Raw genomic sequence first — 69,220 nt, forward strand, 5'->3', positions numbered from 1 at the left:
AGTGTTCTTTTCCCAGCTTTCAAAAATTTTGGGTTGTTTTAAAAACAAAATGAGCAGCCACTCCTTTATTACAAGTACAAGTACTTTATATCACACATTTTGGGAGTTCTTTGTCATAAACCAATGAGAAAATGACATCCGTCCCCCAATCATATCTTCCCGATGTTCAAACAACACATAGCATGGATAATCTCAGGATTTAAAAAAAATATCTGTTTTTACATTTTGTTACAGAATCAAAGGACAGAGACATATTTTAAATTATTATTTAATGAGAAATATACTTAATACAGAATGATAAATCTGGAACTGACTGAAATATTAATGTTGCATTTTTATGCAAACAGTGAAAACACCTAATTATTAGCAATGGCTAATCTTAAACCAAAAAGGTAACTTATGGAAGTACATAATGCCAGTAATTTTTATCATGTAGATTGAGTTATTGCTGCATAACTGCATAAAAATACAAGAAAACTTCAAAAGGCAATCCAGAAACGCCTTATTTTAAAATTAAACACATCAACTTGCCATAATTATCTATAGAGTGTTACTCAGAGTCATCTGTAATATCATCCTCTTCTCCACTGATCTTCTTATTTTCTGCAGAGTCACTCTCCTGGGCCTGGGGGAGAGCAGGACACGGTAACTTGGGACAAACACCAGATCAAACTGTTTTTTCTCTTAACTGTGTCAGCCACTAATCATTAGCTTGTTAGAGAGCTAGGATATCTTATCAGCCCACTGCTGTCTACAGTGGCTGTACTGCCCGGTGACCAGCAGGTATGGTTTAACTTAAAATCAGCAGCAGTGGAAGGCTGTTTTCACTGTGTAGAATTGTGTGCTGCTTATACACTTGTCATTAACAAATGAAGACATTATTCTTCTTACATCTCTCACACAATATTTATTAGGCTTTATATTTTTTTGCCTCCTTCTTGGTTAGGTCAGCAATAGCTATGATAAACAAGATCAAACCTATTTCTTTTCTATAAGAATATCTAAGGAAATATCAAAAGAACAATGTCTTATTTGATAAATACACAAAAATCAGTTTGGAACAAAATGCCAGTTAGGATTCTTTAATGGCAGATACCTCATCCTCTGACTGTTCCTGAGGCAGCGGAGATCGTTGCTCATCCTCCTCTTCTTCATCGCTTCCATGTGACCTCTGAGAAAGAATTTCTTCACCCTGCAGCAGACAAATCATCCTTAATTCATGATGCATGTAGACACATTAATCGAAGTTAAACCCCCCTTTTTCTTTACCTTCAGGTTGCGGTTCTTTAGATTGCCCATCCAAAATGCCTCCTGACAGTTATTGAGCATCAGCATGGCCTTCACTCTATACACAAACAGTTCAAGGCTCTTCTTCAAGGCTGGCACGTGGTTGGTTAGGCTTGTATCCTGGTGAATCTGACCACCAACACATTATGACAAGCCTTAGTCAATGAACATTTCATTGTGTACCATGCAGGCTCTCTCAAATGGACTGAGTGGCAGCTTGGGGCTTCAACGCATATAGACTGATGTCTCAAGCTAAAAAACATCTGACAGGAATGAGTCTGAAACTGTGATCTGTAGCTACCTTAGAATGACCGCACATGTGATGGAGCTGCCTGGTACTGAGCTGGAAGGTCTTCAGTAGGTTCTGGGCATCCTCCTGAAACGCAGTGCATCACACAGACGTGAATCTTTCTTGTGAAGCATAAATATGCCCTGTCTGCACTGTACACAGCAAAGCAGGAATTAGTTAGTCCAGTTTGTCTTACCACAATTAGTTTTACTAAATTTGCTTGAGGTAAAAGGTTTGTATATCAAAATGTATGTATGTATGTAACAATATTAATAACCTATAACGATTAGACTGGCATTACAGAAGGTCATGAGTGGGCTTTTGCTTATATCAAATCAGTAAAAGGGCAAATTCGAATGAATAGAATGCGCAATAGTTTTAAGTTGCTTCCATAATAATACAAGTAATACTATTAAGGTCCACTACTTAAGTATACCAAAAAGTACTTAAGCGTACTTTATGGCAAAACACTTAAGAGTACTTTTTGGTTTACTAAAGTTATTGTTTCACATAATTCATAGTGATACTGAATAGCTGTTATAGAGAGGATTTCCTGAGTACCTTGTGCTTTTTGAAACTGTAGTCCAGTAACGGCATCCCCAACTTCAGGAAAGACTCCAAGAAAAGTCGGCCATACTACCAATACCGACAATATAATCAGTTAAGACAAGAATTGCATTTGCCACAGCTGACTTTTTAGTTTGAAATGCTACTACTGAGCCACCAAACCTTCAGGCACACGTTGAGCACTGGCCTCGAATCAAACACCTGTATGAAAAGATTAGAGAGCAAACAGTCAAGCAGATGAGTGTAACTTGAAAAATGTGGATCTGTAAATGTAATAAACAAAGATTTGGTAAATCAGTGAGATAATATAAGATGATAAAAAAAAAGTAAAATGACACTTGAACTTAGCCTTTGTATGAACTACTCAAAGCTAATAAATATTGAACAGTGACAAAACAGTTAGGTCAAAGGTCAAAGTCAGTTTCAGATGTACCTTAACTAGGTTGACCAGGATGTGAAAGTCTCTGACAGCCAGGTTCCAAGTCAGCAGCTTGTGACTCTGAGTCTAGGAGGACATGTATAATATAGTCAAACTATTAATCATACATTCATGCAACACATTCAGAAGGGCTCTGTGGGTTATATAGTAAAGTTATTAACAAACTGGTCCAATTGTATGACTGCTGATTAATACTGTGGAGCAGTGTTTGGCTACAGCAGGTACTCTCATTCTCTCTCAGTGTATGCGTGGAATAATATTGCGTAGTGCGACACCTAGAGGCTGACCTCAGTGTTGTCGTTCATTTTGCTGGCAGGAATCTTCCTGGCAGCTTTTTCCAGCTTTGCCATCATCACTTTGTAAAACACCAGGAATGTTTGCCTGAAGAGTAGAGAAGAAAACAATAACAACAACAACAGCAATAATAATAATTATTATTATTATGTTTCTGAGTATACTCTTATTATAGCACACTTCGTCATCAACTTCCACTTTGCACAAAGACAACTAAGCACCAAGAACTGATGGAGATGAGGATCTACCTATTGAGAGTGGGCCATGACGCAGAGCTTTCATCTTTTGATGCATTCAGGAGCTCAGGGATTCCTTCTCCAGCTATGTCCTCCACTGCCTTCAGAACATCATCAGCATGTTCCAGGTAGATGCTTCAGGGGCAGCAAAGGAGAGATCAGCATGAAAAAATCTCAGATGCTAATCCACAATTATATACATTTACCCTGTATAATAACAGTAATACTAATAAATTGTGTTAACTTCTAACTGTGTCCTTTGTTGTATTGTATTAAGTATTAGCATATTGGCCGTGGGTTAAAGGAGAAACTTGTATGGTTGGAGAAAGATCTGTCTTTGAAAATGACTCAATGAATGTGTTGCTGCTGTTGTGTTCTGTGACTACAAAGATTGCAGAAGAAAATAGGAAGTGCATATATTTACTGAGACTCACCAGACTGTTTATTTGCATATGCTACACTACACAGTATATAATATTAAAGAGCCATATGTCATTTTCCCTAAGCAGTTTATATGGCAAAATATATTGCCTAGTAAAATACTTAAAAAGATTTGTAAGATTGTAAGATTGTAAGATTTGCAGACTGCTCATTTTGCACTTTTACATTATTGACTTGGTTTGAAAGGTTCTCACTGGTTAACTTATCAGTGCTCCATGCTGGCCAGGCAATATAACTGCAAACGAGTTTAAGAATTATTCAAAATTTATTCCATTGCATTTGAAAATAATTGGCCAATACATCATACATTAATACTCATATATGTGATGACTAAAATCATTCTTGAGCATCTTAGCATTTTGCTTGGACTTTATTAAGTCTGCATACAAATTTTTAAAAATTTACTGCAAGATATTAATTTAACATACAGACACACCTTAGAAGAATTTGAAGTGCTTCATTGAATTTGCTCCCTCGTTCCTTCTCGCCACAGGCTGTCACCCATTGTTGGGTCAGGAAACATTTTGCTATGGAAGCTAGGGAGAAAAACCTTTTGATTATAAACAATGTCAACTTAATAATAGGTGTAAGTAAAATGTCAAACAGACCGATCTGCTCTCTGTAGGCTGCAGAGTTGCCTCCTTTCTCTGACACACTGGACAGAAGCTGGGATAGACAGAGCGCTATGGTAAGACTTGGCACTGTGCTGCGGAAATTCAGCAGGTACTCAAAGCTGCATCTACATAAAAAAAAAAAAAAGGAGAACACAAAACTAATATCAACTAAAGTGTTTAATGTAGGGGTGGGAATCATTTACTATCTCACGATTTTATGATTTTTGGGGCTACGATTTGATTCATGATGATTTCTGCTTCAATTCTGTGTGAAAAGGGCCCTATAAAATCCGCAATCACGAGGAAAAAAAAAAAAAAAAAAAAACAGAATTCATTATAAACTTTTTTTTTTTTCATTTTGGAATAAAAAGGAACGTGTCTGTCGGGAAAATGCTCTAAGGGGGGTCACTAATAATGCACGCCCCCCTAACCATGAATGAATGAATGAATGAATGAATGTGGTGACTTGAGCATAGTGGGCACAGTTAATTGGTGACTTGATGTCTATGTACGTGGTGACCTAAGCAGCACGGTGGCACAGTGGCACTGCCGACCCACAAAATAGATAGGCGCGGTTCAGTTCCAGGGGGTCGAGTTAATTGGTAACAAGTAATGATTGTAGTTTCCTCTTTGTTTTGGTGCTTACAACGGATACATATGTTCCAGAAACAGCTCCGTGGTGACATCAAGATGTCTCACATACAAAATTGAGGCAGGCAGACAGCCTGCGGATTTGTTTTATTTATTTATTTTTAAATTGATTTTGGCACATTTTAAATCAATTCTGAATAGCAGTAAATGAGAATCGTGACTCATACATGAATCTATTTTTTGGCACACCCCTAGTATTGAGAAGTTTGGTACTCACTTTACTAGCTGCTCCAAAGGTAAATCGGAACTTTGTTCTTTGAGTCGTTCAGCCAAAACTCCCAGAGCTTTTTTCAATAAGCCCCGCTGACCCAGGAGACTGAATCCAGACCTGACAAATACAGAAATGCACTAATCAGGGACCTTAAACAGGAATAACATACACGCCGATAGTGATACTGAAGAAATATCACTTTAATGCTTCACAAAGTTGACAGAAATTAAGTCTTGCTCTCCTCACCAGCAGAAGGTGGTGTTCAGGACTTGGAGGAGCAGATGGTAACAATATGACATTAACTGGTGCTCCTGCACATGTGTGCTAGGTCCATCCACAACACCATTGTTGTTAGTCAACAGTGTCTGTGAAAACACACAAATATCAAGAAAGATTTTTTTTTTTTTTTTTTTTTTAAATTGGAAGAGATGTTGCTTTTTTTCATAAATCCTGGGTGAGTGACTTCATACCTGAAAATGGTTGTGGCAGTCCTCTAAGTGTGAACAGATGGCAGGCAGCAGCTGAATACAACAGTTAGCAATATCTTTGGAGCTCCTCTGTTGTAGATGGGAGAAGCCCACACTTTTATTGCTCCTTCCCTGCGCAAGAAAATACTGTATGAAGTTATATCTCATATAGGCCAGTCAGAGCCTTCAGACAACTCTTTATAGATAATTGATGCAGATATTGTATTTTAGTTTTCTTTAAGATATTAAACGTTTTGAGATTTTCTTTTTTCTGTACCTTGAGGAAAGGAGCTCTCTTGGCAGGGGCAGCTGCAAGACTGAACTCTAGCTTGCGAAGCATATCCTCAAGCAGAAAGACCAGTTCAGCCGGACCCAGCAGGACCTGCTCCTGTACCTTAAAATTAGAGGAGTTATAATAATAATAACAACAATAATAATAATAATAATAATAATAATAATAATAGTCTCTCCTGAGAGTGTCCAAAGAGTTTCAAATTAGTTTTAAAATTCTGTTTAAGGACTAGTCTTCGCTATAAGAAAGATTTTCCTTTTCTTACTTTGGTGTGGAGCTCAGAGTCCAACAGCGAGCGAGCCAGCAGGCCACACTGCAGCACACTCAGCACCTCCATGTCCAGCTCCCTGAAGAACTGTCTGTAGGACCCGAGACTGACTCCTGGTCGGATCTCCTTTTCTTGCTCCTTCTCTGGCTGCTCCTTCAGTATAAGCAGAATCATCATTTTAGCCATGTCACACTAAAAAAGATTCAAAAGCACAGCCAAAAATTTACCTGCAGAGTTTCATCCGCTTCGTTTGTCTCCTCAAGCTGAGAGCTACTTTCTGAGGAACTCTTACCAGGGGCCTTCTTCTTCTTCCCTGAGCCATTTAAATGAAAGTTAAACAGCTAGCTCATAAACGGTTATTTCTTAAATAGTATTTGATTTCACCCACATGAGCACAATTAAATATCCTCTGTTGGCCTTGGCTACCTTTCTTTGCCTTATTCACAAGAGCAGTTGAACTTGATATCACTCCATCTGTGCTTTCTCCATCAAAGTTAGCCACAGGTGGAACATAGCCAGGTGTAGCTGAAAAAATAGTTTATTTTTTTCAAATCTTTAAAAGAATTTTGAGTTCTGATAACTCAAAAAATTTCTGATATATCAAAAACCTACCAGCCAAAGCCCTCTCCAACAGAGTCTGAAGGGAGGTGATGTTCTGCAGTCGTGTCAACACTTTCATCTTCATCTCAGTTTCTTTTTGTTTACAAAATGCATTGACAACCTTCAACAAAACAGGGAAAAGCCATAATTAAAGACATTTACTAGTGAATCCATACCCAGGCAAACAATTTCATTGCAAAATGCAGCTACCTCTCTAAACCAGTTGATAGTGTGAAAGAGTAAAGTGCAAAGGAATTCCTTCTCAGCTTTTGACAAGCTATCCATCTTCTCCACTGCATCCATGTCTGTGAGGACCAAAGGGCAGCCTGTGGAGCAGAAAATGTCAACAAACAGACAAATTATTTTACAGCCATAGAAATAATAAGAATCTGGTTTCTGTGAGCTTCCTCTTGCTCACCCAGTAGACCGTCAATCTCCTCCAAGTCTCCATGATGCTGCTTCTCCTCACATAGCCTCAGCAGGCGGAAAAATGGAGACAGACAGAGAGGAGACACTCGCCTGCATAAAATACAGCAAACCTTAAATCTTGTTATTTCTGGTTATACATTGCCCAATAAAAGGACTCTGACCCTGTCGAAAATAAAATGCATAACTGGTCTTGCATCAGAACTGATTATGCAGACTCAGTTTGTAAATTGTTAGTGGAGTGAAGTGAAGTGGGATGACTGACTTGTCTGCTTTCTTGTCTTGACTGTGCAGGTCTCCTTTGTTCTGGATGTCTTTGGCCAGCAAAGGCAGCAGGTTGATGGCAATGTGTCCCTGACTCTCCTCATCATCAAGGTTGTATAGGACACGGGCTGGGAAAGGGAAGGGTCTGAGATACAGGTACAAAGGATAAATGGCGCTATAACTTAATATTATAGCATTTGAATGTCTATTGCTGCTGTTTATCTCTAACCCTGTTATTTCCGGACCCAGATCCACCACGAACTCATCCTGAAAATCATCTAGGACACTTTTTGCAATGCTTTCCTGTTGGAAAGAAGTATACAACATGGTTTGAGTAAATCAATGTTAAATTAGAAAGGTTACTTGCTGGATAGTTATAAATGGCAAGATTTTAAAAAATAGTGAGAGGTACAGATCTTTCACACCTGCACCTCTGGGTCCAGAGTAGAGTTCAGGATCAGATTGGCTAGTTCATCATAGTATAGAGCTGAGGCCTCAGGTGAGCTTTCACTACTTGACCTCACAAGCTCCAAAAGGGCTGTCACCTGTACAAGGCAAAGCAGACATGGATAGGTATATTTACAGACATTACAATGACACTGTATTTTGTGTGTAAGATATACTCCTGAAAGGCCAGCTCTTAACTATTAATGATGTAAAATGCTATACTTTTTTTCTTGGCCTCTTTGGCCACTCAAATCCAAACCTAAGGCTGATATTTAATGCCCCGGTCAACTCATGAGCACCGCAATCACCAAATACAGGATAGTTTATTTACTTACTAGATAATCAAGACTAAGGGAGTCTAGATAATAAATCTCAGTGGTGGCAAATGTTAATCATAGGTTATATAATCATAGAAAGGTTACTATTGGAGTTTGAAACAAACCGTAAGAGCTGATAAAACACCACTGTTTGATAAAATAGAACAAAACAAACAAGAAGGCAAAAAATATACATGTAAAACAGTTCAAAAGCAATAATACCAAATATTTTAACAAACATAAATAGATTTTAAAAATGTACTGTATTCATTAAATAATTTCTTAGCGATGATAAAACTTACCAATAGACACAAAGTTTGTTTAAATGTAATTTGGCTGCTATCTGAAATGTACCTGTCTGAAGGTCTCTTGGGGTAATGACCCATTCTGTGACTCCTTTGTTTCAGGCCTAGATGGTGACGGAGAGCATCATCAACACTTGGAGCAATAAAGTAACAGATGGAACATGAAAAATGCAGCTTCTATATGTGACCATTTAAAATAGCCCTCACCTAGAAGCTCCCATGCTGCCTAGAATCATAACAGCACCAATGATACCAATACGCTTGTACTTGGGCACTGTGCTTGAGAGCTGTTTGCGTATCACAATGTGCATGTCATCCTGTGAGGGTAGAAAATTAATAACGGGTCGGTCAATGAAGACAAAAGAACACAAAAAGAAAACTCTGAATATATGTTGAATTTCTGAACAAATCTTTTGCCAATGAATGTGTGACTTTGCACCTGGATGTGAGATCCTTGCTGCTGCTGCCCGAAGGCCAGACTGCTCAGGAGGTGGAAGAGTCTGCGGATCTGCTGCGGCGTGAGGTTGTCCATGTAGTCCAAACTCCCCTGTATGAAACAAAATGCCAGGGTAAAACTAAACCAAACACAAATGTAAGACGATGAAAATCACAATGAGACAAGGATGTACTGTTTGGGAACTACAGCCAGTAGTGGACTGTATGGACTGTGCTTGAAAATATTTTTAGTTAGCAGCTTGAAAAGTAGAAAACTACATCTACAGCTTACCTTTACAAAAACAGCATACTGAGCCATTTCTGAGGGTTTTTCTGTTACCAAACCACAGAGTAGCTCCAGAGCCATGTCCACCTCCCTACCCACACCACTGCAAACATGGGCCACTAATGAACCCACCACCTCCTATAAAACATTATACAGAAGGAAAATAAATCTGACACATTACCTTCAAGAAACAGAAATATGCTCATTTGTGTTTGAGAACATAACCACAAACCTACCTGTTGGCAGTAAGAGTCAAAAACAGTGAATGATTGTTGGTACATGTGTCCACCAAAAGGCACCACGCCAGGGTCAGGAGAGCGTAACAAACTCTGAGCCACAGCCAGGATGGAGGAGAAATACCCTCGCATGACCTAAAGAACCATAAGTAAGAAATACTATACATTCATCACTTAATGAAATATCAGACCACAACACCAAATATTTCACTGCACTGCCTTGCTCATACAAAACTTAAAGCTTGTTTTTTTTGCAGATTGAGTCACCTGATAATAGTCCCTGAAAGTCCTCTGCAAAAGAGCATCCTGGATCAGTCCATTCCTCACTTTGGCCTTCAGTACCCTCTCGGCCCCCCGTCGGCTCTGGTTGGCATTGGTGGAGTGGAGGATGAGGAGAACCAGCACATCTATTACCTGAAATGGCACAGCATAAGCATTTTAGGGATGTGTGCATCGATCCACATTTTTTTTCTCTCTCTCTCTCTCTCTCTCTCTCTCTCTAATAAATACTGAAGGGATGTCATTCACCTTGTGGTCATCAGTTTCGTCCACAGACTCAATTGCCTTGTGAAGGGAAAAAAAAATAAAGCAGTTAAAATTTTATTTGTGAATTTGAAATGAAAAGGTCATTGGATCATTGGAAACAGAAAATCCATAGGCAGGCTTATGAACTCCCCACCTTTAGCCAAGCCTCAGAAATCGTTTTCTGGAATCTCACTGCTGACTTGATCCCATCCAGTATCAATGTGATGTTACTAGCTGTTGGTGTAGCAGAGGACCTACTCAAGAAACAGACTTATTAGAGAACTCACAGGTCTACTTAAAAATACATTTCTGACATGTAAGACATGTAAGTCAGCTGAATTGTAAGTGAAGTGCGTTCTGCCATATCATACACTGCTGCGCCTTTGTTCTTAACGCGGCTTTGAGAGGCCTGTAGCACTGGAGGGAGAACACACTCCTCCAACTCCAACTTCCTACGAAGATTAGTCACAACCTACAAAGATGAACACATGCCATGTTAATTTATTTCAAAATAAAGGTATGATAACAAAAAGGTCACAGAAATTGTATGATTGCCATATGATGTTTGCCTGAATGCAAAATGCTTTGAAAAGGAGTCCAAGACCAAACCTCATATGCATCAGAGGCTGAGACAGAGTGCAGGATGAACTTGACAACCACAGGTAGATCTTCCAGTTGCACAGCAGCCAAAGTGGCCATGACTGCATCACGAACCTGAGAGAACAGACAGTTAAAAGTGTGAAGCCTGCACAATAGCATCCATCACTCCAATTAAGTGTTTGTACTACCTCAGCCAGTAGTGAGGAGCTGAGGTTCAGACTAGAGAGGGCATCCAGTATGGGGACAGTCAATTGAGTGTTTGTTTGCAGTAAAGAGCTACACAAAACAGAGATGAGAACTGTAAGAATACATAAACAACAAGCAAAACCCAACACAGTAAAAGAATCAGAGGTATGTAATTCAGATTTACTGTACATACTTAAGCTCCCTAGCTACGTCATTGTGCTGGGAGTCTTCTAGGATCTCTGGCAGACTGGTGATGATGTCACGCTGAACATCTACTGGTGCTACTGACACCAGCTCCATGAGCTTATCCGCCAACTCCTGCAAATACAGTAAGAGGCCATGAGGAAAGCAGAGACAAACAAGCACACTGTGCACCGCCTTGCTTGCATGCTCAGTGATAAAATATGTGATTACAGTTGAAATGGAGCAGGTCAGCAAAAAAAACCAAACACCTTTGAAACGTTAATGATTGTGAAAACTGAACATGCAACAAAACCCATCATCACAGAAATGACTACCTTGCTGTCCACAACTCTGTCTAGCCATTTTAGTTGGTTAATAATCAGGTGTGAAATACTGGGTCCTCCGTCTCCAGTACTGTGAGGGAGAAAACAAAATCACTTTTAGAAAAATAAAGACAGAAGTGTCTCCGAAAAAAAACAAAAAACAAAAAAAAAAAACACAGCACAAATGCTGTATAATGAATCCATATTGAATACTGACCCATCTAACATAAATTCAGGGATTTTCTCAAGCAAAGTGTTAATGACAGGAGTCTGTGAGAGAGAAAAGTAGATTGTGTATTTGGCGGATGTTTACCTTGCAAAGTGAATATTTACATGACTCATATCACAACAAAAACATGGCGTGTTTGTCTTTGGCAGATGCTACAGAAAAAAAAAATTTTTACCTGCAACATCTCAATTCCCAGCAGCATACGAAGAAGACTTTCCTGGAAGGAGCTGACAGAACTAGACCATAGGGAAAAATATGTTTGTCCCTTTCCCTGACATGAACTCAGTATAGGTTGTGGCATATTAAAACTGTTGAAGTAGCCACTACGGCATGGAAGGTTTTTAAGGGAGTTACCTGGCTTCTCCATCAGACAATTGTGGAACACACGGAAGGAGACAATTACGAAACGTCTCAGGATCTTCAATGTGAGACTCTAAACCAGTGATGAATTCCTGCACAATCTGTGCAATGAAATGCCAATGAAACATAACTTTCACTTGCTGAATGTCCTGATATATATGGGTGCACAGGGATGGTGAATTTACTTACTGCAGGGTGACTGGGACTCTGCCTTAGTTGTTTCTGTATCCTCTTTTGGAAAACTACTTGATCGACAGCTAGAAAGTGGAAGATGAATATCAGAAAAATCACAAGTGGACATTTGGATTCAGTTTCTTGCTGTGGTCGGTTCTAAAACTTGAATAGTGTGTTTACCAATCTCGTTGGATGCGCCACCTTGTTTCAAAGTGACACCTGCCTCTCTCAGAAGTACAATATAGATACTTTGATTTGTCTCCACGGGAGCAGCTTTTTTAGGCTGACCACCAGTCCTGCGACTCTTCTTCGCCTCTGTAGAGAGAAGAGAATAAACAATTATTAAAGCGAAAGGCGTTGCATGTAAGGGATTTCTGTCAGTGAAATCAGTGAAATATGACGCACGCCTGTCGCTTTACTACTTTAATTTTTTTGATTCTCTTCTCCCGTATCCAATTGTATAGCTGGTTATAGTATGGAGCAATTCTTGACATTGATCATTTTGGGAGCTTAACAGGTGAAACTAGGTCTGTGTTTGTGATCAGTTCTGATATGGGAGTAAAACTCACGGTTGGTTGAGGTGGCTCCCTCTCCATCATCCACAGAGGAGCGTCGCTTTTTCCGCAGCATCTAGAAATTCAAAGGCGTCACAGTTTTTCACAGCAGGACCAGGTTAGCTCTGTCAGCAACAAACATGCCTACGTGTTATGGGTTAGCTTAGCTCCATAGACCCGTTACTTAACAACAAATACATCGAAGCTAAGGAATTAGCAAGACCGGGAAATGACTGACTGCAACACAAAACGCTCCACACCTCACGTTTGTGTCGTCAAAACGAGTTTTGTTCTTAGCTGTATGAAAAAATAATTGACAAGGACGAAAGTGACAGAGAGGCGACAGTGTTACAGCTAAAGACACAAAACAAAGTTCCGCGCCAAAGAGGTTTCCGTCAACGCCGTCGTTACGTCATCAGAAGTCAAGGATATTCCCCGGATGAGCACCACGGGATTGTCACTTAACTCAGCCCCAAAGTTTCATACTGACTGACGGCTGTCATGTAAAATGTAGACCAAAATATACTGCTGTGTTATTAAAAGGAGTGCCAGTGGATGTTTATGTTTATATATTGTTCCATGTCGGGCGGGCTGCACTGCTGTACTAGCAAAACTTTCTCAAAGAGTATATAATTCATCAAGAAGGTTATCCTCCCTGTATCTCACAAAATCACAATTTTTCCCTCTTTTTTTGCTTACTTCTTCACTGCGGGTCAAAATTACTAGTTCGTAATTAAAACTATCAAAAAAATATGAAAGAATGAAAAAAAGAACTTGCAAGTAAGAACTATGATAAATTGAATCACCATGAGTTAATGTTAATTTGATAATGAATATTTCTGATTTTTAAGCTTGTTTTCTAACAGTTCTTATCATTATCTTTTTTGATCTACCATTCAACCAACCAATAGTCGAGTTATTATTATTATTATTATTATTATTGGTCTTAACAGTGGGACAGCCGCGGTGCTTCCTGCAGGTCGATGGGGGGGAACTATCTCAGCAGGTGAAAGCAGCCCTGTAATGTGAAGGTGTCCTGGCTGGGACTCTGCTGCGGCGGCAGAAAGCCTCTACCTGTCCGACGGAGAGTTCAGGGAAGGAAACAGACAACTGCCCGAGAATGGCCGCTAAGTTTTACGACTTCACCATTAAAATGCTCACAGGGGAGGTGTTTGATTTCTCCTCCCTGCAGGGCAAAGTGGTCCTCATCGAGAATGTGGCGTCTCTCTGAGGGACGACCACCAGGGATTACACCCAGATGAACGAGCTGCAGCAGCGGTACGCCGCCGAGGGGCTCGTGGTGCTGGGAGTGCCCTGCAACCAGTTCGGCCATCAGGTGAGGACCTGTGCTGTTTTATCACCTTTCAACATACTTACCATTCTTTTTCCATGCTTCTCTGTGCGATCTTTTTTATTATTATTTTTTTATTATTTTTATTATTTTTTATTATTATTTATTTATTTTGCCTTTTTATTTTTGCCTTTTTATTTATTTATTTAGCGAGGAAATAAAACCTGGGTTTCAAGTATAGCTGCCTTCTTATATTGGGTCAGCTTTTAACAAACACTAATTCATTATAATCCAAGAAAAGGACGCTGTAAATTCAGGAAATGGGCGACAATGGAGGGCTGTCATGTCACCAACTGGTTGAGTAACAACGGACTTTCAAGGAAGAAAAAGGAAATAATAGCCGACAAGATGGTTATCTGGGGATGGATTCATGTTTTCCAGCACTCCAGCCCTCATTTATATTAAAACAAGGAAGTCAGACGGTCTGTGGGTTCAGTCGTGTTTTAAGGCCAAATAAAAAAGCTGAACCTGCCAAATCAAACTGGAGGCTCACAGCCTGACAAGCCAAAGGTTAGCTGGATCATAACTTGGCTTTCAATCATTCGGGTTAGTGCTGAGTTGTGTAACCAGTTAAATGCTGCTGATCAGTCCTCCTCTTTCTTTAATTTAATATACTTTTTGGTCCAGGACAGGTGCTGGTGATCAGCTTCCTCCCAAGTCAACACGTATTTAGTTTTATTGAGTTTTTCTTAAGATGAAATTTGATTCTCTGTTTGTTTTCTAAACAGACAGGTGACACTATGAGAAACTGGATCAGGTTTTTTTCTTTTTTTTTGTGATAACTTCGAGACTGTCTGCATTTAAAAAGACAAAGAACTTTCGATCAAATGATTAGTTTCATCTTCCTCCTTTTTAATTCCTCTGGGTGCCACAGCCTTAATCATCTTATTGTCAACCCACGCAGGAGAACTGCAAAAATGAAGAAATCCTTCTGTCCTTGAAGCATGTCCGTCCTGGAAATGGCTTTGAGCCAAACTTTCAGCTCCTGGAGAAAGTGGATGTGAACGGGAAGGATGCTCATCCCCTGTTCATGTTCCTGAAGGAAAAGCTTCCATTCCCCAGTGATGAACCAAGCACCCTGTTGAATGACCCAAAGCTGATCATCTGGAGCCCAGTGTGCAGGAACGACGTGGCCTGGAACTTTGAGAAGTTCCTCATCGGGCCTGATGGAGAGCCATTCAAGCGTTACAGCAGAAGGTTCCTCACCATTGATATCGAGGGAGACATCAAGAAGCTCCTCAACTTGGCAAACTAATGAACCGTCCTGTGAAATGCTGTTCAGCCTTTTTAAAGCTTCTACTTGCACCATCCTTTCAGCACATAGCCAGCATTTGTGCTTGATCTTTTTCCCCTCACAGCTCCTGTAGATGGTTTGACACCAGTGCTCGCTTGTACTAAATAGCTGTGTTCTGTTCTTTCACTTTATGACGGCAACCCCTGAAACCAACCTAGATGTGAGGGGGGGGGTCTGATGAAATGTAAAAGCCTGAATCTCTCAGCTACATTGGTTGCATGTAAAGCACTGTGGTTTGAAGTATTAAAAGGAGCAATAAACGTTTTTTAATCTTTCACTGTCTCTAAATGATCAGTGTAATTTTGACCAACATGACCACATTGGCGTACATCAATTTGTAAGATGATAGTTCAGGTTTTTTATGAAATTGTAAGTCCATGACAAAACAGTATACTTGAACTTGTGCAGAAATCCTACCAAACTTTTCTTTCCTTAAATGCCACAGACCAAATGAAAAAGTCATTGTGGCTAAAATATACAGCTATCAATTATATAGCAAATGTTGTTGATCACACACCATGATTTACTACGCCAGTCAGCATAGATGGCAGATGGAGTTAAAGTTGCATTATGTTTGAAAAAAAAAAAAAAATTGTAGAAAGAAGTTTCCTTATTGTCACTAGTATTGAACCAGCTTTGGTTTTTTTTTTGTGCACACAATTAGTCCAAACAAACCACTTGATTGAGGCTTCCAGACTTTATTGTACTTTGAATTCAAATATTTCTCAGTTAAAAACAAATTCTGTAAGTATTGGCAATAAGATAAATATAAGGGACAAGAATTTATACACCTATTTAAAATAGTGCGATTATTTACATTTTTTTTTTTTAAGTTTCAATTGCTGTAATGATTTAGGGGGAAGAGAAACTTTGATGCATTTTTCAGCTGAATGGTGTTTTCAGGTATCTAGGGTTACAGATATGATGTAAAGCTTGTCTACTCATCAGCATAAGTGATTACATTTAGGTAGTTATCTCTGAATATAATGATGGCAGTACCAAGTAGCAAAAAATTGCAAAAGGAGGCCCTACATGTCAACATGCTGTTATGCAACAAAGTCCAGAGTTTACACCACAGAACAAGAGGGAGCGATCCATTATTACTAACTGCCAGCTGGTTACACTAGATTTGTGACACTGCATATATATATGAATGTGTTTTATCTTATTGGTTGATCACACTCAAGATGTCTGTCATGACTGTGCTGAAGATAACTGGGATAATTTTGTGCCTATAAAAACATGATTGTTATCTTATGCTATTACCAGAGACAGCTACCAGCTGAGCAGTGTACTAAGATGACTGGAAGGAAAACCATTGGCTCAAAATGGCATTAAGGTATTTTTTAATCTTGCCCCCATCTGATGACATAAAATGTTCTCATGACCAGGAGCAAGTTCAAGTTTCATGAATAAAGCACCCCTTTTATACTAGTTTATTTTGCTTGACTCAGTGTGCTTTAAAGATCAAAGATCAAATAACATAGCCATTTCAATACAGAGCTGCATGAATGTACAAGACTAATAAGGACAAGCCATTGCAGGTGAGCTAGGGATCCAATCAGGCAGCAATCATATATGCTTAAAAGACACATTAAAATGATCTGGAAGTGTATGACAGACCATAATGCTTAATGCTAAAGGCCAAACCATACAATTCTGTAATGTCTAGATATAGCAGAAGCAGGTACATAAAGTACTCATGGAGAATTCAAAGTGCCTCCTTTTTAGTCAGGTTGCAGGAATCAAAAGGCCGCTTTCGCATTGTGATTACAAAAAAAGGGAGGGGAAAAAAAAAAAAAAAAAAAAAAAAACTTCTTAGCAGGGTAAGACTCCTCTCATAAGTTTAGGTTCCAACAGACAGCAGAGCCCCATGCTGTGTGTCAATGAGCAAAAAAAAAAAATAAGATGACTGATCAAGAGCAAAGCTGGAGAAAAAAAAACAACAGCTTATGCCACAACTCCTGTCAGGACCCAGATGTTGAAAACCTTGAAATGAGACATCCCCTCTGTGGTTTAGATTGTAATGTGGACCAAGCAAACTTGGAGGCCAACTAACACAGCTAGTCTGCACCAGCAGGATCCCCTTCTTTAATCCATCTACACTGGTGGCTAAAGGTCACAGAAACTCTTCACACATCATGTACTGTTCTGTGCACATAACACACTGTTGAGTTTGCATTTACCTCAGCACAGTGAGATCAGTGATAAATCTAGGCACAAGGCCAGTCATCTTGCAAATGTCTGGTTGGTAATTTTTATCATAAAATAACTTGAGAAGCTTTGGTTGAAACAAGTTAAGCATTTGGCTTTTTTTTTTTTTTTTCTTCATATTTCAGACTGTTGTTGTGGGCAACAGCAACATTTGTTTATCTGCGTATTTGAGGGCACATCTAACATTCTGTTCATCCTGTGGGAGGATCTTTATATTTATATTCATTCTTCTTTGTTCCAGACTAGTAAACTATTTTCAGAAATCAGTAAGCCACCTGCTGCAAGGGAAGAAGTCTCTCAGGTCACTCTGCTGTCAATGCTGTTAGCGCTAGTTGACAACATACAAGAAAAAAAAAATTGAAATACGGGGAAGGTAGGATTAATAACGTTAAGTCTGTGGAGTCCACTGTCACTAAAGTAGTTTTGTGTGTGTGTCCAAGTGTCTCTATTTGCTGTATGCATTTCAGTGCGTGTCCCTTCACATCAGGGCTCCTCAGTTTGTGTCCATGTGGTCGTCAACTGCTTCAGGGGCTCCTCCCAGCGAGGCTGAAGGTTGAGGTTTAGAGGGGGCTTCCTCATCTCTGCGTTGATAAAACAGCACATAGGCTGCTTTAGTCTGAAAGGGAAGAATGAGAATCGGATTACCGTACAAAAATAAACGATACTCTACACCAAGGATGTAAAGCCAAGAAAGCTCAGTTCCTAGCTATCAAACACCAGGCATTAAATTTAAAAGAAAAAAAAAAGAAGGGGTGTGAACTACAGGGTAAACAGGTTCATTACTCACCACGATCTGGTCCTCTGAGGCTGACGAGACACTACTGTCATCAAAGTAATACCACTTTCCATCCACTTTGTTTTTGCCGTAAGCTGTGTCTGCCAGACAGAAGGGAAAGTGTTAACAAAGCGACAAAAAATACATGAGACAGAGTATGGCTGGATTGACAAGAGACAAAAAACTTGGCAGAGTCCACAGAGAATAATGATGTTTGAGGCTCTTTGCCTTATTAAACTTTAACTGATTACAATGTCCATGGAGACACAGTTGGTGTTCAGCACACCATCTGTTGAGACATATATTGTGTGTCTTTGAAGACTAAACAAACTACATCAGCAAAAGGACAAAAAATAAAGTTAATAATTGCTGTTTATGGTGTGTTGATGAGGTGTGATAATGGCCTGTATTTTCCACTGCAGAGGAAAACATGGTATTATTTAAATAATTCAAATGACAGCGAGAGGAGGGAAAAAATGAACAGTGACTTACAGTGACCCCCTCCCATTCCTCCATAGTGGTTTGACACGGCAATGAGGTCATATATGTAAGGGCTGGCCTTAGGGTCACACACAAACTCGGACATGTTCAGATCCCTGACAAAGACAGTACCATTAATCACAAGGGAACTGCAAGCTCTCGTCTCACCACATGAGAAGAGAGCTGTAGAATAAACAAAATGTAAACACAGCAGTAAACAGTGCATTCCTTTACAGTCATACTGATATGAAACACACAGGATTTGGGTCTATCTTTAAACCACCCATACTAAGCCTGAGCCAGACTTTTTAAAGCAAAAATTCTGAAATATTTTCTCTGCTTCCTGGTTTCAAGTGGATCAAGTTCCTCAAAAGAAGTCTGTATGTCCTGCTTATAGTGCCAAGAGTGAGACGGGCAGCAGATATGCCACATAACCCTGAGGTAACTTCTCTATTTTAAAACACACAGGAACAATTGTAATTTGAGAACTGGGGGTTAATGATTCATGGAGCTACATTGACAGTATTAGTAAGAGTCACAGCAGAAGAACAGTGAGAACACAGGTCTGATTGTTCTTTGGCATTTGATTTTAGTTCTGAGTCAAGAGTCCATGTCATAAAAAGTTGTTGTCTGTCATATCTTACAACCAGTTTGTTCTGTGAATTTCAGACTACAGCTCCCTCTGGTGTAAACTTCCTGTTAACAATGCTGTGTTTCTCAGTGCCTCTCAGTGTCTAATTTTGTTGGAATTGACATTTCTTTCCTGTAATAGTGAGTTTAAAACACATCATGATACGTAATAAGAAATCTGGGCTGTATACCTGATGGGGAAGTCCACCACAGTGTCCAGCTTGTCCCTCCAACACCGGTTATAGGAGAAACGTTTCAAGTGAACTACAAGAAGGCGAGGCAGCGACCACAAGTCAAACTTTTTGGTGGCCTGTTGGTGTTTCTTACATGTGGGGCAATACCTGCAGATAACAAACACTGGATTTATATGTTTTTACTATTCAAAAAAAGAAGGGGGTGGTTGACAGTGAATTAGATAGTTGTAGTAGTTGTGAATCCTTACCATGGATCGTGTTCTCCAAGTGTCTCCATGGTAGTAAAGAGCTCGATGCATTCCCTCAGAGCCACAGTGGCTTTCTTTTTCTGGGGCTGAAGCATGCTCTCATGCTTCTCATAGGCCTACAAGCAATATTTACACATATAGATATATATATTTAAAAAAAACTGTTTGCATAACCTGTCACAGAGATGCTAGATGAATATCAACCCACTGACCTCTGCTTCCTGTTCATCATAACACTGTTTCTTTGACTCTGAGTCCCAGTCAATAGCCACAGTGGAATGCGCTGCAGAAAAAAGAGGTACAATGAGTCATGTTAAGAGAAAGTGCTTTTGAGAAATAAAACCATGAATTTATGCCACTGACTATTTTAATTGAATAAAGATTCACTGACGATTAAGTTTCAGGACATTTCCATCACAAGGCAGCGGGCTGATATTGGCCGTTCCGTATGAGTTGACCACACTGAAACTGAAGAGCTTGGCTGGTGAAGAGCACAGCTTGGCTGTGTCTCCTTTAGAACAATTTTCTAAGTCAGAGGTTTCCTCTTCCTCCTCTTCAGATTGGCCATTCTCTGGATCTGGGCTCACCTGATGGTCCATGGCCTCCTCTTCACCTGAACAGACAACCACAAAAGCTATTTCTCATGGCTAAATTTACTTAGCATTCTTCCCCAATATAGCTATAGAATATATACTGAAAGACAACGCCCCTCTGTTCAATATTTCTCGATTGATGTTATTTGTAATGTGATGTTAACTCTTTACCATCATATAGCCCATTGGTTTCATTGCAGGTCCCTGAGTAGTTGCTGCCATTACTGGAGCTGGCACTGCAGGAGGCTCCATCTGACAGGGGGCTGCCACAGCCACCCAGGCTGGCATTGAGACTAGACGATGTGGAACATTCGGGAGCCTGGCTGCAGCTGGCAAAGGTGGCTGAGGCTGAAGCCCTACTTTCACTGCTGGGGCTCTGGGTGTGTTTTACATAGCGCCTACAGTGGGGAGACCAGAAGAAATTCATTAATATCACCGTATAGGCCTGAATGATAAAAATGTCATTTAAATCTGCTCCTTCCTTTTTGTTTTGTACTATTTCTTCCACCTCCTCTTTTCATACTGGATCTATTCAAACTGTTACACTTAAATGTAGTTTTATTCCTTGTTATCCACTAGAGCTATCTTTAGATTTGAATTTTCAACATTTGTTGAATGTGGGGAAAAACTGAACAGAACAACATTTTCCATTTACAATCACTTTGCCTAACTGCCTGATTTTCAGCTACATCAGGACCAGTAGCTCATGAAATACAACCACTGCTCTTGGTTAAAATTGATTGCAACAAATTGTGTGTCATTTGAACAACTTTTTTGGAAAATTAGCATCACTCTTACCCACAAAGTAAGACCTTACCCAATCCTTTCTAGGATCATGTCATATAGTACATCTGCGATGAGATTGTGTCTGGGCACGGTGATGAGTAAAGGCTGGCCAAACAGCATGGTGCTAGTGGAGCTTCCAGCGTGCTTGGAGTGGCGCTCCCTGAAATATACAGGCAGGTTCATCCTCTCACTGTCCTCCTCCTGTACCTCATATCTGCAAAGACCATTGACATTGCAAATACATATATCAAAACAGCAACCACAGTGACTGAATCCAGACATCTCATGTTTTGGTGAAGAACAAGACTTACACAAAGATGTCATCTTTCTCCATGATTTGGTTGAGGCTATCGTCCCGTCTATAAATTTTATGGAACCTGTGATTGTAAACATCTGCTACCACCATCTAAAAAGATAAGAGAATTACAAGGTTAGAGCTGTCTATTTTCATTTTAAATTTAAGGCAAAAACTATGAAACTATGAAAATGTTATTTCATTAATTTTGGTGTAAAAGAAATTAAATTAAGTTCTTACATTTTCTGGAGGAATTCCACTAAGTTTGGACAAGGCGCTACAGAGGTCTGTCACTGTACCCAGTTTGGGGACCACCACCCGAAACTGCCAAAAACAGATTGCCTTCAGTTAGTGGACGGCCTTATTATTTTGCTCAAGTTTTTATATTATCTATAGAGCTTGGTTCCACTTCACCTGTGTTGGTCTAGACTGAGGTTCAGAGCGCACCAGGAAAACCTCCATAGTACGGTCCTTCTTCATGGGCAGAGGCAGTGTGAGGTAGCAGAAAGGGTCAAAGGTGACAGATACCTTGGAGCATTCAGGGCACACCAAAGTGGATTTGAAGAGGCCGTGGAAAATATCAACTATTATAGAGTCATTTCTCAAGCGATGGTTTGTCCAAGCCTCCTTGGCAACAATCTGTAATTGCAGATCCAATGGAGGAAAACTTTAAGACGCCACATAAAAAACTCAATACAAAATGAAAAGTTTACAACTTCATATTAATTGATATTGTAAACAAAATCTTCAAACCATTTGTGCTCATGTTTCTTTACACAGTACAGATGAAGGCCAAAAATGTGAAGGTTTGAAAGAAATTTCTTTGCTGTGTCTAGTTGTCACAATCTAGCAGTCATCTTTTGATATTCATTTCATAAAACTAAAAACAAGAGACATTTAAGTGGCTTCATATTCCAACACCGTTTGAACAGTATTGAGTTTTTTTTTGTTTTTTTTTTACCTTTTTGAGAGTCAAAATGTCCTTGAAAAGAAAACCATAAAAATCCCACAGTCTGAAAGAGAGCATAACATAAACTATGTGTGTGCTTTACCTCATCTGGACGGCCCTCTGCATCCCTCAGGGCAAGATAAGGCTTCTTCTTGACACGGTTCAGATCTTCATGGAGGCCGTCCAGAAGGAAGGCCAACAGCTCCTGCGAGTCCTGCTGCTGGTAGCCTGAAAACTGGGGGGCAAACCGCCCAACCTGGGTCTGGAAATAAAAAGGTCAGTTTTATTACCTATTGTCAGTTCTTATACACATTGTTTTGAGGTATGTTTTTTTTTTTTTTTTTTGACTTGACTCACTTTGAAGGTTCGTGGAGCCACATAGCTGCTGCGGCTCAGCCACATCTGTTTTACTAGATCAGCATAGGCCTCAGCAATCTCACCCCTCATTCCCAGGGGATTTTCTCGGTTAATCTCTGCCTCATACTGGTCATTGAGGAAGTACTCTGTGAGTGCAGATGCATTACTCAGGCACTGGTGGAAGATGATAGAAAAACATTGATTATGTGATATTAATACCATAACACATGATAGCTGCTTCTTTCTTTAGTGAAATTGACTTTAAACATGTTTTTTTACCTGGAGGGCAGAGTTCATGAAGCATGTGTTGCCCAAATTACTGAGACCACACAGGCCAGGCTGTGACTGTGACTCTCTGTAGTTGTAGGAAGAGCTGTATGAATTGTAGCCCCCCAGTCTGTTGGAGTATCAGATCTGTTATTGTTCTGTCCTTTAGTCTATGTAATTTGTAGTTACGTACATGGACACAATATCCAGACTAAATGTCTTGGACTTAACAGTTATTATGTTTCTATGAAGTGTCAACCATTTATATGACCTAATCTTAGGATCACTAAACACTCTTGCATTTTAAAAATTCTCACTAATTCTGCAGATCATGGACTACACCTGCCTATTACACATGGAATAATAGATTTGCCTTTTGCTTTATAGAATGAGGTATAATAAAATAGAAATGCAGTCAAAGGTCCAAACTTTTACTTTATATTTACATCAGACACAGTATTATATACTATGTCTGAAGCACATACATAGCAGTATGCTGTAGACTTTTTTCTACTAAGGCTGCATTTAAACGTGAATGGGAAAAATGCCGCTTTAAGTGTCAAACCATCTCTTCCCACAGTTCAAGAGAATATAAAAAGAAATTACCATTTCATCAAGTTGACACTGGTCATCAAGTTTACATCTTATTTCCCATCTGAATGTAATGCCTTGTTCTGGATATGATTTTTTTGTACTACAGTATCTATTGTATCCAAAAACCCTGAAAAAAAGACAAACTTTTTTATGCTGTCTTATAGCACCATGTGTTATTCATGATTAACAACTAATGCTATTCAACTGAACAACTAATAAACCTCAAAAACAATCAATTCCCAAGTAATCTTATTTAAGATCTATGCAGTAGTGAGCTCCATCCAGAGCAAAGTGCTGTAATGACGCCAAGTTGCCACAGGATTTCATGCAGCATGATTAAAACTTTGTGAATGCTACACCCTAATTTATGTATTCATCAAGCACAAGCCTTCTTTCAACATGTTCACATGCACTGGTTTTCTAGGTGATACACAATGTGCATTAGAAAGCAGAGAAAATTAATATACAACAGAAAGGTGGGAAACAGTGACACATTAAAATCAATTCACATGTAAGATAAGAACAGTATCCTGTGGTTGTGGATGGGTGTGTAGAGGTCAAACAAAAGAACTCTTGCCTGTTGCCAGATGAGGTGGTGTTGTTAAGTGTATATCCAGGGCTACAACTACTGTCTCCGTTGGCTACTGTTGAGGAGATACTAGCTGATGAATTGGAGGATAATTTTGGGGAGGTAGTGAAATTCCTGGATGGGGTTGTACTGGATCTGGGAAACATAAAGAAAGCCATTTTTTATGAAAAGCCCATTGCTATAACACACAAAAATTTTCAAAGGTTACCCTCACCCTAAATATATCTAGTCAAATGCTAAAACTCCAATTCTCAGATACAAGACATAAAAAAAAAGCTGTTACTTTCTTACTTGGGGTGGGAAGTTTGTCTGGGCCACGTGCCATCCTCATTCTTGCGCTCAATCACAAGCACCTATGGGGAAAATGAGCAAAGAGTGAGAGCTGAGCTGATACATGTGCAAATGCTACCAACATCAGTAACTGCAGAAACTGGAGAAAGAACAAAATATATAAAGAATGACTGCATCTTAGCCATGATTTACTTCTGCCAGGACAGAAACTGTGACTGTGTAAAGGTGACACCAAATGCTTACTATAGCCTCCATTACCCTTGCAGAACAACACTTTCATTAACTTAACTTAAATCTGAAAAACCTATCCTTTCTGGTACACCCTTATAAAGAACTGCCCAAAATAACTTGATAGATAAATCTGTAATTAATTTCAGGGATTATGCTCTGTATAGACTCCTCTCATTACTTATAGTCTGTAAACCAATTATGTATGCACAATCGGTTCCAGTATACTTCTGGGATGTGTGAAAGAGGAAGACAAATTATCAGTGATCTAAATGTTATCTTTATTACAAAACTATATGCTACCTGGCCCTGGAAGAGACCAGCATCCTGCACAGTGCTGTCTGGCTTGTTCAGCTGCTCGTAGGTGTTGCTCATGTATTTGTTCCAGAGCCGAGTCTCCTTCTCTGAAGGGATATTGAACAGCGTCCTCATCTCCTTCTCTATAGTATCTGAAGAAAGAGAATTTGTGAGACTGACTTACTATCTTTCCTGCTTGCTTTTTAATGCAAAACCCATTTAATGTAAAATTGTATATATACATTTTTAAGTCAAGTGTAAATAACCAACTATTTCCAAAATAAAGTTAGTTTGAACTTTTATGTAAACGCTCACCTATAGTATCAGCTTTACTGAAATGACGTGTGATCACATTGTCCATGTTGTCATTCTCACACAAATTTAGCTCCAGCAGATAGACCTCCACCTTACAATGCTTGACAAACATGCCATGTTCAACCACCTAAAGAAGAAGGAAGACATTTATGAGAGGTCTATAAGTGAATGACTGAAATAAATGAATGAATAAATACATTTTAAAAGGGAAAAAAAAGAGCAACAAAACAAACAAACAAAAAAAAGATTTCCAACAGCATTACCTTCCTGACAATGGGCCTCTGGCCATCAAGGCACCCATACCAGCTTACAAGCTTAGTCCATGCCTCAGTTGGTACAAGGACATAGTCCAGCTCATCTATAAGGTGCTCTTTCAGGGCCTGAGTATCCTGGTCTTTATGGGGGGAAAAAATGTTGACTACAGGCTGGAAGAATTTACTTTTTAAATCTATAAGGTGTTTTGGTGTTCCCAAAAGTAACAACCAACTAATCTTGAAAAATCAGTTTTACCTGAAAACAACCCAGAGTTATCAATTGGTCCTGGATAAAGGCTTCTCTCTCCAACATTGTACATGTCCCAACTGTCAAATCCAACATACTTCTTCCATTGCTTGAACCACCGGCTGTCTATTAGATACCTGAAATAAAATGTTTTATAGCAATGAATGACAAATTGATGACACTTTGATCTTTGTGCTTAAAACATTTATATTGTAAAAATAAGTTTTCGTTACTTGATACATGCAGGATGTCAAGCAATGACCCAAAATTATCAAAAGATTATAAAAAACATGGGGTTTGAGAAACAACAGCTGATACCAACCCAGAACATTATGCAACGCCACACTGTTTTAGCATTTGCAGATATAGTAACAGCAAGCTAGTTTTACTTAATCTCAAGATCAAGATCTCATTTGGTTAATAGGCTTATAAGCAAATATAAACCTAGTAAGATCTTGAGTCATTGAACTCTTAACATGTTTGTGCTGCCACTTTCAAAATGTATTCAAAGCCACAAAGCTGATATGTTCTGGTCACAATGAGGTAGAGGATCTTTGGTCTTGAACCTTGAGCTAATACCCCCATGCTGTACAACAGTGATAATGTACCGTATATACCACGGGGCCGTAGTTTATTCTTATCTAAGATATAAAGTAAACACCCCCCATAAGGAGTTACTGACTTGATTTCCACAGCAACAGAAACCTGTTAGCAACGCAGCTAGTTCCTGGCAGGTATAATATCTCCCCTTTAGATGCCGACTCCTATCAACAAAGAAGACAACTGAAATTTTAATTGATTATTTGTTTCGATTCCTGTAATAATACAGCTTTGCTCACGATGAGTCTTATAGTCACCTGGCTTTACTGTGCCCAGGCCTCCTCAATGTGAGTAAGATAACTCGGGTTACTGATCCTTATAAATGCACTGCAAATCTGTCACTGGGCCCGGGTCCTGATTATTAATCTAGCAATGAGCCGGTGTGAGCGGCAGCGGAGTGCACCTCCTGCATCCAGGGCCTAATCTACCAGCCGACTATCAACCACATCAGCCAACGTCAGCTAACTTGTCACAAAACAGGCATTAACGTCAAGTATTGTACAATTGAGCCACGTTAGTCTGATCGATGATCACGCCCAACGACGATAGCTGTCCCGACAGGCGCCACTCGTTGACAGAAAAATTATAGACGCTGTTTGGAACTAGTCGGCTCAGCAACTAGCATGCTAACTTGTTAAACCTGACCAATATCAGTACCACAGACGCTTTCGTTTTCGTACCTGTAAGCATCGGCGACGTTAGCTTGCTAGTTTTAGCATGCTAGCATTTCCTGTTCCTTACAAGCTAACGCTAGCAAGCTAACGCCAACTGAAACAGCCAGGTAGCGCTGGTCGCTGCTTACCATTCGTCGCCCTTTCGAAGAGTTGTTTTCAAAAGTGAGCCGATAGTTTGTTTTTGGCTTTCGGTAGAAGGGGCTGGCATTTGTGCGGCCACCGGCTCCGAGTCGGAGTCTGCCGCGCCACCCGACTCGGGTCCGCCTCCCTCGGCCATCATGCAGCGAATGTGCCGGTATCGGGAGCGCGCGGACGGAAAAGACGCACTCGGGAAACGCGAGCAGCTCACAGCGGAGCAAAGCTGCTGGTGCACTCATCCTGTCACCATCCCCATCATCCCCATCATCATCATCATCATCATCATCATCACCGCAAAAAACAGCCGGTAATGCTAAAGTGGCGTTAAATTGCCACGTCTTCTCAATGAAAACAGAAACATCCGCATGTTGTTGTGACTCCATCATTTGGGGCATTAACGGCTCAGCTCTGACTTCACCTGAGTAAAATCCCAGGCATTAGGGCTGACTGAGAGATCTGTCTCATTGCTCCTGTGTGTTATTTTTTTCAGGTGTTGGAGTGCTTCGCAACAAATCAAACCGGGTGTTTAGTCAAAACAGGATTTATACTGTACAAAACACAGGGGAGTTACATTACAAAATAAACCGTCTACATACTGGTCAAACACATCATCTCAATCACAAACAAGATCTCTGCCAAGAACTCATCAGTTCTGGTTCTATACTTCTGACTTCAGGGCAAGGTGATGCAGATGTTCTATTATCTAATAAAGGAAATTTTCATGACTGTTAAAAGTTTAATAAAACATCATTCACACCAATAAAATGGTACTACATCCTAGTTGCTTAACATGATGTGACATGTGGAAGTGGAGACAGCTCATCTAGCTGTGCATGACATAAGACAAAAAGAAGCACTACGTAGTTCACATTTTACAACCTAAAAGCATTATGATGGCATACAGTTGAAAGCTAGTAATAATGTATTTTCAGTAAGCAAAAAACAAACAAACAAACAAACAACTTAATCTCTCCCAAACCATTTCCCGATTTCAAAGGTGGAAAAGAGCAACAATGCTTGCCAGTATGCGTGAGACAGCAGCAGGACCAGTGTATTTTGAGTCATTTCAGATGCTTTATGGAGAGGAATGAAAATGTAATACATGTGAAATAGACAAAGACCACAAATAAGTGAATGTAAACTTTGCATAACATGGAGGGATTTGTCCCATCTGTGTCTTTGTTCAAAGACAAATCCCTGCAATGATCTAAATTCAAATTGAAGGCTCCAAGTAGACGTGACCAGGCCATCAGAAGATCCCGCTTGGTAGCTCTTTGCTAAACATCCCATCAAAGTCCAGCTCTCTGCTCATCAGATCCTCCTCTACAGTCTCCAGCGCCCACTGATGGTCAGTCAGCTCTAGTGCCTCCCATTCAGCCTGAGGTCAAGGACAAACATCACATGTAGAACTGGCAAAGCACAATCTCTTTAACTAATCATGGTAACATTAATATATACCTTGAAAGCTTTATTTGTATCTGCAGGCATGGCCATGGCAGCACCACTCATCTGCTCCTGCATAATCCTTGGCTGATCTGCACCTGTGGAAATTTCAATGCATAACAGAAACAGTATGTAGGTGTGCAAAGTGATCTGAGAACAAAACTCTTTATAGCCATAAGTTAGGATACAGATTTTGGAAGTCATCACTTAACTAATTTGTGAATCAACATGATTCATGAGAGATGATTTGACGGTTCATTGCAGGCTCAAATTGAAAACAATTCTAAGACTGTTAATTGGAATCACGTATCATTTGGATGTTCGACAAACAATTATAATAATAAAATTAACAAAAAAGTGTTCCAGCTCAATTGAACAATATTATAGAGTGAATTAATTAGCTATTTGGAATATGACAGGTTTCTATTACTACTGAATCTTCTGATAATCTGTGAGGGTAGATAAAACACCCCTGTAATTATAAAACTTTATGATCTGATGTATCAAAAACACTTAACATTATATTTAAAAAAATTACCATTATCTTGGCCAAGAATTAATGAGTACATGCTTCGTAGTCCAAACACGTTCAGGAAATACCATGACGCTGAGCTCACCCTAGATGGCAAACATAGCAAATGACAAAGTCACACACTAATGTTGTGAGGGTAATACATAATGATATATATATAGTTTTATTAATTTACCAAGAAGCATCCAATGACAGCAGCTCAATTCCTTGCTGCAGCATGGGTTTGAAGCGCAGAGTGAGAGGGAAGGGAACCTTAGCTGATTAAGAGAGTGAACAGAAAGAACTCAATATAGAATTTTATGTTAGCAACATATACAAATTGTTGTTGAGCATACTACATTCTGTATGATAAGGTAAAAGGTCTGCAAAGCAGTGAGATAATTACTTGTTACAAATCCTGAAAAGGTCCAATTGATCCAGCCTCCAATGAGGATCATGGGAAGCACATTGGTGACATTTCCTTTCATGATGTCCGTCAGCATGCTGGGATCTGTCAAAAGATTCAACAAGCTGTAGATTGAAATGACTTGTAGGTTTTTTTGCCATGGAACTCTGCTACTAATTTATGGGTGGACATGGCCAAAGGAAAAGGTTTAATGCGCTTTATAATACTAGCCTACATTCCTATGATATTTAATCAAATGACACATTTTGTCATAGGCTGCATGAAATGTGACTGTAGATTTAAAGTATTTAAGACTGCATCACGTTCATAATTTAAAAGCATTACCTGTCATTGGAGATGGCGGAACAACCTTTCTCTTGGTCTTCTTGAAAAATCCATCTTCTTGGTTATTGAAATAGAACTTCCTCATCAAGTAGGACTGAAAGAAAGATGGATGTTCAATAAGAAAGTCCTACACACTGCACTTGTAATAAATATATGCAAAAGCCACTAGTTCTATACTCGTTATATAACTATATTTTTTACACCTCAGAAAGTAGCTTTCACATGAGTTGGAGAGAGTGAAAAAACAAATTGACAGATTTTTTTTTTTTTAATTATACCTGTTTAGGAATGTATTTTCCATTTTCTCTAAGGATTCTGCTCCGAATAAGAACCTGGCTGGAATGAGAAATGAAAAAATGTATTAAACTTATTATTATTATTATTATTATTATTAAAAAAAGCAAACATGATCAACCTAACAATTAAAGCCTACCTGTCAGACACCTGCTCTAAGGTCAACTTCTTGTCACTCTGGAGCAGAATAGAGACATAATGCCGTATCACCCCAACCAGAAAGGTGATGAAGACAATGGGCAACACCACCCACAGTCGGATGTTGGAGTCCAGCAGAAGCTCTGGCTCCGCCATTCAGCCTGATGGATCAACTGAGGAGTCACAGTCACAGGGTTAGAGTCCCGCTCAGCACACAGCTTCAGTGCGGTTTATTTAGTGTGTGGAGGTAAATCAGGAAGCTGAGTCCAGCCTGGGAATTACAGAGGGATGGGCTGTCAGACTGCAGCTAGCTAGCCAGCGCCAGATAACATTAATCAACACCGAGCGCACAAAGCAACATAAAGCTCCATTTTATACGCGTTATTGTGTTAAACACAACAGCGAAAAAAAACAAACAACAACAACAACAACAACAGGCACAACCCAATGGAGAATTACCGCGGTTAGCTCTGCTGATGGTCGTGGCCGTCCAATGTTTGGTTAGCCAGCTGGCTACCTTCCTCTTCCTGATGGCCGGGTCACCGCTGGCCGGAGCAGCCGCACCGTCTCAGCGCAGCGGCCTCCGCTCTCTGCGTCCTTCCCCCCCGAGAGACGAGCAAACCATGCGGGTTCCTGTGAGCTTGGTCAGAGACAGAAATGCTCCTTCTCAGTTCATATCTCCTGCCGCGGCCATTGCGATTTGGTGTTGACTCCAGGGATGAGAGCGGATTTCTGCCTCTGCTGCTCACCCGCGTCTCCGGCTCCGGGACTCCAGTGCCACCTGGCGGTGATGGAGGAAGCGCCTGTCCGGGGCCTCCGAAGGGCCTTCAGAGGACATGTACGGTGGGGCAGGGACAGGTGTAACATGGGACAGTTTTATCTTCTTTAAATGTTCCGATCAAAAACAAGTAAAAGGGATAGCATTCATTGTGTACATATTTAATGACCCACGTTTGAAAGTCATCACCAAAAGTGTTTTGTTTTTTTTGTTTGTTTGTTGTTGAATGAATGAATGGTTTTTCATTTATTTTAAGCTGTCCCTGAGTTCCCCTAGTGTACATGTTATAGTAGATTTCCTATAGCCAAAGACTGGAGGGCTGGATGAGAAGCCAGATTATTTTATTATTCATAGATGTGAAATAAAGGAAATTCTTAGCAGCAGTTCTGTTTGAACGTAACACATTCATCTGGAAGTCACAGCCTTTAATGATAATAACACAGATACCTATATAGGAACTAAAGTAATGAATGAACAGACAAACATACAAAAAAATTATATACAAGGAAAATAAGAGTTAAAGGTTTACTTCACGTTGAAACAACCGGTAAGATCAGTGAAATTACTGCACTCTGGTATTCTTCTTTACTATCTCTACTATGTTTTCTTAACAGACAGTGATGTATAGTGTTGTTCATTGTTGATTGGCACTAATGCTCTTGCCTTTCTTGTACAATGGTAATAGCTATATGGACATAAACATATAGCTCTTTGGTGTCTGGTTGTCTGCTATTTCACCACTTGGGCTGGATCCTGTAAATCATCCGGATCAATAGATGGCGGCAGTGCGCATTAAATCTGTTTACTAAAGGTCGTGTAAGAGAAAACAGCATTAGGAAGGACCGGAAAGACTGGAAAAAAAACCCATCTAGAAAGTCTTTACTATCCAATTGTCACCAGATCTCCCAAGATGTGCCATTGAAGAGGTTTGTAACACGATGTCTGACTGAAGAGCTGAGGGTGTGTTTCTTCTTTACTCGGTTATTTTAGCTCAGTCTCCAGCTAATGCCGGAGCTAACGTCTCTACGCCGAGCTAAAGTGGCCTGCTAGCAAAGCGCTAAGGCTGCTCTTACATCCAAAAAACAAAAACAAAAAACTACTTTACTGACTGCTGAAAGACCAGGAGAAGGAACGATACTTCAGCCAAACCAGACTGTGTGTTTTTGTGTCAGCTGTTTCAGGTCAGGTCAGTGTTATCAGCAGCTGTGACCTTCAGAGCATACAGGGCTGTTAAAGACAGTGAAGAGAGCAATGCTATCATCGGGGAGTAGTTTTATATATATATTATTTTCAATGACAAATCTGCTTCTTTACAATTTTCTCTTGGCAAGATATACATTTCAAATAATTTATCTTATTCCTCTAATAGAGACAGCTGCTGACAGCCCTGGCTGTATTTTCTCCCCACAGAGTCCATTGATAAAGATTGAACGCTCCTTCTCCTTCACTAAACCATGGGAACAGATAAAAGGTAAAATAAATGGGATCCTGTGAATTGGTACATAGTCACAGTTTGCACACTGCTATGTCACTTTCACTGGGTTTTATGTCTCCTTTTTCAGGCTCAGTCGCGGTGAACGTAATGGAAGATATGGCTCAGACGGGAGGAGAGATGATATGGAGTGGCAAGAAAGACGAAATAGAGATGCAGAGAGGGATTGTGATCGACGATGGGGTGATGACAGGCACAGAGAGCGCTTCGATGAGCGCAGGGACAGTCCAGAGGTAAGGGACGTGAACAGGAACACCTTTGTAAGTTCATTTTAATGTCACAAATGGAGCAGAAGAATGCAAATAAACATATAATCTTTTTCTCCGTTTATCAACAACAGAGAGGCCGAAAAAGGCGCAACAGTGACAGATCTGATGAGGAATATGATGGGGATTATCCAGACCAGGACTACAGAATGGAGCAGGAGGAAGAGAGCAAAACTATTATGTTAAGGGGTCTCTCTCTTCATGTCACAGAGGATGATGTAAGCTCACTGATAGTTTTTAAAGGCAAAGTCATATAGATGGGTATTAGGCTGACCTGCTATCTCCCTATTAATAGTCCATGAGGAACTGTAAATCCCCTCCAAGAGGTATGATGGGATTGCAGGCAGCTGCTCCAGAATAGGTTTAAAATCATTATGCATAAATGACGCTTATTTAATATATATATATTTTTTTAATTATTTTTTAAAATATGTGTACATATGTTAAGTAAGAGGCATATTTTGAAAACACTCAGTCTGGTGTGACAATCCTCCAATCAAGCAGCTGTGGGAGGTGTTGCTGGGACTTGGTGGGTTAAGTCTGGTTTTTAGAAAAAGCATGAAACCTGGGCATGCTTGTTAATATTGATGTTGTTTGTGTAGAGTAGCAAGTTATTTTTATTTTTTTTATTTGCCAAGCAAACAGAAACAGATGAGTTTAATAAATTCTTCTTCTTCTTTTTTTTTTTTTCCCCTTCTTGGTCTGTCAGATTCGCACAGCACTTGAGCAGCTGCAGGGACCCCAGCCTGTGGACATACGTTTGATGAAGAAAAGGACAGGTGAGTGTTGCTTTTCAAAGGTGTTCCTCCATTTCACTCACATGCACTTTCTTAAATCGCACTTTACCTCCTTAATGGCTGTGCCTGGAAAAAAAAAACCAACAACCCACATATTACAACCATCCTTGGTGTCTGGAGAAAAGGGGAGAACTCTATGTACTATACCTCTGCCATACTCCTAATGAAATTACAAGCTATGGTAAACAAAATTGCACAACAATCCCCTTCATGCTGTAAGTAGTCTTCCCACTTCCGTTTTGACTTTGAATCGGACTGTACAAACCCATTGTGAGATTGAATGTTGCACCAAAGCATTCTAACTAACACGCCTCCCGTCTATATTTGAATGCTGTCTCTAGGTATAAGCCGAGGTTTCGCCTTCGTGGAGTTTTATCACTTGCAAGATTCAACCCGATGGATGGAGACCAATCAGGTTGCCTCAACAATCACCAAGTCTAGAAATATTTTTGAAGATTAGAGCCCCAATTAATCAGTTTAGAGCTGAAAACTGTTTGTATTTAGTTGATGGATACAAAACTGTGATATCAAAGCTAAATATTTTTGATATCATACACTTGGTTGATTAATTTTCTAGGTAAAGAGCAGCCTTTTCATCCTAATATTTTTTTTTTCCATAAGCTTAACTCAAAGTGTGTTTTGAATTTAGGGCTGAATCACATTTTGATTCAAGGTTTTTGTTTTTGCAATAAAAAAAATGTGCTATTCATTATCAGATCCTAAGAACACTTAGCTCGAAAGGTCTTTTGCTTGTCCTCACCAAGAGTAGACTTTCTGTGACAGAGTGGCCCAATTTCTTTTGTTTAGTTTTGCTTCCCAGTGGTTTCATAGCACATTCTGCTCCAGCTCAGTCACTTGGATATATTCTCATCTCCATTTAAAATCCGAAGACTGGAATGAGACAGGGATGAGCTGGCAGCACTCCGGTCCCAAACACTTAGCAGATTTTTTTTTTTTTTTTTTTTTTTTAATTTGGTTTGTTTTTTGGGGGTTTTTTGTTTGTTTGTTTTTTGAGGACTCATTCCCTCATACACAGATTTCCAGCTTTCTCTCTGAACTTCTCTTTCTACTTCTGTTCTCTTTTACTCCTTGAGACACTCTACCTAAGCAGCGAGTGTAAGCCTAGCCACTGTTTCCCGTTCCAGCTGCTCTCACTCATGGGGTGGGGTAATGGCAGGACCTGACCTGCTTCTTTGGCTTGGATATGATAGAGTTTGAAATGACTGGTGGTGTGTTTTTTTTGATTTTCACAGAACAAGTTGGTGATCCAGGGGAAAAACATTGCAGTGCACTACAGCAACAGGAGACAGAAGTTTGAAAATTGGCTTTGCAATGCTGTGAGTGTTTTTTCTATCAATGCTACAATGACAACATTTTTTTCAGTGGGTTTTTTTTTTTGTGTGTGTGTGTTGGGTTTTCTGATTTGTTCTGATTTGAGAAAGAAATAACGAACTAAAACCTTGTCTTTGGGCTATTACAGTGTGGTTTGTACAATTTTCGGAAGAGACTGAAGTGTTTCAGGTGTGGAGCAGCAAAAGTTGGTAAGTTGTTATGAACTAACAACCAAACTAAAATAATACTTTCTTTTTCCTTATGGGAACAGTCTGTATTCTGCACTGTGTTAGTGGTTTTACAAACTAACGTTAACCAATTTGCACATCTTTCATTCATGTTGTTGCTGAGTATAGAAGGAGAGTCACCTGGAGTAAATGGTTTAAATGCAGATTCTCAACAGTCTGGAGATTACAATGGAGACAGTGAGTGTAGTTTTCACCACATATTGAAGCATTTCTTCCACCCAGTGCAAATATTAGGCATTTATTCATGACTAATCTTTTTGTTAACAGCAATCATTTTGAGGAACATTGCCCCCCTTTCGAGTGTGGAGGGCATTTTAAACATATTGGCCCCCTACGCTAACCTGTCTGCAAGCAACATTCGGCTCATCAAAGACAAGCAAACAGGACAGAACAGAGGCTTTGCCTTTGTCCAACTCTCCTCTCCTTTGGTAAGCATGTAGTCAGTATGCAGTTGACATGTAAGTCACTCGGTTTCTTTTGGGAGTGCACAAAAATGTGACAGTGTTGTTACATCTTTACTTTTAAAGGAAGCCTCTCAGCTGCTCACCATTCTGCAGAGCCTTCAGCCACCTCTGAAGCTGGATGGAAAAACTATTGGTGTGGATTATGCCAAGAGTGCTAGAAAGTGAGTCAACTCATGCACACAAACGGATACCAAACAAATATTGAGAAAGAAATAACGAACTGACCAGCAGTGAGAATTTTTAAAAGGACTCTGTTGTTACCAAATGTTCTGCAACCAACTAGTCGTTCGTGTGCCAATAGTTGCGTTTCGTATGAATTCTCTCTTAAGCCAGTTTTTCTTTAATTTAGAAGCGTGTACATTTTTATAGAAATATTTCGGTTAACAGAATCGGTTCGAATGCATTTACTTCAACAGATATTTGATAAAATTGGGATACTTACAACATTACAAGATGAACCCCCCCCCCAATGTACACTTTAAAAAATGTTTTTGTTTACCACAGAATTAAAATGGTTATACTTATCATCAAATATGTGAGTCCATTTCTTCCTGTATTTACGGTTTAACTAATTTCTCTGTCTTTTCCAGAGACTCAGCACAGCCTGATGGGAACAGAGCCAGTGCTCTCTCTGTTGCCAGCACAGCCATTGCAGCTGCTCAGTGGTCATCCAGCCAGGTATTGGAGCTTTAGATATTTGTTTGTTAGTATTTTTAAAACTGTTCCATTTAATACTATGGCATAATCCAACAACTACTTGTTGTGACAAGACAAATAACATTTATAGTGTGCGTTCCTTAGAGGTTGTATGCATGGAAATGAACTATAAGTCGTTTGATTCCTTCTTTATTAAAAAATGGTGCTTATCTCTTAAAGCTAGAAAAAAAAATCTTGCCCATTTTAAACATTCATTTATAGGATATAGGCTGAGTTTTAACTTGTTGGCATTTTTTGATGGGAAATTCTGTGATGTGATCGACCCTGTTATTATTATTTTTTTTTAATCTGTGCAGTTACAACAAGGCTCAAATGCCACCACTGATTACATTGTTCTTCCGGAGGGTTTTGCACAGCAAGCACAGGTCAGTTCAGAGTCCACTTTATAGTGACAATGATTTTATTTAAGAAAACCTTTAATAAGAAAGCCCAATTACACTCTCCTTTCATGTAGGGTCAGAGTTTTCAAGTGTGGCAACAGCAGGCAGAAGGATTATCCCCTGTCGTTGGAGATGGATTGCTTGGAGGTAACTACAGGTGTCAGTCACTAATAATATATTTTGGGTACTTTTTACACTAAGGCTAAAATCGTTAATGTTATTATCACTGTCTGCAGCCGCTCCAGGAATGAAGACTTTGATCCCTACAGCAACAGGTGTGGTCATATCCCAGACGGCTCAGGTTTATCAACCCGTCATCATCAGCCAGCCTGCCATACAGGTAGAATAGTGTAGCAACGTAGCAATTAAATACAACAAACAGCATTAATGCAACTGTCCACTGTGTGGCTGACGAAAAATCTAATGATGTTTTTTTGTTTACCTGAACCACCGATTCTCAGTCACATCCACTAGTGAGGGCAGTTGATGCCATACAGCAGGCTGCTAATGTTTGCACTGCATCACTGGCCACATCTCCAAGTTCCACTGTTGCACCTACAGTTTGTGCTGCACCGACTGCCAACACAACAGGTGAGATGAGTCAGTTACAGAATAAATGCGCATTGATATGAAATTTCCACAATATGTTCACAACAAACCTCTCCCAGCACTTAAAAAAAACACCACAAAGCTGTTTACGATAGCCGATCACCAGTGCGCCAAACATGCTAAACCCAATACAGGCAGCATTGCCCGACATGTTTAAAAGAGTTGCTCCGTATGAGTGTAGTCCTAAATGGCACGGGGATGTCACTCAGGCAGTAATTGAGTTCATTGCTAAATATCATGCCTCTCAGCCCGGTGACCAAGCTTGGGTTCACAGCATTGCTAAATACGCTTGATAAATGGTACAGTATGTGCATTTAGCCAGCTTTTTATTTATAACTTTATTTACTTTGATTTTCCAAAATCATTTCAAAGTAGTAGAGGCAAATTGTGTGTTTCAGTTCGTGTGAAATGTTACTGACTTGGGAGCAGTAAGATAGATGTCATTTGAAAATATCCTTATTTTGCGGAATGTTTAAAAAGTGCATACTATTAAACAGCCCCCCCCCCCCTTTCAAATACATAGAGGCAAAGCCAAAGATTTGTTGCGCTCATGTTTCTGTAATGAGCAGTTAAATAAATGTTTTTTATTTAAACTCTTGCATCTTATTGTGACCTTTGACCTGTGTTCTTTTGATTCTGACAAAGACACCCAGCCTATGGGAAAGAACACTCTATACTAAATGTATCTAATATTGCGTTAGTCATGTTAAAATAATTCATGATGTTTTGTTGAAAAAAAAAAAAAAAAAAAAAGTTGAAAAAAGTGACAATAATTAAAAAAAAAAAAAAAAATCACAATATTGGAGAAAAAAATCGCAATTGGATTATTTTCCAAAATCATTCAGCCCTATTTCACATGTGCTTCTTTTGCTACCTGTAGCTGCCCCTGATACCTCCACATACCAGTATGATGAGTCTTCAGGTTACTATTACGATCCCCAGACTGGTCTCTACTATGATCCCAGCAGCCAAGTATGTACTCTATAGTCTTACTGTATGTACAGAATATTCTGATGAACACTGAATTTATGGGTAATTTATTTTTATCAAAAGTTGCTAGTTTATAGAGGTTTTTGTCTTGTCCTTGTCATCCATAGTACTATTATAACTCCAAGACTCAGCAGTATCTTTACTGGGACAGTGAGAAGCAGACATATGTCCCTGCACCAGCAGACACAAGCAAAGAACAAACATCCACAGCTAACACTGCAGCAAGTTCCTCAGCCCCAGTCAGCACAGGCAGTAAAGAGCCCAAAGAGAAGAAAGAGAAACCCAAAAGCAAGTCCGCACAGCAGGTAAAAGTTACTTAAAACAAGAAGGTTTTGTTATTATGGCTTTTATTTTTTCTTTGAAATGATAATGGCTGTTCATCAAATTACAGATCGCAAAGGACATGGAAAGATGGGCAAAAAGCTTAAATAAGCAAAAAGAAAGTTTTAAGAGCAGTTTCCAAGGCTTGGTATCATCTAAGGAGGAAGACAAGAAAGAGTCTGCTGCTGCTGACGCAGGTTTCTCCCTCTTTGAGAAGAAGGTAGTGTATAAATCATGATTTGGTCAGAGTGCAATCTGTTATGCATTGAATGGTAATGTTAAATGGTGAGAAAGTGCTGATAGAGGTCACCTGGAAACGCACACTAATGTCCATTTAGGGACTGTTTTTGTTTTTTTTTTGTTTGTTTGTTTTTTTTTGGGGGGGGGACAAAAAACATCCATAATTAATTTTTTTAATTTGAAAACTCGTAGCTAGTAACTGTTAATTGTGATGGATGGATAGATTTATTTGTTGACGAGATTTGTTTCCTTTCAGCAAATGGGAGCTTTTGAGATGCCATCCCTAATGAATGAACAGTTCAAGGTGACCGAACTGGAAACCCCAGCTAAGGTTTGTTTGTTCCTTTTCCATTATTTCCCCCATTCCACAATTGTCAGTAAAGAATAATCCCACAACACTCCACTTTCATATTCTAGAGTGGTCTCGTTGCTGCTTACAATGGGGACAGTGACCCAGAGGAGGGCAGCTCAGATAGAGCCATCGACGAGGATGGAAAAATAACAGACTGGAAGAAAATGGTTTGTCTGCTTTGTCGACGGCAGTTCCCCACCAAAGAGGCTCTGCTGCGTCACCAGCAGCTCTCTGACCTCCACAAGGTGAGGATGGCTAAACAGCAGGGATTTAATCTGCTGGTGGCAATGAATATTCTGGGCACTATCATCTGTTCAATGAATAAAGACTTCACTGAAAATGGAATGATTTATGATTTATTTTCTATCTTTAAACTGTCATGACTATCTGTGCAATAAAGGATATTTATTTGGTTTACCCCTGATTGTGCTTTCAATTGTAGCAAAATTTAGAAATTCAGAGAAGATCAAGGCTTTCAGAAACTGAGCTGGAGGAGCTGGAAAGGAAAGAGACAGAGGTATTTGGCTCAAGAATTTATTTCAGTTTTCCTCCTTCAATATTTAAACAAATGTGCACACAGTAAGGATTCATGGTCTTTTTAACAGCTGAAATACAGAGACAGAGCTGCAGAGAGGAGGGAGAAGTATGGTGTTCCTGAACCTCCGGCACCTAAGAAGAAATTTTACAAACCTCCGACCCCAACAGTGTAAGTGCTGAACTCCTACTACAACTTGTCAATTTTCAAACTGCGAATGCTCCTTTAGCCTATAAAATTGAAGCCCTGTCCACGTCCTTTTACTTTATTGTCATCCTTTTATCCGCTTTACACAGAAACTACGAACAGCCTACCAAAGATGGCTTAACAAGTGATAATATTGGGAACAAAATGTTGCAAGCAATGGGCTGGCAGGAAGGTAAAGGTCTGGGGCGCCACCAACAGGGCATCACTGCTCCCATCTCGGTAAGGCCGACAATAATACAGTACTTTGGTCAATTTCTTTTCTACACTCATCTCCTAACAGATGGAATATAGCTACATGGCAGTGTGTTCGTTTTTTCACTCAGAGTAATTAGAGGAGTTACCTAAGGGCCACCTGTCTCCTCTAATAACTGTCTTTGTCTTCTCCCCACAGGCTTCATTAAGGACCAAAGGTACAGGCTTGGGTATTAAAGGGAGCTCATATGAACTCTCAGCATCTGACACCTACAAGGATGCTGTTCGTAAGGCCATGTTTGCACGCTTCACTGAGATAGAGTGAGCTGCAGAGAGATAAGTAATGATGCTAAACTTTGAAATCCAAATTTTGTGGCCAAACTGTGACAAGAAGAAAAGTAGGACTTTTTTTTGTTTGTTTTCCTTCTCTGTACAGATTTGAACTGTAATTTGTATTTCTTTATGTATAAAATGTAAAGTGTAGTTTCGCTCAATAGAACTTAATATTTTGCCATCCAAAATAACCTTTCTGTGGTCCAATCTCTATCTGTTTTAAAGTTAGAACGCATAGTTATGTGGATATGCATTTTCTGTTTGTGTGAGATCTAAAAGAGTTGGTGCAATCATTAAAACCAACATTAGTTTCACATATATCTCTGTGAAAGTTTGTTTCTCTATTTTAAAATTATGTACTAACTGAAAATGTGAATGACAGCAAAGACAATGGCCAGGGACCACTTAATGTAATATTATCTAGCAGTATTCTGTCTATGAAAAATATAATGCACTGCATTTTTTTACATTATCATTCTTACGTGTGAAAATTAGGATTTGAATGCCTTCCCTTCTCTAAGCAACAGAAACGTACTATAGTCGGTATACAGAATAATAATCATATGAAAAGTAAGTGGGCTTTTTACTACAAAAACTATGATTGGTGTTAGTGAAATGTCAAAATGGCCTGAGAACTTGAGAGCAAACCTTAATTTTCCACGTGACCTGACAGTGGGTAGGTTTTTCTATTTTAGCTTCTCTTTGCTTTTCACAGCATTATTTGAAAACCCTTCTCAGCTTGTGTCTGCAGAGTCTGTGACTCAGATACAGGCTGAAAATGGAGACACGGCCTGAGAGGTTATGCTTTATATAACTTTTGGTCATCCCCAGACTGCCGTACTTAAGCCTCTATTCAGTCATGCATTTGAGTATTATTCAATATAATCTTTGCAGCATGCTAGTTGTATGTTGTTGTTTTTTTTTTTTTGTTTTTTTTTTTACTGAATATTTCCAAATCAAAGTTACAAATTACATCATAAGATATCCTCCAAAAATATGGATTATCTCTCAACTACAAGTCGTTCTATTATTCGTGCCAGGCGCATTTTGGCTGCCTTCCTCTTTCCTGGGGCTCAGACCATAGCATGTTGCACCTGCTCTTGCCTCAGGAGGGCTGCCATTGCTTTTGAAGATGCCCCACAAAATCTTTGTATTGTGCTTTTGGGTCATTCAATCTTTCTGGCATTTCATGGAAGAACTGAGTAAGAGACTGTCCAGACAGTGTGACACTGCCCTCACTTTCATGTCTATTTTATACAGCTCTGTAAAAATTCACACCGGAATGGGTTAGTTTAGCTGTTGTTGGTAAATACCATGTGCAGGAAAGTTTCAGTGCAGTCAAAATCTCCTTCCTGAGTGTGTTTGTTTGTGTGCATCTGTTTTTAGCTATTTCAAGGAGAAAATAAAATCAGTCATTCTGATCACTAGGGGGCAGTCTGAGTTTTAGAGGAAATTTAGTCAACCAGACAAAATATGATAAAATTACAAAAAATCATTTAATTATCCTTTAGTGTATTTAGCTTAATAAAAATGTATAATATGTAATCTAATGTTACTCATGCACAGTACAATAATGTTGTGTGTGTGTATGTATATGTATATATATATATATATATATATATATATATATATATATATATATATATGAACACCCTTGATGTGTAACTACAGATGAAATCTTTCCTCCATTTTGCTGCAATTGTCCTCAGTGCAACTGCTTGCATCAGCATCAGCAGCCACCCTCAGAGCCCGCCTGTCCCAAGTGACATGATGATGCCCTCAATGCTGCCAGGCACAGGCTGGAGTGGTGGCCAGTGGAGATTAACTTCACCAGTGTTGCGGTCATATTAAAACAGGCGCAATAGAACACCAAAAAAAAAAAAAAAAAAAAGGTGCTGAAGTCTCACCCATCATGCCATCACCCCATCATCTGTGCATATTGACTCCCTGTAGTATCTGAATGACAGCTTTGATCTCTCATTTTCTTTATTGCTGCACCACAAAATCAACCATGTTCGCTCTCTCAGGGGGACACTTGTGAATGCCTACTCAATTTTCAGTGTGACATTGGCTCAGTTTAACAGAAACTGTGTCAGCTGACTAAGCCCTTTTGCATAACACTGTCAGTGGCCACACTTGTGCTGGAAAAAAAAATTGTGAGAGGACGATGCTGGCATGTGTACATCATGCCCCATATGTTTAGAGAACACAACAAAACACAAGTAGGGCTCATATTTGGAGACAACTTCACACTTTTCTGAATACATCAGATAAAATGTTATGTTTTATGTTGAACAGGTCTTATTGTTTTTGTCATGTACATGTACATCGGTGCAGACCAGATGACCCAAACAATGGCCTTTGCCTCATCAGGTAACATGACACCTTCAGGTGTTTCTTTTTTTTATTTCACCCAATGGATAATTGCATGAATAATCAGTGTACTGGTGTGCGTATTTGTACAGCTAGTGTAAATCGTTCAAAAGCAAAGCTTTAAAATTAGCTTGTATATAGATTCAAGCTAGTTGGAAAGGACTTTTTTTTTTTTTTTATTTCTACCAGTGACTTGCCCTATTGCTTTAAATAAAATGCGTTAGAACAAAAATTTTGTCAAATCTTTATTGGAAAAGATTACGTTTTGTGTGCTGTGTCTACTGTAATATGTATTGAGTTGAAAATGACTTGACAAAAAACCTAAAAGCTCAAAGAAATTTACTGTATGAAAGCAAGAGAAATTAAAAAAAACAAATTCGATAGGGCATAGACATCTCTGACACGACAACTTGTGATTTCGTATTTAGCTGTGTGTTTCCTGTTTTGTTTTTTCTTTTCTTTTTTTTTTGTGTTTTTGTTTTTTGTGCCTGAAAGATATGCCATAGTCTAAACTCAAATTCAAGCCTGTCTATTAATTAGCGTTAGTGATGTACTGTTGACACTTTGGCCCAACATGTTGACCCTGCTCAGTGTCTAATAAGGACAATTTGTAAGAATCCACACTCTTCCCATGTTGCTGACACTAGACAGTTTTATTTTGAAATTGGAATTGAGATTTATTTTCGAAGAAAGAAGGTTTTAGCTGTGTTTACACACAGAGTTGCTTTGAATGAAGACAGGCTGTTAAGATTAAACAGGGAAGTTCTGTGTGTCATATTGTCAGGTGGACTTCGATGAAGCCACATTGATCCAAAGGACATACTGTGCAGCTTTGTGTACATCTGAAATGTTTGTATTCCTTTCCTCAGGGATCTGAAACTAAATATATTTAGGACTATACTTGGAACAAATACACAACAAACAGAAGAACCCACACACTGGCAATATACTTGTCTCATGCAGGCAAGTGGTTTAAAACTCTGGCCAGCTGTCCAAACAGAAGAAAAGTGAATTCAATAACTGAGGAACTTATGATCTACACATTCATTTAGAGGGAGTTTAGATGTATTATTAAATGCTAGCATTCATAAAATTAGGGTTAGGTATTGGGTGTTTCCACTTTATTTGTTTACTGTTCCACAAATGTTTTGGGAACCTCTCCCATGCCGATGTTTAAAACATCTTCCTGCAAAAATCAGTTTAGGGACTTTAGGATGAATGTCAGATTAACCAACAGAGATTGTGCTTTATGATATATTATTTTCAGCATGACGCCACAGTGCTTAGTGCTGTTCACACCCAAACCCTAACTCTCGCAGCAAAAACGCTGTGGGCTCAATTCCTGGGCCTGGGACCTTTCTGTGTGGGTTTCCTCCCACCGTCCAAAGACATCATGTTTGGGTTAACTGGTAACTCTAAATTGTCTGCAGGTCTGAGTGTGAGTGGTTGTTGGCTTCTGTGTGTTGGCCCTGTGATGGACTGGTGACCTGTCCAGGATGTACCCTGCCCTCGGTCCAGCATGGTACTGGCTGCAGCATCCTTCTGACCCTGAAATAGAAGATAGGTGAGTATATGCAGGGTGTCCATAAAGTCTCTTTACAACTTAAACAAACAAAACAGACAAATGTGGAAATGATTATTGACGTTTTTTTTTTTTTTTTTTTGGCCCCATTTAATACACCTCCACATGGGCACCATTAGTTGCAAGAAGCAAGACGGTTCGCTGTAGCATCACTTCATCAGTGGTCACAATGGCATCAGTGATGTCCCGTATGTTTGTTCGATACACAATATCTTTGACATAGCCCCACAGAAAGAAGTCCAGGGGAGTGAGATCTGGCAAACAAGGTGGCCAGGGAATCGGGCCATCCCTTCCCAGGGTTAGAGTTAGTTAGGGCATGTAGCACTACCTATTTCATCAACAGGGCACCTGAAATACAGAAATGCAATGTGATCAAAAACTAACCCTAACCCACTGAGTACATCCAACAAATCTGATTAAGATATCGCATCAATTGCCTTTGTAATATTTCTTTGTTATTTTAAAGCAACTTTATGGACACCCAATATTGTTTTTCCATTGCTCATGTAGTCTTTTTAGTCTTTTTGCCAGAGAAGAAACAATAGCAGACAAGAATCGTTTTCTTGATATCTGAAAGACAAAGAAGAAGAGGTCCACAACTATGAGAGGTAACTATGAGAGGAAAAACTTTGATCTCAGAGTGTGTTTTTCTTCATTATTGCTGCCTATTTTCTTTTACTCTCCGATTTCTTCCCTGTTTGGGCCTCCGTGTTTGAGCTCCCTCTGTAATGACAAGATTTCTCCTTCAGGGAATTCCTCCTGCAGAGAGGAATAATGCTCAGGACTTTTTTGTCCTACAGAGCTGTGTGAGTGTTTGTGTTTGTGTTTGTGTGTGTGTGTGCGTGTGTGTCTTTGATGGCAAAAAGAGGAATGGGCAGGTGGCCCAATTATGTGTTTATGTGAGTAGGAGGGGGGACCCTCTGTGAACTGTGATTGATGTCTGGAGAGAATAACAAACAGCAATCCCCTGGTATGACAGATGTCTCCTCTTGATAAATACTTCAGAAACCCCCCGACTACTCCAGCTTACTGTAGCATTATGTAACATTTACAGTTGCTGACATTATGTTGTCTTTTCCTCAATTTAAGCGTTTCATTGCTACCACAACTGGTGGTGCTGATATAGTCAATAAAATCTTATCTAATCTAAAATGGACAATGTCCAAAGTTATATGAAATCAGCTTGCATGTCTCCATGACAGCTAAATCGAATTTATTCTGATGACAGTATTATTATTTTTTTTTAATTATTTCGAGTATCTAATGCACGTATCACATATGGACGTATAGATCACACAGAGATCAATTATTTAATACCTGTTTTTATTCTAAGGTGTTTTGTCTGAATGACAAACCAAGGAACTTGAACTTGTATGGTAGCAAGGCCAGAAAAAATATCGAAGAAGGGACACTAGAGTTTGATTTGTTAAACAAGGAATAATTTAATGTTGATGCTGAACTCAAAGACAAAATGAAAGTGTTCTACAGACGCTTACATGCCAACTGGGACAGCTACAAAAGAAGCTGCTATTATTGGAAATAAAGACAATGTCTCAGTTAGGGTTTTAAAATCCATCCATAGCAGCTGTTTTTTTTTTTTTTAAACTGCACATCACAAACCAAAGAAAAACCTCTGCAAAATGTTCCAAATGTAGTGAAATGACTGAATATGTTGAATGATCGTGAAGATATTTTTCTCCTGTTTGTGATATACTCATTGATTGTAAACAAACCTGATCTGTGGAGCTGGCATGTAATCTTCTTTAACGCCTACAAACTGACTCTTGCCTATAGTCCCCAAAGTGCCACGTCAAGAGTCATCAGTGTTGGCTGATGTTCAGAGCATGAATTTGAGTCACCACCACGCTCAGTTCACAGGGCATTAATGAACCTTCACCGTGCTTCAAACAGCACCTCACTGAAAACCGGCTCTCAGGTGACTCGGTAATCTCGTTATTTCCACAGCATGGCTGTTTCTTGCTTGTTCATGAGTTAGTCATGCTGCTTTGAATAATCTCCTTCCTAATGAAGAATGGACTCAGTTTGACCTTAATTGAGTTTGATAACAGCATCTTCCAACAGGGCTCAGCAAAATGAACTGAATGGGCCTAGTGGTCTGTGATGAGATCGTTTCTTCCCCTCTCTCCCAATTATGTGCTTATGGTGGGATCTGTGTGGCTGTGGAGGATAGGTGGCCACAAATCAAGCTCCAGTTAAGTATAAAGTTATTTAGAAAACTAGATTATTCTAAATGTGATTCATTGGAGGCAATCACAATATGATAGCTTTTTGTTTTGAGACAGGACAATAACTGGATAAAGGGATATCTGTGCAGTCCCAAAAATTACGGGGTAGTTCTGTTTCTTATAAATCTGCCTTTTGAGAAATCTAAATCCAATAGTGTACTTAAGCCAAGCACATTACAGAGGTTTGCCTGACCTTGGAGAAGTCACAGGTTGCCATTGTTTCCAGAAATCCATTCTAAGCCGTTCACAGGGCTGTGCTGCTTTGTTGCTGTAATACCTTTGGTTCAATAGTGTGTGTATTTCCGTTTGTACAGAGATGACTTACGGCTTTTTTCCCCATGAGTGGGCACCACTGCGTTCTTTTGGTGAGAGTGAGCATGATTTAAAATCTGAAAGGTCATTCAAAGAATTTCATTAAACAAATTATCTGCATTTTTTTAACAGTAGCACTGTTGCTGTAATGAGCAAACAGTGCTAGCAGTGTAATTTGTGTGATGGTCATTTTGGTGCAAACTGAGGGAATATTTTTAAAGCTGAATTTATAAAAAAAAAAAACAGATACACTTCCTGTCAGCACATGCTATCTGTATAAATGTCTATTCACTAATTTGGATGTTTACTCTTTTTTTCATGGGGAAAATGTCATTTTGACCCTCAAGGATGTTCATGATTTAAGTAAATTTCACTTTAATTAAATTGTGTATTCCTGACAACAACAAAAAATGGAATTTGTCAGTGTGCAAAGCAGCTGTGCCTCTGATGAGGAAATTTTTATCTCTAGATTTGCTCACAAGTAAAAGTGAAACAAATCATCTCCACTGATTTGTTCCAGACTAAAATAACTCAAACGCTACCGGATAGGTTGCCAAGACATTTTGTGCAGTCCTAGTTTACACACAGTGGCATTCGTATGCCAGAGTCATAAACTTTGAGCTATTATACACGAATGGCCGCCATGCTCAGTGGTGGTCTTACTTGTGCAGCAGACCTTTGCTACACCTTACAGTGTGTCACAGCTCCTGGCAGCCAGAAGTCCTTTGGAGCGCAACACATCAGCATCACCTTTTTAGGCCTATGAGGCAAGGCCAGGCTCATACACACCATTAGGGAAGACAGAACAGGGGGAGCTCATACAGCTGAATAAAAATGATGTGTCTCCAGAGCCAGTTGCCAGATGTCCTTTGGATTCAATATCTCCTCCTCATTGGTTGACAGCGCTTTAATTAGCACACCAATGTGTTATTTGTGAAAACAAAAGAGAGCAACCAGAGGACAATGCTCTGGAGGCGAAGCATGAGATTCTTTCTGTGAACTATAGCATACATCTGTTGAGCTCGTGTGCTGACCTCTGGGATGCACAAGCCACTTTCTCAGCATCTCTAGCCCTTTCCTCGATGGGTAGCCATTCCCCACTGGGTCAAACTCAGACTAGATTCTTTCCCAGCAGATGGTTAAATGTAGTCTGCTTTCCAAAGGGTCAGGTTTGCTGTGACAGCTTTAAAGGAAACTGTGGTTGCTGGCTGAGGGACCGATATATGTGTGAGAACCGAAAACCTGAAAACAGACGCTCTGGTTCTTTATGAATAGAATTGCAAATTCAGGTAGTGTAGGATGTATGTTAGAATACAGGTCTTAGGGGAATGACTTGGAGAGCTGACCTATGGAAAATACACGCATTTGGCTCCGTCTGTTTGCTTCTGTGAATAAACGCAGGTGACTTGACTGCAGGTGTCTCTGTGCACATGAGCTGGAGGAGAGAAAAGAGACGGTCCCCGGAGCGCAGTGACATCAAAACGCTCTGCCGAGGGTGACCTAGAAATGGAGCCTGCGTATCCGATGTGCGTAAGCAACGGTGGGCTTTGGTGGCACATGGCTGTGACAGCTGCTTACGCTGTTGATGGCGTCTTATGAAAGGACACTTCAGATGCATTGCTTTCCCTTTTTTTTCTTATTGGAGAGCTGGATTAGTCCTGTTCTTTGTGGGCGGGTGGCCACAGAATTGTAAAATAGTATGAAATCCGTGTTTGTGTGGCCATTCATTGTCTCGTCGTCTCCTCATGACGCGCGCTCAAGCACAAAAATAAATCCGCCACCGGGACATAATAATAAAACAGCAGTCCTCCACCATGAGGAGGCAGCTGTGCTGTGGAAAAGCGGTGTTCCTGAAATCAATGTAAAGCTGGTTATCATTTCCAAAACCATCTTTGAAAAGGCGTATGCCAGAGGCTGGTGGTGGGGGGGGCTCCGCATCACAACACGCATTAATGATCTGATTGGAGTCGCGGTCCGTGGGATGCGGTAGGCGGAACCCGTCCGCCACAATTTGGAGAAAATATACGAGGACGACGTCGCAGGGAAACACATGACAGTCTGAGAGGCTGGAGGGAAGGCGGACTGCCGGCAGCCGACCACCGACAGGAGAGGTCCGTGTGGAGCTATTTGGAGTTAGAAGCCACCGGCACTTCTCCGGTAAGGCACCGAAAGGCTGCTCAACCTTCATGTGTGACCCATGAGACGCTTTGACATTTATTTTCTGTGTATAAATATATATTTGTTGTAGACACGGAAAGCGACACATTTGAATGAATGTGTGAATGACAACAGAGTGACGCTCTTCGTGCTCGTGTCCGGTGCGCGGCACCAGTCTGAGTCTAACATTTAGCGAAACCTCAGCTGGAGGTAAAAGTCCGCTCCAGATGTCCTCTGCTTGTTCCACCGGGGACACGTAATGTCAGAGATGTCATCGGATATCTGCCGGCACTTGGTCCTCCGGTGCAGCTTGGTGATGTTGAGATTCAGTGCCCCCTGCTTTAGATTACACCGACTCGTTTTGTAAATCTTTGGGTTTATTTGAAAAAGAAATAAATAATTTTGCGTGCATCGGGATAAACGTTTACTAGGAAAAGTGAGTGTGGTTAAAACACTCATCCAACTTATCGCCCTCCACACTCCCATGATCAAATGCAGGGGCTTAGTGAAGTCAAGCCTGGCCATTGGATCTACTGGCTGGAGACTCCTCCTGGACTCTTAATGAAGCACTGGATTTTGCGCACTCTCTGCATAGCTTCATTTTCAGATCGCCTGTCAGGCAGGCAGAACATCCACAGCTGGCTCACACCATGTCACCGCCTGGCTACAGGTGCCATCTGGTCCCCATGTTTGGTGCTGTCTACTTTGAGTCCAACGTTCAGGCTTTTGATCAGACGCCAGGTTTAACCGGGAAATTGTCACTTTTGTCTGCTTGCTGTGATTCAAGGCAATATAGATTTACATTTGAACAAGCATTATAGTCACACATTCTTTTATCACATTTATCTGTCCAGCAATACTCGGCCAAAAAAAAACCAAAAAAAAAAAAAACCAAAACATTAATTAAGCTGAGAAAACTGAACAACAGCATATTTTCTGGAGTCACCTACAGCAAACATGATGAGTCACCTCCTGCTCTGGGCAGCAGGTGAGACTGTGACTGCTGGGCCTGACCACTTGGCCTCTACTCTTAGAGTTGTCTCCTTTCCATGGCTTGTTATGGGCCTCTCCTCTCTTATTTTCTTTGTTATTAGACAGAGTTTTACAAAGTTCCAGTATAATTATATTTAAGCTCTTTGTCCTTGTAGAATGTATATCCTGATCCAGCTGCAGTATTGGTTTACCTTTGCAGGAATGAAAAGAAAACATGCCAGGATTGCTTGGTCTTAGAGTACAACATGGTTCACTGTGAGAATAAAGGTACGCCCTGCTGTGTCTTTGTCAATGGAATGAAACCATGAAGGGATATGAGCCTCTATCCAGTCTGAAAGTATTGCAGGGATTTAACTGAAGAATTTCCTTAATGCTGTGGTTCGGAAATTTTATCTGTGAACCCCCCTCAACCAAAAATGTCAAGCCCAGCGTCCCCAGCACACACATTCTATTTGTCTTTAAAATTGTTATTAACTAATAATAATAGTAAAAACAGTAAATAATGGTGGCAAACTCCTGTTCATTTTCCCTCCATAAGTTACTCCCAGGCAGCATGGCAGCATAGTGGTTACTGCTGTTGCCCCACGATGAGAAGGTTCAGTTCCCGGTCTGGGGCCTTTCTTTGCTGAGTTTGCGTGCTCTCCCCGTGCCTTTGCGGGTTTCCTCCAGGTACTCCGGTTTCCTCCCACAGTCCAAAGTCATCATGTTTGGATGAAGTGGTGACTCTAAATTGCCCATAGGTTTATCTCTGTGTGTTGGCCTTGCGATGGACTGGTGACCTGTCCAAGGTGATCACACTCTTGTGTTCAATGTCAGCTGGGATTGGCTCCAGCTAACCCTACGATCCAGAGACAGATAAGCAGTAGAAGACAGGACTAAACTCACTCATTTTATCTTCTGGTCATTCATATTAGCTTCACTCATTTTATAGTTTCTAAAAGGAAGTGTTATATTTGCTGAGCAGAAGACATACAAATAGTTAGAATGATTGGAAGAACAAACTCCATGGCCTGTGTGCTCAGCTCATCCTGCATAGCAGCACAACACTGTGTGATTTAGTCAGTAACTGAAGACTGAGGAACACGTGTCAACATAATTGTTGGTTCTTATTTTGCATTCTGAATGTGCATACAATTAAATTTAATTTAACAAACAAAAACTGTTATTTGGGTGAGATCTACTTATAAAATGATTAGAAAAGAGAAGAAAATCCTTTATAAGTTCCTCTGTGGAGACGTTTGTGCATTACAGCAACATCAGGTATATAAAACAGAAGCACACAGGAGTAAGAGAGAAGACTTAGGCTTTTTCCTTTACTACAGCAACAGTATGAGCGCGAGACATCTGAAGGTTGACAAGCAGCAAAAGGCCACAGGTTAGGCAGCTGCAACAAGAAGTCAGCTCAAGTGACAGCATTGCTCCAGGTGAGCCAACAGGTCGCCTGATTTACCACACAGCTCACATCCTCTGACTGGAAACCACAACAGTTCAGCTCATATTTATTTCCAACTCCAGAACATAAAAGCTTTTTATCAGTTTCAGGTCTGTTTGTCTGTCTGACTTGGTTTGATATGAAGAATTGGCCTCAGTGTTATTTTAGTATGATTTGGAGTGACTACATTGCGTGTTAATACACACTCAGCCATTCCTTTAATCGTTTTACATTTAAAGCCTTCAACATTTTAGGGGGCAGAAGCTTCTGCAGCGTCTAATTTCTGTTTGCTGGTGTTTACTATTCAGATCTGCTGGTTTCTTCAGCAGCTATGAATGAGTCCCCCCCCCCCCCCCCCCCCCCCTCTCCTATTCTCTCTGCTCAGTGTGTCTTACGTTGAAGTTTTCCTCTGCCCTTTTTGGTCATAGTGACACGTGAAAGTAGATTATTTGCTCTGATCTTGGCAATGCTCAGTGGCACTCCTCCGCTTCCCTGCAGTTCTCAAACAGCCAGGAAACTGGAGCGGCTTGGGAGAGTTTCTGTAAGAAGAGGTGAACCCTAAGCTTCCAGTTGATCTCCGTCCACCGACCTGTCAAGTTTATACCCAGCTATTTTGAGCAAACTTTCAGTAGTTGGCGACACTGTAGCCTATGAACACCCCCAAACAGAACCTGTTCACACCAGAAACTCCCAACTCAGTGAGGTGGCACTCAACCAATCAGGCATATTCATGATTATAAGGCTGGGCACTGCTGTTGTGGAAGTGCTTAAAAGTGCACGTGTTTATTGGTATTTCAGATTTTTTTTTTTAACTGATTCTTAAATGTTGTCCTGATCTGCTGATGGCGGCTGCCTGCCGTGCTTAGGAGTTCTATCATTTTGTGCTTTGTTGGGGCAGACAAGTGGCCTGATCTTGGGCCAGATATTGGACAGACAGCAGTGCCCAACATGAAAAAATGGTCACAAAAATCAGCGACCAATATCTTCCAAATATTCAGGAGAAAAAAGGTCTGAGCCTTCAAAGTCTGATGTGGATGCAGTTTATTCAAAATACAGCAAGTATCTGAACAAACAGCGGAGTGGATCGGACCCCAGGGTCTGAATGCACACCAATCACACCCTGACTAATATCTGCTTATATATCCCCGAGGCCACAACGAATTTGTAACTTTAATGACTGTGCACGATGACATCATGCGACCTCTGTACCTACTTTTGGTGTCCTTGATGCTTATCAGTCGTTGGTTCTCCCCTTACCAGTCATTATCAGCAGCGGCACTTACCACTCATCTGTGCCTACCCAATCATCAGCAGACTGCATCCTCTTTCAATCTCTGTGTATGTTTCCAGTGTGATGATATACCTCAGTACTTGTGCTGGAACATGCAATACCATGCGCAACACAACATCGGACAAACACATTCCCACTCCACTTTCCTTGCTGACGTAGCATGTTATCCAGTCTCAGCGACAGCCACCATGGTGGTCACACGCTGCGTGAGTTGTACTTCCGACTGAATGAATGCATTTTCCCCAATGATGAACTTGCTTCATTCTTCCTTTCTACTCTCCCCCCATGTGATGGTGGGGGGGAGAACAGGAGACTCTGCTGGTAGATGCCAGGGCAGGATGGTGCTTTGTTCTAGGGCACGTGATTGAGAGAAGACAGAGCTGGCATTGAACAGTGTGGTGGTCAAGGAGGACGGTCTGGATGGATGGGCAGCTATTTGATTGTGCGATTGTTCCAATCAATGTACAACAGGCACATGGCTGTCCAAAAGAGGCTGTGCCCTTAGCTGTGCCAGAGTTGTCCTTTATATTCAGCCTTGAAACAACTTTCTTATCAAGAAAAAAACAAACTCACCACATCCCAACAAATTTGATGGTGTTAATGTGACGGAAAGCAGCATGGCGGCATAGTGGTTAGCGCTGTCTCCCTACAATAAGAGGGTTGCGGGTTCGGTTCCCGGCCTGGGTGCTCTGTGCAGAGTTTGCATGTTCTCCCCATGCCTGCTCTGCATTTCCTCCCACTGTCCAAAGACATGCATGTGTAGGTTAACTGGCAACGTTAAATTGACCATAGGTGTGAATGTGAGTGGTTGTTTGTCTTTGTGTGTCGGCCCTGCGATGGACTGGCGACCTGTCCAGTGTACCCTGCCCCTCGCCTAATGTGTGCTGGGATTAGCTCCAGCAGCTCCACGAAATAAAGTGGATGAAGATGTGACTGAGCCAGCCATTGCTACCATTTTATAATATGTGCGTACTCATAACTGTTAAAGTGTAAAATGTTGCACTTATTTAAAAACGAAATTATAATGGCATTATCAAATAGGTTCATTTATGTTGGAGATGTTTCAAGGAAACTTGAAATGCAAAAAACCAGAAACATCGCCCTCCAAAATTCTTTACCAGCCTTTGATGAGATATAATTATTTTTTTTATATACGTCTAGGTTGGCATTTATTTGCTTTACAATCAGTTCAATCTGAATGAACCTGCTGTGCTTCACGCTGGATTTCATCATTTCATCATTTTTTGACCACATGAGGGCAGACATCTGTATAAACAACCAGCTATATACACAGAGTGGACAGAATGCCAGTATAAGCTTCATTTATTTATATGCAGGGCTGGGTATCATCACAACATTTTGGATATCCATACTGATACCTTGACTTCGTTACTGGTTCCTAAATAATACTGTTTTTAATTACAGTTTACCAATTTTATGAAATCTGCTTAAACAAGATGATACGTGATTATAAAAAATGTTTTATCTATTATATATATATTTATTATTTATTATATATTTAATTTTTTATATATGTTTTTACTAAATATTAACAAATAAAGCTTAAAATAATATGAAATCAAAGTAGCCTTCCTCAGAATACCGCAAATTTCCCATCTCCTGAGCTACTGCTGCTCCAACAAATTACATGGAAACGCAAGAACAAAACGTAAACAAGACAATAAATCAGTGCAAAATTAATACATGCAAGTCCACATGTAAGGCCCACTGCTGCAAGAAATCAATCAAAAATCAGAAACACCGTAGCGTCCTTCCCTTATCATTCAGCTTTGGCTTAAATCCTGCCAGATCTTCCATCTCTATCTCAGCACTTTGGAAACTTTATTACATGTATGAATTCTAACTTTTAAGCTTTGTTTTCAGTAAAAAAAAAAGAAAAAAAAAAACAACATAAAGAGCAACACAGGTCTTTTAATAAAACACTTTGTTCTTGTACAGTAAAAATGTTTGTTCACAGTTGATTTGCCTTCCAATCACCGTAGTGAAGTGTAACTGTGCTCAGCACAGAGGTGAAGGCAGCTTCAGAGCCTGGGTGCCACAGGGAGCCATCACATTCAAATCAGATGAATTATTTGTTTAAATACACAACAGATGTGTAGCTGCACAGGATCTTATTAACCTCCCAACAGTTTGACGCGTCACAAGGGTACAATGCACACTTGCCCCTCGACGGTTCAAACGGTGTTTGTATCCTCACTGATTCCACCAAGAAATACTTGAATTGCTCCGTTTTGAGTGGCAGTTCTCTCAGTCTTCTCTGATATCCCACCACGGCAGTGAATTTAAGTTGCTTAAATTTTCTTTGCTTTTCGTCCATAATTGTAGGTGAATTCTGTAACTAGATTTGTGTGTCCGTGTAATTTTGTGCACAAAACACGCGCAGCAGCCTGCAGCCTTAATTAGACTGTCATCCAAGACAAATGCAGATGTGCTTAATGGAGGAGCGTGCAAACAGAAAGAGGAAGTCAGCTTGACTACAGGTTCCACTAGCTTTAATAACCTTCATGTGCTGTGTCAAGACCAGTGTTAAATGGAAATATCTCCATATTTTCAGAGCCAAACGCAGCTGTTTCAAAAGAACACCACACTAGGAACTGAACTAATTAACATACCAAATACCAACAATCATCATTCGTTTCACAGCTTTCAGACCTCCACTGGTCATTTCCAGAATATCCTCTGAGCCATTTTATCAGCCAGCACTAACATTATGTCTTCAAGCATTTTTTTTCTTTGTTTTACAATACCATTAGATTTTTTTCATTGCCTTAGAAACTTGATTAGTTATAATTGATGAATGGAAAAAAACATTAACGACGTGTCTTTTTTTTTGATAATTAAGTATAAATTCAAGTAAAAGCTCAACCTTCTTTGCTTTTTGGTTGTTTGTTTTTTTTTGAAGCCTCAGACTAATTATCATATTGGTTACTTAATGATCCTGATATTCACCTCACGTTTTTAATCCGTAACTTTCCACGTTGTGGATATGATCCCAAAGACTCACTGAGAGCCCTTAGTGGTTGGTCAGGTTGTGCTTCCTTTGCACTGCTCCGTTCTAGCTGTTTGATGTCCAGTGATGGTTGAGCCGGAGTGACAGAAAGTCATGTGCAATTCTATTAATAAGTCCCGCTTTTAGTGAGTCACCACACTGATGTTCCCGTGTGAACATGTTGCAAAACACGAAAGTCAGTCTGCGCTGCTTCATGCCTGGTTCTTTCCAGGGTGCAGCCTCACTTTACAGCGCAAACACCTATCACTGCGATCTATAGCATGTCATTTAGGACGAGCGTAAACATGGTAGGCTTTTGGTATCTCTAAACCAAGTAAGTTCTGACAATGGTGAATATTATTCCTTTCCTTTGAACAGTGGTTAATGCCAACTTTGGCTAAGCTCTTTTAAGGCCTTTGGAGAAATCTGTTAGTAATTATGTTTAAAAGGTATCTCAGTGGTTCACATCACTGTTTTATTGTTTTACCTTAACCCAAGAAAAATGACAAACAGCATTTTTCCACTAGAGCTGCATGCAGAGGAATGGAAAGTAGTTTGGTAAGATAACCATTGTCAAAGCTGTGTTTTAAAGTCTCAATGTGCAATTCCAAATTCCCAGAGCGATCACATCGCTCTTAACAACTTTTCACACATTCACTAACACTCGCAAAGATCTGGAAAAGGAAATGAAAAAATATTCAAAATCAGGACTTTGGAGCCAGATCTTTATTTTGTTGACAGTTTCCATACAGTATCAGTATCAGCACCCATCCACTTCTAAAGGATTGGAGGTTAGCAAGTCGACTGAGGCGATTGGAGGGCAAATCACTGCAATCTTTTTTTTTTTGCTTTGAACAGAAAATTATTCTGATTAAAGACTCTTGACTTGCTTTGATAATGCCTCTCACCTGACAGTGGATACTTAAACGCACTGCTCAGCGGAGCCCACAATCCTTCATCATTTTAATCTCTGACATAAGTATCTCACAGCAGCTTATATGGACCTCTGGAGATGAAGAGCATCTCAGCAGCTGACATACAAATCTTTAGTCAGAAGTTAATCTCTTATTCTCTCTCCCTGCTGGCTAATCACAGTGGTACTCAGGTACTACAGACGGGATGTTGAGAGAGAGAGCGAGAGAGGTGGGGATGTGGCAGGAAACAGAAACAGGATAGAGAGCCCAAGTGGCATCAAGTGAGAGACAGTTAAATAAGAATAGTCAGAACTGCAAATTCTGCGTTGAATATTATCACCACCCAAATTTGAATGTGTAGCAGAATGAGTCTAAAAACTTCTCTGCAGAGACACCAGACTCTAAAATCTGACTCCACACATCGCACAGATGTACTCGGTTCTCATTTCTTTTGAAGACCCTGCGTACTCATAGAAGCACACACCTTCAGCCTGAGCATAGTTTAATCAGGTTTATTGACTGACCTGTAATTCATCTCACCCACTGCAGATCAAGCAAGCACTACTTAGTAATTTCCCCTCAAAGGCAGTGTGAGGGATTACAGTACATTCCAGTTACCGACCCTATTAAAGCTCACATTAGTTGGTCATTTTGGTTTGGTTGCTTGTTTGTTGTCTTAGAGATATTTATGGGAGGACTGATAAGAGCTCTCCAGGCGGACTGGTCTGGGAAGTGGGCTATATGAGAGCAGGGATTGAAAGCACATGAAGGCCTTTTGCCCCCTGCAAAAACAAGGAGTGCAACCCCAAACACTCATCTTAATTATAGGTTCTGTCTGAAGTAGGCCTAAATGAAAGATCAACCAGTTTAGTTAAGTGTTCCACACTGTGAATTTTGCAGTTTCATTAGGATGATGGGGCTTCGGAGGCGGTGTGTGCACTCCATTACCTGTTAAAAGCATTATTTTATACAAGTCTGCTATATAAAGTCTACATGCAGATATTAGTGAAGATTATAGTGCCAATGTTTTTGAATGAGTGATAAATCTTCAGCAAAGATTTCGCCTGTAGTTGATTTTTTTTTTTTTAATTCATTCACCAACAGCATGACGTTTTCTCATAATTATGCTGCATGTCTTTGCATGGACTCTGTGTGTATGTGTGTGTGTGTGTTATAAAGTGTATTTATGTGCTTGTTCACCCTTGTGTCAAGAACCAGAACACAAACAGATGTTGTCGGATGCGTTCTCGGGGTGTTTACTGCTTATTTCAGGCAGCTGCTGTTTTTTCACTGGCCCGTGCAGCAGCACTTAAACACAGCTTTGTGTGACATGACGCAGGATTATGGCGAGGCTATTCATTCTTCTGTATTGCTGCTGCTATTTTTACACAGGAGTGAGGAGCCGACCTGAGTGGTTTGATTCTGATGTCCTGTATGAACGAGATGCGCTGTCCTCCTGACTATCAGACATCTCAGGTCAACCCACTATTTTACAGTAAAATATTAGCTGGTAGATCTGTTAGCTGCTCATCAATCAAATTGTGGCCATGTGTAATCTTTTAATCTGCAGGAAATCGCTTCCTGTTCATGGACAGAAAGGAAGGATGAATGAATTGCTTTAGATCATGTTATTTTTCCACTACAGTGGCTGTGAAAAGCAGTTAGTTGGCATCCTTTCATAAGCACGTTATTTCTTTTTTTTTTTTTTTTTTTTTTAGGCTTGCTCCTTTCCAAATCCCCTTCCTAGACATGATGTCGCTGCAGATCATTTTAAGGGAAATTAATTTATAAACTTTAGCCTTATCTCAGATTTTTTTGTGCTCTGGGTGTAAGAAGAAGTGAGTGAGGATCATTGTTTGACTGTCTACATGTTTTTTTTTTATTATTATTATTAATTACACTGGAGATTAAGAAAGCTTATACGGCTGGATGAGAATGTCATTAAATCGTGGCAGGGGACAGTATTACAGTTTGGGATTACTTGGTTCATACATCTCACACACACACACACACACGCACACACACACACTAACTACTACAAATGAGGGTGAATCAGCATCCCCAGTGTTGTTTTGTTCAGGAATCACTTTAGGAATAAGCATTGAAAGGCTTCACTCTGCTTGCCTGCTTGCGGATGACGTCTCTCGGCAGAGTTGCTTACATCAGAGCTGGGCCGCATGCGCTCACTGTGTGTTGGCAAACTGACGTGACGTTTTTGGATGAGGCCTTGAATAAACATAGCCTCTGCTGTTGCTGTGAAAAGACTCATTTACTCCCACCAAGAGCATTACAATGTGGCCTTAACTCTTACTTAGGATTCGGAAGTCTGGATGTGAGTGCAGAAGTAACAGATTTCTAAAACTAATCCTCGAGTTTTTTTCACGTCTCTAATCTTTTACTATTACTTTTACCAAAGATGTTGTTAAAAGCTTAAGTTGTTGTTGCTGTAATACATCAATTCTCACGCTAGTTGTGTAGTATTGGAGCATTGTGTGTAATGTAGTAGTGTCTTTAGTGTCAGCTCCTGAGGAAGATGTGGTTGGCTGGGATTGTTTAAATCACTGCAGTGTAGTCATTGTGCTCGGGGCTGCTGGGGCTCTGTGCCTTTATCAAATTCAACACATAAATCAAACCGCACTTGATGTTTTTCGGGTAATTAAATAAGTAAGTGAGTTTGAGTAAGTGCTCCTGCAGACAGACGCACATGTGTTTTTTGATGACATCGTGTCTTCAGACAACAGACCTTTCCAGTTTTCCAGTCGGGGTGTGCAAGAACATTTTCTTATGGACACACAGCGCTGCCACTGTTTCATTCCACAATGGTGCTATAGTAACTGGGATTGAAGCCAGTGGTGAAGAACTCAGTTGTCTTTGTGGTGTCTTCCATTTTACTACCACATTATAATTTGGCAGTCCTATTATATAAATAACATGTTAACACATGTTAACGTGTGACTTCCAAATACCCTCTCAGAAATATTCCCATACTGCATTTCAAACTGTTGGACCTTGTTAATAACATAAGTGGCTTCAACAATATATTCATATTCTAAAACAATATTGTTATTTAGCAAATAATCTCTGATATTATAATCAGTTATCCTGTTGGCAACACTGTTCTATTTGTTCAATTTGCTTCAAACGTAAAGGACACAAGAAGAACCTTTCTATAAATCAAATGTTCAGACTTTATCACGAGTGTAACTATTTCCAAGGATGTCATGTATTTCCTTTGATACTGAACATAATTGTAGCAGCCACAACCATCAAACTGAGTCTGCTGTGTCAAGTTCTGCTGCTCAAGGTCACTGAAGAAACATTCTTGTAGCCAGATAGCCTATCGTGTGTTGTCCTCCAATGCCCCCCACCCCCCACACTTTGCGATTTGTAGACAGTCTGAGTGGCAGTGCAGTTCTGTGCTGTGATTTGTTCCACTAAAAGGGGCCCTGCCTTTATCATTGCTACCGTCAGCAACTCTCCTACAACTGCACATGAATACAGGACACTGGCATTCGCTGAATTCAAGGTGGCATCTTTTCAATTAGAGCCCAGTGAAATACCTTTTCAGCCTCTCGAGTGGCCTGGCGAACTATGGCCAAGGGGGCCCTGGCAGTATAATGATGCCTGGCACAATAGTTCCACTGTTCTCCAGGCCGTTCCCAGGAAACCGCACAACATGTGCCATTGTGCAGTGTGCTTTGCTGCCCAACCACGTTGCCTGGCTTTAGCCAGAGACACCGAGAGGCCTGACTGTGCAGTGAGGCTTGCAGCGACGTGGTTGGGAAGACAGGTTCAGAAGGCTGATAGATGAAGACCAGGGCTTATTCACCTTGCACTGTGTTTGCTGTGTTAAAATAATATATATAAAAAAAACAAGAACTTAGATTTAAAAGAGCAGGCTGTGGCGTGGAAGAGGGCCGAGGAAACAAGGACAGCTCAGTGGTTGCCAGGATTGGTAGTGGAGAAAACCCTGAGCATTGTTTCTATGTTGAACCCTCCTCAGTAGAAGAGGAAACCAGAGAAAAGTGACAAGCAGAAAAATGGAGGCACAAAGACGGCTTGAGCTGGTTTACAGCTGGTCCTAGCTGGTTCTTCTCTTTTTATCTGCATGCTGGGGGTTCAACTATTTGTGTGTTTGTCATCTATGGTCCCACAAAGTGCCCTCCACTATAGTGTCCACTGCTGTTTATGGAGCAGAGCAAAGGAGATCATTCAGGAGCAGTCGGATAGGGGGGCTTTGGTCACTAACATCCAGGAGGTGCATGTCACAGGGGCCTTTTCGGGCAGCACAAGTCAGCTGGGAAGCTAAGACATCACAACGGGAAACTCAGGAAATAGAGGCCTGACTCAAAGCCCAGTGTGTCACAGCTCCAGACATTGAGCTGTCAGCTGATGTGTCAATTATTTAGGGGAAGTGTGAAAAGATCCGTTTATGGCCAACTCTATATTTTGTGACATTTCAGGACTTTTTTTTTATGTCAAGTGGAAATCTTAATTGATTTCACATATCACAAAGGAATCTTTGCTTGTCAATAGTCTCAAAGCAATAACTGTATAATTTAAACCCATTACCAAATAGATGTACATGAATTTTGTGGTTAAAAAAATGAAAACACAGTTCACTGCCTGATAGTCTGCAAAATTTTATGCCAACTTCCCACATTTTTACTTCCACAGATCCCAGGAGGAGAATAAAAACCTCACTTTCAAAACTTTGCAAACATTCGAACAGGCTCACACAGTGATACATTTCAACAGATTAATAAATACGTGAAGGCACAAGAGAAAACATGAGTGAAGATAAACCGGCTGAGGCTGTGGCGACCAGCCCTGCTGAGGGGAACGCCATTCCTAATGGGAAAGGCCACGAGGCGGGCGAAGAGATCACAGCATCGGCAAAAACTCAAGCAGATGACAGTGAAAAGTGAGTATATTATTCTGTTAACAATAATTTTTAAATGCGAAGAAAGTAAATTATTAGGGCTGATATTGTGTTTGTATGAATTGTCATTTTATCATAGTCTTAGTTTTAGGTGTACTTAAAGCTAAAAAAAAAATACACACATTAAATCAGTTTTCATGGCATACTGTTAGTCAAGTCAATATAATGTGCACATGGTTTTCCATCTACTATATTTTTCCATAGCACTCGCATTTGACAAAAATATTCGCTTTGGAAATGAACACTAGTTATAAAAACTGTTGTTTTGTCCAGAAGCAAGGTTTCACATGGTGGCAAACTCAACAGGAAACTGATAAATCTGTCTAATTTAGGCCTGTCACCGCCGTTAAAGCTTTCATCTAAACCTGCCACTTACTGGAGTTCTCTTAGGTTGTTTAATCATGCATTACTGCAGTTTGTATAAACTGAATGAGAGGCTTAAACAGTCCAAATACAGGAAGAGAGAAAAAACACCAACTGACGGTGGCTGTCATGGTGAGGCCGTTGTGGCAGTTCAGCTTTGTCACTGAAGTGATTGTCCTGTGACTCCAGAGTCCTACCGTCTTTATCACAACATGCACTGTGCAGCCATTGACTGCCTACTGGAGGCCCTTTGAGCAATACATCGACCCAACCTGCTCACTCACTGTCCAGGGTGGCCCCGCCCTCGCCCAATGTTAGCTGGGATTGGCTCCAGCACCCCCCTTGACCCTGGATAAGCAGTAGAAGATGGATGAATGAATGATAGCCTGCTCACTCATTACACATCATCATTTGTGCAGAATCATTTCTAAAAATTCTACATTATGATTATTTCACTGGCTGTCAAGTAGTTGTTTTTTTTTTTTATCCTCGTTCTCTGTAATAGGTGGTTAATTGAAATGTTGTCAGGGATACAAATAATTATTTATAAATGGCATTTGCCTCAATATATTATGATGTAGGGTGTCGTTTTTCCATTTTGTGCTGTCGTTGGCTGACGGATGGCCTCCCTCTACACTGTTTATAGGGAGACTGTACCCAATAGTGTCCAAAATGCCAGGTATGTATGATCCAGTGATGTCTCGTATTCAGTTTGTGCTGTGTGTTTCATTGTGTCTTCTGTAAGAATTTCCATAGATGCACAGAAGACACTTGTAGCTTAAACTGTAAAAAATAGCAGTGATTAGGATGAATCCTGAGTGTTTTTGGTTGTCGAATATGTTACCTCACATTCTTATTACAGCCTCTCTTCTTATTAGTCCTCACGGAAATGACAGCACTGGGGCCAACCTCCCGGAGAGCCAGGAGTTCTCTTCAGGCATGGAGGACAAGAAGACGACACGTTTTACAGATGTAAAGTCAAACAAAGCCGACAGGCTACAGTATTCTCAATCCTGTATTCATTCATCCTGTAAGCACAACTGATGCATTTAACATGTTCATTCCTCTTCTCTGTCCTGCATCCGGTGTAGTTTGAAGGAAAAACGTCGTTTGGGATGTCAGTCTTCAACCTCGGCAATGCAATTATGGGAAGTGGAATCCTAGGTCTGGCGTATGCCATGGCCAACACAGGGGTCATCCTGTTTTTGTAAGTTCTTCATACACTGTACGTAGGATTTAATAAATATGTAACTGCATGACTGCAGTGTGGAAACATTAGGGCAGAATTACACCTCACAGATGTTGTATGACTCATTTTCCTCCTGCTGAGATCTTTCCAGTTGAGAGCTGCGTCACACAAAAATAGCACCAAATTGTTTTCAATTAACCAGGCAGCAGCCCCACTTTATGACACAGACATTGATGATACAGGGTGCGTTTGGTTGCTGATCAAGACTCAGATTAATAGCGTACTGGAAGTCATTTACATGTATGCTATATGAATGCAGCTGCCATCACACATACCCTGCCTTAATTCTGTGAGGTTGATGTACCATATACAATGAGTTTAACATTTAAAATCCTCCACAGCAGCATTGCCTGTCAAGATAATGACGTAACAGGCAACTGCAGTATGTATATTTTCATCCTTGCTTTTTTTCAGTTTTATTTAGATGCACTGGGTGTCTTTTGACCTTTAAGCTGCAGAGAGTACTTTAATCTTGACTGCTTCCAGGAACAGAATTATGGAAATAGAGAGCACAAGAAAACCCCGTTGATGGAAAGATATCGTAGCCTTGTTTCTGGAACTCCCCTTAAGCCAGGGGACGAGCTATTGCTGAACAGCTCACTTTAAAATGTAACTCTAACAAGCTTGAACAAAGGACATGGTTAAAAAAGGTGTCTGCAAATTTAACTGTTAACAAGAACAGCACTGTTTATGTTGTTTATGACCTTTATGACTCTGTTTTCAGAGGCCAAGCACTTTGGTTCCTGTGGAAGATGTAAATCTGGTAGAATATACAGCAGCTAATGAAGTCCTTAAAGCAGCCGTGCACTGTATGGTGTTAATATGGTGTTAATATAACAACCATAACCATTTGAGAGTAACTGTTAGTAGTTTAAATTGTATTCACAGCACACGACACTGGCGGTATTAGATAAGTATTCTGAGCATTGAAACATTTCTTCAGGTAGTGCAGTTTCTTTTAAATAAGCTTCCATGAATTAAATTACAATACAGAGGAGCCATGGAACTATGTTTTGATGTTTGAAATGGTGCTATGAGTTAATTCAAGTGGATTTGTGTAAAACGCTAGACATTCTCTCTTCTTCAAAACAATCTATGAGAAAAAGGAAGCTAGTGTTGACGTTCAAGAGCTATCAAAACCCTAAAATATTATTCAGCAAAGTTATTTGAACTCCTTTTCAAGGCAATCGGATTTTCCCTCATGTTAGAGAAAGCTCCTTAATTTGAAGTGAGCTGTGTGACTGTCATTTTTCCAAGCTCTCTGCCGTCTGGACCTGCTGTCTTTGACACTTAGACATCCAACAAGGGAGCTGAAATTAAATATGAAGCTGATTAATCTACATTTTACTCTGATGAATACAAGTAATCACAAGCAAATTAATGGTACGTGACTAAATGAAGCAGATAGCGTGTATTTATTTTTGATCCATCCTGTAATAGATGAAAGGCTGTGCCTTTGTGTGCATATCTGCATGATCTTCTATCAAACAATAGAGTAGCTACTGAGAAATACAGGCTGGGTCATTGACATATTTGGCAAAGGATTACTGGCAATTTTTCTGTGTTCCACGTTGGACTCTAGGCTGGTAATCGCCTCAAAAAACATTTCATCTTTTTTTTTTTTCTTTTTTTTTTATCTTCTAGCGTACTGTGCCATGCTGAACCTCAGGTCCTGCTCCTAAAGGGCATAGAAGACCTAAAAATGAGGCGACCATGTTAACTCAGACTCAGAGGGGTAAATGACTGTAGCAAACAAAAATAGGCCCATTTTTGTTATATAGCTTTCTCATTCTCTCTGTCGCTGCATATATCTCGCGTTCACTAAACCTTTTAGGATTATCAAGCTTTTTCTTATTCACACTGACGTGAGGCAAAGCAGCATTTATCCCTATTAAAGGAAACTCTTAACTACATGAATAAAACTAGAACGGTATCTTCAAAGGTCAAGATTATTGCCTTTGGCTTTTTGTTAGGGATTAGTAGAACAATAGGATCATTTATGGTCTTCAGTACATCCTGTATCCAATCACTTTTTAGTGAGTGCCACAATGTAAAGCATGCACATAATGTTATTGAATGTACTAGATTATTTATAAGAGCCGGTACATGTTTGGGAAAGACCTTTGTTTCTGTTTCCCTTGTGGCTTGATGTTTTATATCACAGGGATTTTTGTTGGAGAGCCTTTAGTGGCTCAGTGGCCGTGGTCCGGGCTGGAATGCAGCAGGGTGGAAAGCTGTGAGGAGGGCTACAGTGGCCCAAGTGTGCCTGTCTGTCTGTCTCTCAGCTCAGCAGATCTGTCCTCCCACTGTCACTTGAATGACCAAATCCTCCAACACAAATCAGCCCAGCATTCTTACATAGTTCCAAGAAAAGCTATCCAAACAAGCCAAAAAACCAAAAACCTGTTAACTGGCCAAGAGTTGAAGTCGAGGTGACAGACATGCTGCTTGGCCTTTCCAAAAGGAGAGAGGAATGGGGAGAAAGAGAGAAAGTTAATGTGGCCAATAGTAGCAACAAAAAAATTGTTAGAAAGAGGTTGGCTGGTTCAGTGTAATTCAATCCATTAGCATCCATTCGCATAACTTCCTCCGTTTTTTAGATTTGAAATGAGAATAGAAAGAAAATTTCTCAAAAGTGTGATGTTTCACTGTAATCCAAGTAGCATCCTTAGTCAGCTTTGAAGGGGGGTCACTGATTTGATAAGTTTCATCACCAACGTACTTATCTTTCGTAAACATATTAATTTACTGTTCCAGATGACAAAATCTTAATGAGCAGTGTCTTGCATAAGGGTCGGTAATGTAATAGTGCCTGACAATGCCTGGGGATTACAAATGAATTATTGTAGGGACCCAAGAGACAAACTCAAGATAGAAGCAATTAACTGCATCAGGATGAATGAAGAAAAACATGTAAAAACATTGACTATGCATCAGAGACAGGATGATTGCCAGTGCAGACCATTTGAGGAATCCATGACTGTTAAAGGCAGAAAGACGTGTTTGTTGGAACCAAAGTAAATTATTGCATTGCTGAGAAAAACAAATACCAATCAGATTAATGTCTAAAAGGATATTTCTGACTTTGTCCATATCAGCAATGAACTTCCTTTGCAACGGTCCATCTGGAGTGTGTGCTCACTGACTATGGCAGAGGGCAGAGGGGCTAATGGGGCAGTTCTGTGTAGCTCAGCTGGAGTAACAATCCAGTGTGAAGAACAGCCACAGGGATTCTGCTTTTCCAACATAAACTTTATAAAGACATCCGGCAAATGTATATCCATATTGCAGCTGTATAAATAGCCCACAGAGAAATGTACACAATACATGTGCAATAGCACTGGCGGAATAATTGTGTTTCTGGAAGAAATTGGTAAAGAATGCATTGTTGATCGTGGTTTTGTTTCTTTCAGGGTACTTCTAACAGTGGTGGCAGTCCTTTCATCATATTCCATCCATTTACTGCTAAAGTCATCTGGTATTGTAGGTATGTAGGTGGATCCATAAACTATATCCACTTATATATATATATATATATATATATATATATATATATATATATTTAGTGCCTTTTAGTGTCCAATAGTAAGATCATTAAAACCGTAAAGCACAAGCACAAGCTGTCACATAAACATTATAACAAAATGTTGTTAGTGTGGCTTTGACTAAAGATATTTTCATTTGTTTGTGATTGAGGTATTCGTGCATATGAGCAGCTCGGTTACAGGGCCTTTGGGACCCCGGGGAAGATGGCGGCAGGTATTGCCATCACACTGCAGAACATTGGAGGTGAGGTCACACTCTGCAGTACCCTCCAGCTCATCTCACTTGCTCACTCACCTTCTGCTGCTTGTCCATTTCCGGGTCATGGAGACAGGCAGCCAACAACCACTCACACTCACACTCAGACCTACAGACAATTTAGAGTCACCAGTTAGCCAAAACATCAAGACAGCACTATTTTGCTGTGCTGCCTCCAGCTCATCTATTTCTATAAATCTTCTCTAAGTTTTCTGGGATTAGTGTATTCTCTGATTTGTGTGCGTGTGGCCTTCTTGTTTGTACTGTATGTTAGCCGCTGTGTATGATGATTATAGCTCACTTGTGTGTGTCTGTATGTATCCTCCCATACAGCCATGTCCAGTTACCTGTATATCGTCAAGTCTGAGTTTCCTCTGGTCATCCAGGCCTTTCTGAAGGTGGACCAGCCTGCAGGGTGAGTCGTCATTCAGTCAAACATATTTCATGGACATGCCGAAACTTCTGATCGGAGGAACACAGAGGGAATAGAAGTTATCTGATGTCTGGTTTAATTTAGACATTAAAATCCCTTTATATGTAGGTTGGTGTTATGTGACTGAAGTAAAGTCCAGTTAATCTGAATGCTGTCAACACATATTTTTCAGTGAAACATTTGTGGACACTGCATTGCCTTGTAAGGATTGAGACGTAATGTACTCATGTTAAAAAAGCGGTGTAATATCTCATCACTTCTCTGTGGGGCTTCATGCAGTCACCTTGTGTGTGCAAAGGTTTGCTCCTCTACAATCCTGTCGGGCTGTGCCAGTTGGCGGGCCTGGTGCTGCTCCTCATGTGCTGGAGCAGCAGGGATGAGAACAGCTGTGATAGTGACCCCAAAGGAGGAGAGCAGCGCGGTCACCGAGAAACAGCAACTCCACGGATGAAAATGTAAACCATGCGATATCGCTGCCCAGTGCAGGTGGCGGCGAAGACAAACGCTGGTCTTGGAGAGATTTCAAATGTGATGTTACCCCCTTTTATCCCACAACCCTTAACCTGGTTAGAGTTTCTCATCACCAAGTTAGTTTAGTTTTTAGAAAACTGGACGCAATTGCATGCCTTTGTATGAATGGACGGTTATGTAACTGAGGGAATGTCCCGTCTTATTAAAATATGCTCAGGCGATGGTTTATGACGTTACTGCTTCCAGTTACAACAGAGCTAACAGAGCTGTACGGAAAATATAGACTACCCACTGCCACACATTCCCTCATAAATATTTAGATGTGTCCCCTAACCCTAACCCTAACCCATATACAGTAGAGGCACCGTAGAAATAAATACACTGTGACAACATTGTTTTCTAATGTCAGCTCTGCTTTGTGTGGCAGTGCTTGATGCTGTGGGCCATGGTCAACAATCACTGTTTATTTGAAATGACAGACTTGATTGTCTGTGTGGTATTTCATCCTGTCAGTGGGTGTGTGTTTGTATTGGTAAACTGTACGGGGGGAGGCAAAATAACAGGGACGCCTCCCAGTACAGTACAATAGCTCTGCAAATATTACTGCGTAAGAGAGGAAGAATCTACTAGTTACACCATATATACTATAAATATAGTTACACATTCCAATGAATGACAGCTGGTAATGACCAGTTTCTTGTAGACGGCCCTTATGGACCCTTGTTTTTACACTCTGGGGATTGATCCCTGTTACATAATGTGTGATTAATGTGTAAGGCAACAACACAATCAGCACGAAAGTCTCGGATTCTGGTGGAAAGCAGAAGGAAGCACAAGACTGTTTAACCTTATATCCAAAAAAATCTGATTGAATGAATTCTGCTGAGCCTGATCTTTGACCTGTGTGTGCTGGAACTGTCTCCGCCCCCTGACCCAGATGGAAAAGTGGGGTAGATAATGGATGGGTGGAGACTGATCTGCTTCTTTTAAAAGTTTTGCTTGTTTACTGAATGAATCTAGAAAAAAAAAAATAAATAAATAAAACATTATGCTTATTCACCTTGGTTGATGTTTTATATCTAAACTTTTTGTGTT

General features: G+C 40.2%; 6 protein-coding genes across 8 annotated transcripts in view; 3 read left to right on the top strand and 3 right to left on the bottom strand.

The window, feature by feature from the left end:
• Window positions 1-246: 246 nt before the first annotated feature.
• On the bottom strand, window positions 247-12,901 carry fancd2 (FA complementation group D2). The gene is made up of 44 exons (XM_029501985.1): window positions 12,767-12,901; window positions 12,522-12,582; window positions 12,133-12,267; window positions 11,968-12,035; window positions 11,773-11,879; window positions 11,594-11,654; window positions 11,407-11,459; window positions 11,202-11,280; window positions 10,877-11,001; window positions 10,686-10,773; window positions 10,507-10,611; window positions 10,269-10,369; window positions 10,052-10,151; window positions 9,901-9,936; window positions 9,640-9,786; window positions 9,373-9,507; window positions 9,143-9,274; window positions 8,855-8,962; window positions 8,623-8,732; window positions 8,465-8,519; window positions 7,772-7,891; window positions 7,576-7,649; window positions 7,348-7,491; window positions 7,075-7,175; window positions 6,867-6,982; window positions 6,669-6,777; window positions 6,483-6,581; window positions 6,284-6,369; window positions 6,054-6,209; window positions 5,774-5,890; window positions 5,500-5,628; window positions 5,276-5,394; window positions 5,036-5,146; window positions 4,162-4,292; window positions 3,990-4,089; window positions 3,125-3,247; window positions 2,870-2,963; window positions 2,577-2,648; window positions 2,306-2,344; window positions 2,138-2,212; window positions 1,589-1,663; window positions 1,270-1,416; window positions 1,097-1,192; window positions 247-625 (listed from the first exon to the last, which is right to left on the bottom strand). Exons 2-44 carry the CDS (start codon window positions 12,580-12,582, stop codon window positions 551-553), a joined length of 4,314 nt encoding a protein of 1,437 aa, XP_029357845.1. The 5' UTR covers window positions 12,767-12,901; the 3' UTR covers window positions 247-550.
• A 646-nt stretch (window positions 12,902-13,547) lies between these two features.
• On the top strand, window positions 13,548-15,426 carry gpx1b (glutathione peroxidase 1b). Its single transcript, XM_029501316.1, has 2 exons — window positions 13,548-13,842; window positions 14,762-15,426. The coding sequence occupies exons 1-2, from the start codon at window positions 13,627-13,629 to the stop codon at window positions 15,110-15,112; spliced, it is 567 nt and encodes a 188-aa protein (XP_029357176.1). The 5' UTR covers window positions 13,548-13,626; the 3' UTR covers window positions 15,113-15,426.
• Window positions 15,427-17,433: 2,007 nt separating this feature from the next.
• On the bottom strand, window positions 17,434-27,308 carry usp4 (ubiquitin specific peptidase 4 (proto-oncogene)). Of its 2 annotated transcripts, XM_029501314.1 has the most exons (22): window positions 27,157-27,308; window positions 25,764-25,891; window positions 25,517-25,647; window positions 25,254-25,380; window positions 24,945-25,090; window positions 24,414-24,475; window positions 24,111-24,257; window positions 22,952-23,069; window positions 22,673-22,846; window positions 22,419-22,577; window positions 21,781-22,005; window positions 21,607-21,690; window positions 21,383-21,477; window positions 21,103-21,285; window positions 20,457-20,683; window positions 20,084-20,305; window positions 19,905-19,975; window positions 19,693-19,808; window positions 19,442-19,591; window positions 18,633-18,736; window positions 18,153-18,241; window positions 17,434-17,981 (listed from the first exon to the last, which is right to left on the bottom strand). In XM_029501314.1, exons 1-22 carry the CDS (start codon window positions 27,306-27,308, stop codon window positions 17,859-17,861), a joined length of 3,033 nt encoding a protein of 1,010 aa, XP_029357174.1. In that variant the 3' UTR covers window positions 17,434-17,858. The 2 variants fall into 2 exon arrangements, with proteins under 2 accessions (XP_029357174.1, XP_029357175.1); XM_029501315.1 differs by lacking the exons at window positions 17,434-17,981; window positions 18,153-18,241; window positions 18,633-18,736; ... (8 more) ...; window positions 21,781-22,005; window positions 22,419-22,577 and adding an exon at window positions 23,546-23,660 and having other exon boundaries at window positions 22,708-22,846; window positions 27,157-27,301.
• A 393-nt stretch (window positions 27,309-27,701) lies between these two features.
• Window positions 27,702-31,058, bottom strand: emc3 (ER membrane protein complex subunit 3). 2 transcript variants are annotated; one of them, XM_029502280.1, is made up of 9 exons: window positions 30,763-31,058; window positions 30,305-30,476; window positions 30,150-30,207; window positions 29,872-29,965; window positions 29,527-29,631; window positions 29,317-29,398; window positions 29,148-29,227; window positions 28,625-28,707; window positions 27,702-28,544 (listed from the first exon to the last, which is right to left on the bottom strand). In XM_029502280.1, the coding sequence occupies exons 2-9, from the start codon at window positions 30,457-30,459 to the stop codon at window positions 28,416-28,418; spliced, it is 786 nt and encodes a 261-aa protein (XP_029358140.1). In that variant the 5' UTR covers window positions 30,460-30,476; window positions 30,763-31,058; the 3' UTR covers window positions 27,702-28,415. The 2 variants fall into 2 exon arrangements, with proteins under 2 accessions (XP_029358140.1, XP_029358141.1); XM_029502281.1 differs by having other exon boundaries at window positions 30,305-30,574.
• Window positions 31,059-31,897: 839 nt separating this feature from the next.
• LOC115043317 (RNA-binding protein 5-B-like) lies at window positions 31,898-40,564 on the top strand. Its single transcript, XM_029501653.1, has 25 exons — window positions 31,898-32,007; window positions 32,492-32,552; window positions 32,644-32,806; window positions 32,914-33,057; window positions 33,549-33,618; window positions 33,978-34,051; window positions 34,890-34,973; window positions 35,117-35,177; window positions 35,325-35,393; window positions 35,484-35,644; window positions 35,744-35,841; window positions 36,271-36,358; window positions 36,694-36,762; window positions 36,852-36,924; window positions 37,014-37,117; window positions 37,239-37,368; window positions 38,267-38,358; window positions 38,484-38,681; window positions 38,768-38,917; window positions 39,194-39,268; window positions 39,355-39,534; window positions 39,732-39,806; window positions 39,895-39,995; window positions 40,121-40,250; window positions 40,423-40,564. The coding sequence occupies exons 2-25, from the start codon at window positions 32,536-32,538 to the stop codon at window positions 40,546-40,548; spliced, it is 2,532 nt and encodes an 843-aa protein (XP_029357513.1). The 5' UTR covers window positions 31,898-32,007; window positions 32,492-32,535; the 3' UTR covers window positions 40,549-40,564.
• Window positions 40,565-49,128: 8,564 nt separating this feature from the next.
• The window catches only part of LOC115043544 (sodium-coupled neutral amino acid transporter 3-like), a 26,754-nt gene continuing 6,662 nt past the window's right edge, over window positions 49,129-69,220 (top strand). Inside the window, exons 1-7 of the mRNA XM_029502103.1 lie at window positions 49,129-49,226; window positions 61,544-61,790; window positions 63,050-63,143; window positions 63,263-63,378; window positions 66,834-66,907; window positions 67,117-67,209; window positions 67,555-67,636. Coding sequence (XP_029357963.1) covers window positions 61,657-61,790; window positions 63,050-63,143; window positions 63,263-63,378; window positions 66,834-66,907; window positions 67,117-67,209; window positions 67,555-67,636 — 593 coding nt within the window. The 5' untranslated portion in view covers window positions 49,129-49,226; window positions 61,544-61,656. The remainder of the gene's footprint in view (window positions 49,227-61,543; window positions 61,791-63,049; window positions 63,144-63,262; window positions 63,379-66,833; window positions 66,908-67,116; window positions 67,210-67,554; window positions 67,637-69,220) is intronic.

This window comes from Echeneis naucrates, chromosome 5 (assembly GCF_900963305.1).
Source record: "Echeneis naucrates chromosome 5, fEcheNa1.1, whole genome shotgun sequence".
In the NCBI taxonomy this organism is placed as follows: Eukaryota; Metazoa; Chordata; class Actinopteri; order Carangiformes; family Echeneidae; genus Echeneis; species Echeneis naucrates.

Coding starts and splice junctions, on each gene's coding strand:
- fancd2 (XM_029501985.1), bottom strand. CDS start 12,582: ATGCTGCGGAAAAAGCGACGCTCCTCTGTGGATGATGGAGAGGGAGCC. Junction 6,582..6,668: donor GTTGGAGAGGGCTTTGGCTG/GTAGGTTTTTGA, acceptor CTATTTTTTCAG/CTACACCTGGCTATGTTCCA. Junction 1,664..2,137: donor ACAGTTTCAAAAAGCACAAG/GTACTCAGGAAA, acceptor ACTGCGTTTCAG/GAGGATGCCCAGAACCTACT.
- usp4 (XM_029501314.1), bottom strand. CDS start 27,308: ATGATGGCCGAGGGAGGCGGACCCGAGTCGGGTGGCGCGGCAGACTCC. Junction 25,892..27,156: donor CTTCGAAAGGGCGACGAATG/GTAAGCAGCGAC, acceptor ATTTTATTTCAG/GTATCTAATAGACAGCCGGT. Junction 23,070..24,110: donor ACCACCTCATCTGGCAACAG/GCAAGAGTTCTT, acceptor ATACTCCAACAG/ACTGGGGGGCTACAATTCAT.
- emc3 (XM_029502280.1), bottom strand. CDS start 30,459: ATGGCGGAGCCAGAGCTTCTGCTGGACTCCAACATCCGACTGTGGGTG. Junction 29,228..29,316: donor CTGTCATTGGATGCTTCTTG/GTAAATTAATAA, acceptor TTTGCCATCTAG/GGTGAGCTCAGCGTCATGGT. Junction 28,545..28,624: donor ATACAAATAAAGCTTTCAAG/GTATATATTAAT, acceptor CCTTGACCTCAG/GCTGAATGGGAGGCACTAGA.
- LOC115043317 (XM_029501653.1), top strand. Junction 35,394..35,483: donor TGGAGATTACAATGGAGACA/GTGAGTGTAGTT, acceptor TTTTGTTAACAG/CAATCATTTTGAGGAACATT. Junction 39,996..40,120: donor AAACCTCCGACCCCAACAGT/GTAAGTGCTGAA, acceptor CGCTTTACACAG/AAACTACGAACAGCCTACCA.